We start from the raw sequence: 72,089 nt of genomic DNA, 5'->3' as shown, positions 1-72,089 counted from the left end.
GAGCAGCATTTAACCGTTGCATGTAGGAAGTACAATATAATGTAGAAAGGTAGGGCATTTTCAACAGTGAGTGGAAAAAATACCAGTAGTTCTTAGGTCTGGAACCTTTTTTATGCCAGAGTTTGTGTATGCTATTGTCTGTTAGTGTGTAATTATCTTTTTTACCCCCTTTCTCTGTAGGAGCTTCAGGATTGTGAAATTTGTTCATGGCTGTGATGCTTTTCTTCGATTGTGAGTTTAATTATGATCTTATTGAGAGTCTTCCTAGAAGAAACATTTGTATGTTTGGATGGCAATAAAGCCTACCTAATTTCGGTTTCCCAATCCATAGAGAAATGGAGTCTGTTTTAGTCATCAATTTTGGACTGTTCTAATGGTAGTGACCTCGCATTTCCATTTAAATATCAGGCTATCTTAGCTCATTGTTTCTTGGAGTTTGTGTTGGATATGAACTCGGCCAAGCCGAACACTCTTTAATTTGAATTCAATTTTAATGCAAATCAAAATTAAGAGTGATTTACGTTCAGTTCGGATAAAAAATAATATGATTTATTTTAGTTCAAGTTTTATTTGAATTTATATCTTGAATCAAAATTTCAAACTCTTGACTCGGTTTAACTCAAATTTATAATTTAAATTAATGGTTCAAATTAGTGATTTGAATTTATAATTTGAGTTTATATCTTATTAACAAAATGATATCGTTTTACTTAAATAATAAATAAAACCATTTATTTAAGTCATAAATTCAAACTGAATCAAACTATAAGTTGAATCATCAATTCAAACTATGAATTCAAATTGAACCAAACCACCAATTCAAATTAAATTGTGTCACAAATTTGAACCATAAATTTGAATAAAAATTTTGAGCTAAACTAAGCCCAATACCGTTTAATTCGAGTCCGGGCTCGATGCTCAAATTATATGGAATTCCACAAATGCTCTTTACTTGTACTAATGAAGCTTATGCATCCTAATTATTAGGAAATTAGATTACATGTTTATCACTGATATAGCAAAGAACAAAAACGTGACAGATAACACAGAGTAGACAAAATAATACGATCTGAGCAAAGTCTAGCTCAGGCTCCACAACCATCATCAGAACTTACGTTTTAAATTAAAACCTAGAAATCATGTTTGTGTATAGCTTCAGACAAATGTTGTTCTCTTCTAGACAAACTCCCATGACCATAAATCATACAAGGGTCCACATCAGAAGTAGCGGCTGTAAAGGTTCTGAATTTCCCCACAATACTATTTGTCACATTTCCCAGGGCAACCTGAGATGCCATGCTGTCATTGAAAGCTACGTTGTACTCATCAATGGCGGTCCCCCTGGTTGCAGCTGCTGAGTCAACCATGGTACTACTGCTCCACTTTTCACTTCCCCTATCAGATGTTCTTCTATTATTGATCATTTCCTGTAGCAATTTCTGAATAAGGCTGTTTTCTGTTTTCTGCTTGCACACTGATAAATTCTTAATATGCTCTGTTTTCTGCTGCATCACTTCGCCTGCATTGGAGTTCAATGAGTTCTGTCTCAGCAATTCTGTAAAATAACCGGCCGAAACTGATGCTTCTTCACAACCAGTAATGTTTGAGTTATCAATTTCATTGTTATCAGAAAGACAAGTAGACATTAACTTTCTTCTCCCAACTGAGGGGCAATGATCACTTTCTTCGCTCTGTTGTTCACCTTCCCGGGGATTGGTCGAGCAGTTTTCTTGAGAATAACATCTCAAGCTCTCTGAAAAAAAAGCATTGGAATCAGATACTAGCAGCTTAAGACTAGTTTTGTTTATAAGATTGTGTATACCATCAACAGCAATTCATGAGAGATTACTTACCGATAGGTCCGATGTTTTTGTTCATGCTTAAAGTCATCAAGTCTTTCATACTGTTAATAATCTCAGATATCTGTAAAACAATGAAAATTAGAATTTTGATAAATTATGATATTACTTTCCATTTAAAACAGAATGGATAATGTCAATGTACCTGCAAGCACCGTACATATCGCTTGGGAAACCCCAAGTTATCGACCGGCTGTAACTCCAAATTTCTAATAAGTTGACACCCAGCCACCAGAAATCTACAGCAAGAAAAATGTCAGATTCTTAATTCATCAATTTTTCAATCAATATGAAGGAAATAGAATCAACAGAGGACATTAACTACAATCAAAGAATGGAATAGAATCATAGAAACAAAGCATGCGGGTAATCATTAGCCACAGTTTGGAATTACTGTGATATCTGAATCAATCAACAAATTTGGAGTTGCAAAGATTTGTTCACCAAAAAGAGACTGAAACCTTACACGTTGCAATTTGCTTGTAAGTCATGTGGTGAAACCCTGTCTGATCTGCTACAGTTGATAAAACTTTGATACCTTTGTACAGTACGGATTAACCTACTAATCTGCAAACAGGACATATTTCAAGATCGATATGAGTCAAAAGATGCTACTTCAAAGTAGGAAAACAAAAATGAACAAGTGAAGACTGATAAGAATGTCCAGACTGGAAAAGTACAGCGATATAATACCTGAGGAGCAACCAAATTTTGAGGCAAAAGTTCTTCATGGTGCCGTGCACAAAATTCCCAAGAAAGGATCTGAAGAATAATGCACATATAAAAATGAGATCGAAGATGAATGAATTTAACAACTTAATCCATAATGAGCTCTCACCTTCAGATCGGGAGTGAAAATTATGCGAAGTTTACCCTCACGAACAATACGGAACTGTTCATAGACACTCACTTGAACTGCTTTGCCATATTCTAAAGCCATTAATTCAGAAAATTGTATAAGCTGATTTGGCAGATCAAGATACAAGAGTTCATCGATCACCCCACTCTCGAACATTATTTTATTAAGCCTAGGAAGTGCTTCCAAATTGGCCTCTACATGGAGACAAGGACGGAAAAATGTTAAACATTACCAAACACATTCAGATTATGAGAATATATATATAACTTACCAAACCCCCTCCCTGATTTAGAACCACATAAATCACACTGCCAAGTATCCTGAAAAGAAAAAAATTAATTTTACTTGCAAGCTAAGCGAAATTAACACCTACTTATGGGGAAAAAGAGAAAGCTCAATGGCATGTAGATGCATAAAATATAGACCCACATAGGGTCATGCAAGAAATACAGAATAAAATTGCTTGCCCATGTTGTACTACCTTAAGTCATAAGCTACAAATATTTGAAGTGTGCACTAAAAGGAATAGACAAAATACCATAAAAAAGGTTTTTTTTTTTTTTTTTAATTGAGAAAACCTTAGTTGAGACGAATAAGGCTGATCAAACAACTAGTTAAATTAAGAATTTAATCTTAAAATGTTGTTTAAAGGGATTTGAACCATTGTTCTCATGTTTGGAATTGCACTCCTATGTCACTCAAGCAACCCATTCGGGGTGAAAGAAGATTAATATATCACTCACCATGACAGCCTGTGGGAAAACACCAGGGGCACGGCGTTCCACATTGTCATAGGAAGACAAACACCACCTTTTCTTGGCACAAGGAGCAAAGTACTCTGCCACAAGTTTCCTCCAGAAGGCAATACCATTATCCTGAATAAAAAATGAAGCAACAAAGTTTTTTAGAGCAACTTTAACAGTTTCACTACTCTTAAGAAAAAAAAAAAAGTGGAAGCATAAAGTTAAAAGACACAGAGATTTGTGTCACATTGTCAGGAAACTAAACATATTGCATTGCCTAGGGGGATTGCTTTACGAGGCTAAACAAAAGTTTATATCAATAATCATTTTTATACGAAGGATATGGGTGAGCATCATATTTCATTGTCTATCTCAAGAATCAAGAGGTTTATATCAATAAATTTTAAAGATTTTGGACCGAAAATAACACTCATTGTGGGGTGATAAATTCAATTTGACCCAATGCCCCTATAACCAAAGGAATAACTCACAGCTGGGCGATGCCTCAGATGATACATATACTGCATTATGCGGCGTGAACATACTCCAGCATCCAAATTTGGAGCACACTGCAAAACATTTTGCTGCCGTTGAGTGGCCTCTTGGCCCATCTCTAATCTAGCATTCTTATGCACAGCAGTTGTAGTACCGCGATCCAGTTTTCCACCTCCTTGATGCTGTTTCCTTTTGCGTGTTTGGGAGCTTTCTAGGCCAAAATTTGAAGCCCCTGAAGTGCTTGAACAAGAGGATAATGTAGACAAAGGCAATGGCGGCACATTGAGGTAAGAATACACATCAGAATTGGCATTTGTTGAAACTGATGAACTACCCTCAGGGACTAAAGAACTCAACATATTGAATTGTGAATTTTCTGTTTCGTTTACAAGGATTGGATTTGTTCTCTTAGACATTATACCCTCATTCATGTGTGCAATGTTACAAACAGAAGCTGGAAAATCTCCTGAAGATGCATTCAGAAGAGAAGTTGCCACAGCCTGGAAGTGTCCATCTTTTTGAAATGAGTTATCAGATTCAAAGTTTGCGGGCTGCTGCTGTGTCATTGCCTTGGAGCCTAATGCCAATCAATATTTGGAATCAGATAACGCCCCAAAAGCCATCCCAACTCCTACAAAGAAGGAAGAAATAATTAGTCCTTAAATCAAAACCAAATTCAACAAGCACCACAGATAGCAAGAAAACATACTCAACCGTTCAAGACCATAAAAAATTCTAGTTAACCGTTTGATTTTCAAAAACAGAGAAGAATAAATTAGTCTCCAGTAATTTGAAGTTCCAAAACTCTTTCTTTTCCACTCTATTCTCTCACATTTTCTTATTATCCGAACACAGCCATTTTGTCACAACCTACCGCATTTAATAGACTGCCCAGAAATTGTCAGTGTCAGAAAAAGAAAGAGAGCGAAAAATGAGACCATAATTGTCTACCTAGTACTCCATTTTTGAAGACCTTTCTGTTCTTTCTATTTTTTCAAAAATAAACAAAAAGAAATTTTGATTTGGAGGGGGACATGACTCACGAGTGTTTAGATTTCCGAGGAGGCAATTTAATGAGCGGGAAGAGGCAGAGTCTGTCAGCATGTAATAACAGAGCGGTGACCGCCCGATGCCGGTTGATGCGAGTCATGTTACCGGATGGTTCGGGGTGAGTATTAGTAGCAGATTTGACACGTACTTATTGCATAGATTGCAGAGGCTCCTCTCCAGATCTTCTGCCATCATCATTTCAATAAGGGGAAATAAATTGTCGTCCCTAAGGTTTTTAATAGTTTCCTCTCATCCAATAAGAATTTATAGTAACATTTTAATCCTCATTGGGGTCGTTGGTACTCGTCATTATCCGCGGGCATTCGCTAAAGGGGTATAAGTTTGTTGTTTAATTTTTCAATAAAAGCAATCATGACCACAATATTTTACCTTGGCAAGATTAATGTTCGAGTCAAATATGTCGTCAGTATTATTATAATTCTCTATCAAAATTCTCTGTCAAAGAGTCATTGGAAAATAACATTTGTAATTTAAAAAAGTTTTCAATTCTTTGAGGTCTAAAAGGGCAGGAACGCATAAATTTGAAACAATGATTCTTGTTTTCTTCGTTTATATCTCTGTTTTTTTTTTTTTTCTTCCATACAGAAGAGGACTATCACTTGGGGCTTGAGAATTGTTATTTTTATTGGTAGATATCTTTACATATAATTTATGCAATCAAAAATTAATAAAACTATTTGAAACAGTTGAATCGACTGATCAAATTAATTAGATAGATCAAATCATGAACCAATAGAATAATCAATTCAATCACCAGTCCAGTTTTAATAACATTGGCCTTACCATGGAGTTAAGCTTTCAATGGCTAGTGGCCAGATTTTAAATTCCCTTCTATAAAGATTGAAATTATAGAATGAAAAAGAGGTAAGAAAACTTCAACTTAGATAGTGCTAGACCCAAACAGAGCTAGCTAAGCTATGTGAGAATTAGTTTAATTTGAATTTAAACTGAATTCGAGTTAATAAATTTGATTTGTTTTGAAATCAAATCGAACTCAAGTTAGAGAGAGTTTGACTTAGTTAACTCATGACTTGGATAGATGACTTGATTTACTTCAAATTTGACTCATGACTCAATTTAAATTATGTTAAGTAATAATTAAATAATATTGTTTTATTAATGAGTTATAAATTCGAATCATGAATCTAAGTCATATATTCAAATAACAAATTTGAACCATGAATTCGAGTTAAACTCAAACCAAACTCAAACTCGCCGAACTCAAGATGAGTTATTTTTTATTCAAGCCAAACTTGAGTTAAGGGTGTTTAAGCTCAGTTCGTATTCACCCTTATTTAGATAGAAGTTTTAGTCTTCTGATTTCACTAAATTTTGTACAAAGACTACACAAAATATTTGAATAAAATTAAGGGCCAAAAGGACTTATTCCCACCCAAGGTTTGATGAAAACTCAAACTCATACTTGTAAACTTTCAAAAACCAAAATACCCATCAATCTGTTAAAATTCATTGTGAAAATTAAGGATAAAAATGTCATTTAGTTAAAAATATTAAAAAATAAAAAATTTCATCACATTTTCCCTTGTTAGTTTATAAAACTAACATTTCCCCTACCTAAAGTTTAAAAAGTGACTATTTTCTCCTGGGATTTTTTTTTTCCCTTCACCGGTGACAACCACAGTCCCAACCAACGGACGATGGATGATATAATCTTCCTCTTCTGTTGATCTGCTTGCGTCGCCATCCATTTTCGTAGGACAAAGATGGATTCATCCTCGTTCGACGATGAGACGAAAACGAATCATCTTTGTTTTCTTAGACAAATGAAGAAGAGTCATTTTGTTAATGCAAATAACTATTGTTTGGACTTCTTTGTCCATTTGAGACAAAAATGATTTTGTCTTTGTCTGCTTATCCAATGAAGATGAATTTGTTTTTGTTTCATGAAAATGGATGATGACGCAAGTAGATCAATTGGAGAGGAAGATTATAACATTCATCATCTGTTGGTCGAAACTATGGATGTCGTCAAAAAAGAGACCTCAAAACCTAGAAAAAAATTGTTATTTTTCAAATTTTAAGTGAAAAAATTGTTAAATTTTAAACTGGAGAGAAAAACTATAAAAAAAACTTTGGTTTTTTATATTTTTTTTGTTAAATGATGATTTTGTCTTTAACTTTAACTAAAATTTTAACATAATTTTGTTTATAGGTGAGATTATAAATTTTTAAAAGTTAAAGGGTATGAAGGGTATTACCATAACCTTGGGTGGGAACTTTTAGCCTAAAATTAAGGCCAAACGACTATTTCCCACCCAAGGTTTGATGTTTTCTCAAAAATCCCCCCTTTAACTATGGAAACACCAAACACCCACCCATGGCCGGTTAGATTTAACCAAACCCTAACGCCTGAAAATTTTATCTCCTTTTGCCCCCCTAAACTTTAAAAACTAAAATTTTCCCCCTGCCTAAGTTTTAAAAAATGGCAGTTTCACCATAGGGTTTGATTTTGAAATCTCCGGCGACCGTTCCGGCTCCATTGCCGACGGCCTCTCTCTCCCGAAGCAACCTCTCCTTCCGGCGAATGTTTTCCTCCCATTTGGAGGATCGATCGGCGTCGGCTTGGCCTTGGGAGACGAAGAACTTCGTCGGGGAAGACGAAGTTCTTCGTCTCCCAAGGCCAAGCCGACGCCGATCGATCCTCCAAATGGGAGGAAAACATTCGCCGGAAGGAGAGGTTGCTTCGGGAGAGAGAGGCCGTCGGCAATGGAGCCGGAACGGTCGCCGGAGATTTCAAAATCAAACCCTAGGGTGAAACTGCCATTTTTTAAAACTTAGGCTGGGGGAAAATTTTAGTTTTTAAAGTTTAGGGGGGCAAAATTAGATTCTATTTTAGTTTATTTTTAATATTATAGCAAAAATGACGATTTTACCCCTACCACCGTTAGGGTTTGGTTAAATCTAATCGGCCATGGGTGGGTGTTTGGTGTTTTCATAGTTAAAGGGGGGACTTTTGAGAAAACATCAAACCTTGGGTGGGAAATAGTCATTTGGCCTAAAATTAAATACAGAACTGTTGACCCTGTTCAAACCCAATAATTTGCCTTTTGTTCCCATACCCTCAAGGGATTCACAAATCTTTGACCGGATGGAAGACATTTTAGTTGTTAAAACAAGGTCAAGGTATGGATAAATCTTGACCAACCAAAGACTTGTAAAATTATTACTTCCATTGCTCGGCATTGGCGTTGAGCCGAGGATGTGGCATGTATTTGTGATCTTTGGAAGCATTTTTCCTTCTTTTCTTATCGACGGAGGATTCAAACTTATCTAACGTAATCATAAAAACTAACAAAATTAGTACAGAATTAAAGTTTTTATGATAAAATTTTAGATTCGAATTTCTATTATATTTATAAAATTTTGATTTATTTAATATAATAATTATAAATCTGATCAATATATTCTAAATTTATCTATTTAATAAAAAAGCTTGCCCGATGCCATCAAATAATTTATTATTCAGCTAAGTCATGCTATCACTGGAATAACCCTTAGGCATGGTGGGCTATATAATTAGAATCGATTTGGCACAACTTGGAACCATGTGAACAACATCTATAAATAAAAAACACCCGAGACAATACTCAAATGTATAGCTTGCCTAGTTTACAACAAAATATCACATGAAAAAGAGAAAACAAGGTAATATTGATTCAATAAAATTATATATACATATTTTTAATACATAATTTAAATATATAAATTATTTATCTTTATATAATTAAATAATTTTTAATTAAAGATAAAATGATATATAATTATACAAGGTTCTAAACCACATAAACAATTGACAATCATAGTTATTACTATCTTATGATATATAATATATATTTTATAATATGATATAATATAATACGATACGATACAGAAAAAATATATGTATTATAAATTATATCAAATTAATACGATATATTTTATTGATTCAGATTAATATACTTTTTTAGAAAAAAATGATGATTTATTAAAGATGTACATAAAAAATTTTAATATTTATGATGTTTTTCAAAATGATGACATGTAAATTATAATTTTTTTATTATTTTATTTTTTAAAAATTGTATAATATGATACAATACTCGATTTATAATATAAAAAATTAAATTTTTAATATATGATATGATATATGATTTGACTATCATGCCAACGGCTAAAGAAGCAGCTCTAAAATGGTACTCGATCATGGGAAGAGGAAGAGGTGAGATAAACAACATTACATTTTTTTTTAAGATAGAAGGGTAGTTTCCCATGCTTTGCAGCTTCTCTCTCTTTTTTCCTGTGCTCAGCGAGAATTACAGCGTCACTACTCTTTGTTGTTCCAAACTTCAGTTGTTTTCCTGATGAAACACGAAAAAGAAGAAGCAGCTTCATACATTAGACGCCTCTCTTTCCGGTGTGGTACATTTATAAGTCATAATAATTACATTTGAACGAAAATTATTACATATCAAACCATCATTTATGTAAGACATAAATTACATTAAAAAATAATTAAAACATTGAACTATTATGTATATAATATAAGTCATTATTATATTCATAAAAAAATAATTAATAATGTACATAGATCTTAAATTTTATATTTTTCATATAGATTCAAGATAAAAACCATACTTTGATTTTATTGTATTTTGAATTGTACAAAATATATAAAGAATATATGAAGATTTTTCTCGCTTAACCCTTTAGTATAACAATAGATAAAAGAACATAAATTATTCTATCTATATGATGTTGGGCCAAACGACTATTTTCCACCCAAGGTATGCTACAATCTCAAGTTTTCACCCTTTAACTATAGAAACACTAAACACCCACTCATGGTCGGTTAAATTTAACAAAACCCTAACGGCGATAAATTTAATCTCATTTTCCCCCCTAAAAGTTTAAAAACTAACATTTTTTTTCTGAGCTAAGTTTGAAAAGATCGCATTTCCCCCCCTAGGGTTTATTCCCAAACCCTTTCACTTTCTCCGATGCCATCACCAGCCGTCTTCCCCTCCCGATGGTTTCTCTTCCACCGACGGCCCCCCTTAACTCCACCCCAACCCATCCGGCGCAGAGAGACGTCGTCTGGAAAGAGAAATTGTCTTCCCAGATGACGAAGACGAGATCGATCGATCTCGTCTTCCTAGATGAAGACGACTCGTCTTCCCAGAGGACGACGAGTCGTCTCGTCTTTGTCTGGGAAGACGAAGTTCTTTGTCTTCCACGATTTTTCCGACGTCGATCGGACGTCCAAATGAGAGGAAAGAGATAGTCGGAAGGAGAGGATGCTTCGGGAGGGAGAGGTCGTCAGCAATGGAGGCAGAGATTTCAAAACGAAATACTAAGGTGAAACTGCGATTTTTTAAAACTTAGGCTAGAGAAAAATTTTAGTTTTTAAAGTTTAGGGAGGCAAAAGTAGATTCTATTTTAGTTTATTTTTAATATTATAGAGAAAATGACGATTTTACCCCTACCACCGTTAGGGTTTTGTTAAATTTAACCGGCTATGGGTGGGTGTTTGGTGTTTCCATAGTTAAAGGCTGGAAACTTGAGATTGCAACATACCTTGGGTGGGAAATAGTCGTTTGGCCTATGATGTTGTTATTAGTTGTGTGTTGATGTTGTATCAACACATGGGCGTGCCTTATCATACATGAGTATGTGTCATCCAAAATCTATATTTGAACTTTATACTAGATATCAAACATTAACTTTTGAAATGACCATTGTGCCCCTGAGAAGTACTTATGGATTTTATAATTTCGAGCTTATTCAAATTGAATTTGAACTTAAACTCAAACAAAATCGGTTTGAATCCACCCCTTTAGAGAATTAGTAGGGACCTCCAAGTTGTTTCAAAGCCCCGTTAAGGAATTATCCATAATCAAACTGGTCAAAGAGGATTAAATAAAATATGAATTCTTTTGGAAAATATAAAAATGAAATCTTGTTGGTGCTTTAAAAGAAGCCAACGGATCCAACTTTGGCATTGACAACCCGCATATCGCTTCATTAGCGCAAGCCTCAAATAAAGAATCATGCAAGGAAAGAAAGAATCAATACAAGACGGCTCAATTTTATCACTTGAATTATCGCTTTCACTTCGAATGACTTCAAACACCTTCTTTTTGAATTTCTTCTCCTTTCTCCCCTTTATGAGTTTATAACACTCTTGTCGGATGTGAGACCTCTTGCATTCTGTTAGGAACTTGATGGAAACTTAGCAACAAACCTTTCCTCAACTCAAATGGTTTACTAATAACAACAACAAATTAACAAGCTCACGATCCATAAGGAACAAGCACTACTGTAGGAACTCAAGAACTTAAAACGAGATAAGAAGATGCAATATAGATAAAGGAGACAGACTCAAAGTGTAGATTAATATTCTCAAATGTATAAAAGAACGTTGTATGTTCAATAAGATAATATATAAATTTATGATAATATTCCCAAATATGTGTATGAGCACTAGGGATGGCAATTTGGACCCGACTTTAGAGGCTCCGACCCTTTCCGACCCTAACGGAGAGGGGATTCCCCGATAAAAACGGGGAAAGGAGCAAGGATGGGGACAAAAAAAATCCCCGTAATCGGGGACGGGTCGGGGATGGGGATACATGTGTCCCCGCCCCGCCCCTCCCCTCCCCACCCCACCCCACCCCCTAAACCTAATATATTAATATAATAATTTCTAAACTATTAAGTTTTAGAAATTTTTATATTATGATTTATTAAAACTATAATTTTAATTTTACTAATTTTTGAATTATCAATTATTAGCTTTTACTAATTTCCAAACTATTAATCTAATATATTAAAAAAACCCCAGAATCTCATTATCATAAAATACAAATGTATCAAATTAATTTTATTTCAACTTCAAAACTTAGTTAGTCAATCCACCAGGTTTTACACACAAAAAATAATAAATTATAAACTTGATAAAATCAATTGAAGTGAATGAAAAATGTTAAATTTAATGTTATTATAAAATTACCCTAAATCACATACATGAAGAACTACTAATGAAGAGATTGATTATTGCATATTGTTAGATTTTATGAAAACTTTATAATTGAACTAAAATAACAAAGAATATTTTGTAGCTCTTGTAGCAAGTGATATTTTGAGAAAATATGATTTATTTTATTTATTGAAATATATAAAAGAATTAAAATTTATATTTATGGGTATGGGGAGGGGATTTTTCCCCACGGGGACGGGGCGGGGATGGGGAGGGGATTTTTCCCGGCGGGGACGGGGAGGGAATGAGGAGGGGATTTTCCTTCGCAAGGAGGGGACGAGGATTATTTTTTATCCCCGCAACGGGGACGGGGATTGATATCCCTTACGGGGACGGAGACGGGGACGGGGACGGGGATTGATATCCCCTCCCCGCCCCTTCCCATTGCCATCCCTAATGAGCACTGTTTGCTTAATACAATAATATAACTCTTTATGATAATTCTCTAAAAATCCAAATTACAAAAAAAACAAATGCAAACATCAAAATAAAAGTAGCCTACAGAGCATTCGAGAGGTTTACTCTCTCCTCAATTTCCCTCCTCTGTGCTGATTTTCTGATGCCTCCTTCCCTTCTCTCCCTTTTTTTTTATATCACCTTTAACCGTTTTTGTAGTTGTTATCTGTGACATTGTTGTTCTCTATTGATTTTGAAGGCCTTAGAGCCTCTTAGAGTGACATCTGTCCCAATTTGCTATTACCTTTTGATTTCCTTTCTTTAGAGTATATTTTCCTGAGTGATATGTATTCATTAGTCCTAACATTTTCCCTCCCATCCAGAGGCACCTTGTCCTCAAGGTGGAATTGTGAAAAGAGGTTCCTGAGGGTAGTGAACAATTCCCAGGAATTTTCACAGTCCGGGAGGTCTTCCCACTTTGCTAGAATTTTCAATTCCTTGAGCTGAGAGTATCGATATTATAATATTTCCAATGGTTGTACTTGTAACTCTCCATTGTTGGTCATGCATTCAAGAAGAGGTTGGCAAGTAACTATTGGGCCAACTCTTTTCTTTAATTATGAAAAATGGAATACTGAATGAATATTTGCATTAGGAGGTAAGTTCAAGCGATCAACTACCGATCCAATTTTTTGTAGTATCTCGAAGGGACCATAGTATCTCAAGCTGAGTTTTTCATTTGCTCAGCTCGCCAATGATCTAAAGCGATACAACTGAAATTTTAAGAACACATAATCACCCACTGAATATTGGACTTCTCCTCTGCTTCTGTCAGCCTATTTTTTCATTTTTTCTTGAGCTTTCCCCAAGTTCTCTTTGAGTTCATCAAGCACCGCACTCCTTTCCTCAATCATTTTGTTAACTTCTTCTATCTTTGACACCTCTTCGACCTATCTAAGTAGCACCAACGGGTCTCTGCCATACAACGCTTTAAAGGGTGTCATGTCGACGGATGTGTTGTAGGATGTATTGAACCAATATTCAGCCCATGAGAGCCATTTTGGCCACTGCTTAGGCTGGTGAAAGCAAAAGCACCGTAAGTAGGTTTCCAAACTCCAAACTAAACCTGAGTGTGGTACCTGCAGTTTTAAAAATATTTACTCAAAACTGACTTAAAAAAAGTTGATCATGATCAAAAGCAATTGACCGTGGAAAACTATGCAATTTTACTACTTCTTGTATGAATTTCCTGGCAACTTCTACAGCTTTGAAAGGGTGTTTTATACCAAAAAGTGTGCATATTATGGTATCTGCACGTGGTGTTTTTGGAAGACTGGTGATGAAATCAATTGAGATATCACCCTACACTTTGGTAGGAATGGGCAGTGGCTGCAGCAGTCCAGCCGGAGATACCGCTTCGTATTTCATTTACTGACAAGTTTCGTATTTTGATACAAATTTTTTCACAAGAAACAGAGGTGGTTTCATAATCGTCTCCATCAGTTTCTTCCAACTGAGATTTGCTTGAACTTGAAATAGCTTTACTGGATTTCATCATTTGAAGCTTAAACTACCTAATTGCACAGCCAAGAAATCATTTCAAGTACTATTAAATTTTCCTGAAAGTTAACAGACCATTCCTTTAACTAACACAAAATCTCTATGTGAAGACACAAACACCTCAGTATATATTGTCTTTTCAAACACATCATAACAAGTAAGTACTCTGTGTCCCAAACAAATTCATCTATCTGATTTCATTAAAATACATACACTGAATTATATTTCTTACAATTAAGCATCCATTCAATTTTAAGAATAATCATCAAAAATAACAAAGAATAAAGTGGGAAAAACAGAATTGGCAACAGAATTTACCCATCAAAATCACATGAAAAACCAAGAAATTGAAACTAAAAAGAGAAAACCAAGAAAAAAAAAAACAGAATTTTCTTCATTTTCTATAAGCTCTACACAAAAAATCCACAACATTCTTTTCTTATTTTCCCATTAGATCCCACATAAAATCTAAAATTTTTCTTATCTTCACCATATCTCTGAACATCCCACACTACCCACACAAAATCCATTCATCTACTCTTCATCACCTCACATTAAAGACTGGATTTTACCAAATGCAAAAAAATTAGCAAGAATATAGTCGTTCATGAGTGGATAAATGAGTTTTTCAAAATTAACCAGAGGAACTTTAATATAATAGCATACTTTGGGTGGGAATAAGTCCTTTGGCCTTACCATAATGTGAAAATGGGACTTGGATTAAATTAAATTTCATCTAATCCCTCGTTTTAATTCAACTAAAACTTCATATTTTTTTAAAGGCCAAATCACTATTTCCCACCCAAGGTTTGGTACAAACTTAATTTTTCATCGGTTAACTATTAAAAATTTAAATAACCATATGTCAGTTAAATTTCATTATTACTATTAAAGGTAAATTGTTATTTAATAAAAATATTTAATAAGTAGGGAGGATTTTATTAGTTTTTAAACCTAAGGGTTGGAAATATGATAAATTTTTAGTTTTTAAAATATTTTAATTAAATGATAATTTTATTCTTGATAATAATTATAAAATTTAACAGAATAGTGGGTATTTGAATTTTTGATAATTAACAAATGAAAAATTGGGCTTATACTAAACCTTGGGTGGGAAATTGTCATTTGGCCTTTTTAAAAATAAAAGATAAAATGATGACATCAAATGATGAAATAGGGCTAGAGGTAGGAGGCTAAGGTAAAAGAAAGACAAGTCAAACCTGAATTTTGGGTATTAGTATTATACGATATGATATAAGTAAACTATAATACATATTAAAAAATATATCAAATTAGTATAATATGATAAGTGTATCAAATGATATGATATATATTAACGATATATATCGATACACCTTTTTAACTAATTGATGACGTGATGGGAATGTATTTGAAAATTTTTTCAATGTTAAGAGATATTTGTAATTTTTCAAGGTAATGATATGATAATTAAAATTTTTATTATTTTAATTTGTAACTTACAATATAATGCATGATATATGATAAAAATATTAAATTGTTTATACATAATATGATATACGATTTGATGTCCATAACATGAATAATTTTAATCAGAAGCGTTGGTTGTCTTCGGCCTCATTGGCTTTCCCTCTCAGCGTATCTCCTCCTGTCAACTTGTTCCCACTTACTGAGGACAACGATTACCTCCAATGAAGATGATTTTGTCTTCGTCGGAGGTAATCATTTTAATCAGAGGTGTTGGTTTGATAGGTAGGGAGAGATAACTCAAGCGGGAGGATGAACACTGTCGAAGATGACGAACTTCATCGTTTCTGACAATAATTTCAAAATTCTATGGGTGAAATTATTATTTTTCAAACTTTAAATAAGGAAAAAATGTTAAATTTTTAAACTGAGGTAGGGAAAATGTGATAAAATTTTAGTTTTTAATTTTTTTTGTTAAATAACGATTTTACTCTTAACTTTAATTGAGAATTTAACAAAATTTTACTTAAGAAGTTGATGGGTAGAAATTTGGGATTACACCTAATCAAGGTTTTATTAAATAAATAAATAAATTATATTATGTAGATCAAAGGACTAAGTCTCCTCTAAAGTTCATTGTGTTTTCAAATTGATATTTATTAATTATTAAAAACTTCAACATCCACTTATGAACAATTAAAATTAACATAATTAGTTAAGTTTTAAAGGTAAAATCATCATTTTACTAATAATATATTAAAAATAATAAAATATTATTTATTGTTCTTCTAAATTTAGAAAACTAATAATTTCATTTAAGATTAAATTTTGAAATATTACAATTTCCGTCAAACATATTTGGATGACGTCTTTATCCAAAGATGCACTAGAAATGCGACGTTCTTCATTCGGAGATGCGTCGAAAAAGGAGAGAAAGAGTAAAGTCAATCGGTGACGATACTGAAAAAAAGAAAGAGGAAAAAATGTAAGAAAAAAATATAATATTTTAAAGTTTAATTTTTAAAAAAATTATCAAAATTTTAAATTAAAAAAATAATTAATTTTATTAATTTTCATATCTTATAAATAGATATTTAGATTTTTAATAATTAATCAACATCAATTTAAGAATAGAATGAGCTTTGTGTGCGGAAATAAGTCCTTTGGCCTATTATCTATTCAGGAGGCAAGAGAAATGAGATTAGATACAGTACAAAAGACTTTACGATTGAAAAAACAAAAGAATATACGTGTGGTACCCTTAAGCGAATCCCACATCGACAAAGCATGGGAGAGATGCTGGGTCTGTCTATATATCCCACATTAGTTAGTGGTGGGAGAATTTGACTGGTTAAATAGTCTGTGAGCTCTTTAACTGTTAAGACGCGTTTTGGGTTGCAAAACCCATTAGCAAACCCATGATGGATTGTGTGTGTAAAGTAGACAATATCTTGACAGTGGACCGGGGTATTAGACCAGGGTTGTTACAATACGATTCTTCCTAAATGATTATTCCATAGAAATATATTTGAAAATATAATAATATTAATATAATAGTAGCCATTTGTTTTTAAAGTATTTTATGACATATAGGTCCAGGCTTTTGCTTTAATTTAAAATGTCGTGGGAGATAGTTTCAACGCACATTTTTAATTAAAATAAGGCAACAGGACACTCAATATTAGACATTTTTTTAAGTTATACTAATATAATTTAAAAAGTTAAAAATCTCATCCAATCATTTAAAATCATATTTATAATTAAAAATAAAATTATTATTTAATAAAAAAATTTCAAAAACTAAAGTTTTATTATGTTTGTTCTCCTCAATTTGAAAGTCTCATAATTTTTTTGATCTAAAGTTTGAAAAATCAACATTTTCATATTAGGGTTTACAAACCGTCACCAAAGATAGTTGTCTCTGACCGTGTTGGCTCTCCTTCTCGGCTTAAATCTCCTTATCGATCACATCATAATCATCGACAAAACATATTTTCTTCAATGAAGAAGAAATCGTATTAGTAGGAGTGTCTTTGTCTTGGATAAAGATGACCGTCAGAGGTCTCAAACAAAGACGACGTGGCTATCTGAGACCTTTGACGGTCGTCTTCATCAGAGGAAATAGGTTTTACCGGTGGTTAGGATGTGATCGATAAGGAGAGTTAAGCTAGGAAAGAGAGCCAATGTAGCCAAAGATTGCAAAGTTTGTCGTCTCAGATGACGATTTACAAGCTCTAAGGAGAAAATATTAAATTTTTAAACATCAAGTGAAAAAATTATGACATATTTAAACTGAGGGAGTAAAAGAATAAAATTTTATTTTATTTTATTAAATGACGATTTTATTTTTAACTATAACTGAAATATTTTACTTTTCAAATCTCATAACTTTAACAACACATCTAAACTTGGATGGAAAATACTCTTATGGCCTTATCATAATCATTATCAAATATGAAAATAGTCTTGTTTTAACTAATCTTAGGTTGTAGTGCTCAATTTTGACAAAAAGAAGTACACTTACAATGCCACGTGGCCTAAGAATAAATTAAATAAAAAATTAGATAAATTAAAATTGGAAAAACATTTTTAGTTTGAATAATAAAATATGTGATTATATATATAAAAGAGTATGAATTTAAAATTTTTTTAAAGATATATCAAAATTAAACTTTTAATTTACTTAATTGTAAGACTGATTATTGAACTCAAAGTTTATCTATTTGGCGCGATTGATTTTGACCTAATATGACGATTTGATTCAAATGAAATTTTTCTTTGTCAAAAAAAGGATCTTTTGATTATGAACTATTTTTTATTAAAATAATCAATCTTTTAAATAAATAAATTTATATATTTTTTATTGAATATATTAAATTAAAATATTTGTTTTATTTTTTTAAAAGCAAGGAAAATAAAAAAAATAACAAAAAATTAGTTCATTTAATAAAATAATCTAAAATTTTAAGTTTTTAATTAAATTTTTTCATAAAAAATCTCTTTAATTAAAAAAATAATAATTTAATATCTCCATATATTATTATCATGATTGCAAGTGTTAAACTACATGTACAACAGTCATCCATCACCATTGGCTGGCGACTATGGTCAACAATGCCACATCGGCAACTATATCAAAATCATTTTTTTAAGATTTTCCTTTTTCATAAATAATTGAAAATATAATTTATTAAATATAAATTATAGATTTTGAAAATCAAAATAATTTCAAAAATATGTTTTACCAAACAATAATAGGATACATACAAAATCTATATACAAACTTGGAGATTTGGACTTAGGGAAAAATATACATGACATTATAGTAAGAGTTATATGATTCTTTAATTAGATCTTAATCACCTATTAAATAAATTCTTTGGTTTTTTTTTTTTTTCGTTTAAAGACGCATGTTTTTCATTTTTTTAATTAACAACTTGTAAATCTGACGGTACATTTTTTATTGAAAGTTTTTTTTAATAATTAGGCCAAATGACTATTTCCCACCCAAAGTGTGTTGCATCCCTGTTCACCCTTTAATTTTGAAAATCTTATTTACCCACTCATGGAATGTTAAGTCTATTAATTTTAACGATAAAATTGTCATTTTATATATTATATTAAAATTAAACTAAAATTTAATCTTTTTTTCCCCTAAATTTTAAGAACTTAACTTTTCTCTCTTAAACCAAGTTTTAAAAAAATCACATTTTCCCCCTTTCAATATCCAGTTACTCTCTTTGACACCATCACCTGATGTCTCTCCCTTCCAACGGTTTCGCTTTCTCCAATGGTTCGCCTCAAATAATCCCAACTCTTTGATGCCATGCAATGTCGTTTGGAAAGATGAGACGAATCATCTTTCGAGACGAATTGTCTTTCCAGATGACGTTGCATGGCGTCGGAGGGATTAGGATCTCGTTGAGACAAACCATCAGAGGAAGAGAAACCATCAAGAGGGAGAGACAGATAATAATGACGTCAAAGAAAGTGATTGGATATTAAAACTAAACCCTATGAGGAGAAATATAATTTTTTAAAACTTGACTTAGGAGAAAAAATTCTTAGTTTTTAAAATTTAATCGGAGAAATAAGATAAAATTTTAAGGGGTTAAGATTTAGTTAACTTTAACTATTAAGGTGTAGAAACCGTCAATCCAGCATGCCTTGGGTCGTTTGGCCTAATAATTATAAAGAAATTTAATCATTTGCACGGCACGCAACACGTGTGGCTTTCTAGGAGTGTTACAATTTCAAAATTAGACTTTACAAACCACGTTGCGACTTTATTATAAGTTATTATCTTACAAGTACAATCATAGATGATCTTAATTAAAATTATAATAAAAAATTATCTAATTATAAAATATAAATAAAATTCTAAACCTTGTATGGTTCTACATTTGATTTATATAATATTTATTACAAAAAAAATATAAGATTATTTTAAATATTATTATATATAAATTATTATTATATTTGATAAAAATTAATAAGTATAAATAATTATTGTGTTTACTTAGAGTTAATAAAATGATACTACAATATTATTTTACTTAAATACTTTTAAACATTATTATTCTAAAATATTTGTCATGTTGCTTTTTATATTAATTAAAAATACGATTATATTTATTCTAAAAATTAATAAATAAAAATATAATTATAATAAAATTAAGATTACCTTGACAATATTTTATTATCTAAAGTGAGGGTGGGAATAAAATTTATCTCTTATACTATCTGTTACATTACCATTGATAATGGAAAATTATTCAAAATTTTTTGTTATTTACCAACCAAATAAATTACTGAGAGGATGTTTGATTTAAAAAATGTTTTATTATCAAAATTGAAATATTACCTTAAAGATAGACTACTTTGAAGATTATTGAGTATAAATTATTACTATGTTTGATAACATTTAATAAAAATAGGTAGGTATAAATAATTATTATGTTTGGTTAAAGGTAATAAAAGAATATTAGTATATTATTTTACTTAAATACTCTTGGGTATAACTATTCTAAAATATTTTTTATGCTATTTGTTATATTAATTCAAAATGAGATTATTTTTGTCTTAAAAAAATAAATAAATAATGATATAATTATAATAAAATCAACATTACCTTGATAATATTTTAATAGCTAAAGTGAAGGTAGTAATTAGATTACTTCTTATATTACCTATTACATTACCATTGATAATAGATGATTACCGAAACCTTTTATTACTTATAAATCAAATAAAGTAATGTAAGTAATAAAAGATATACTACCAAAGTAATTTTTTAACCCTTTTAACCAAACACCCCCTGAAAGCAATAAATTATAAAAGATAAATTATCAGAACAATTTTTTTATCTCTCAACCAAACCTAACCTTAAAGGTCATTTAGTTCATGGGTAATAAAGATTAATTTGATAATCTATCTTTTATTACTTATTTATATTGTTTGATTTGTCAGTAATAAAAAATTACGATAATCTCTTATTATCAATGGTGATGTGACAGGTAATACAGATAGTAATCTGATTACTACAATCACTTTAGTTATTAAAAGATTATCTTTATTATAATTATATTTTTATTTATTAATTTTTTATAACAAAAATAACCTAATTTCAATTAATATAACAAATAATATAAAAAATATTTTAAAATAATTACGTCAAAGATATTTAAGTAAAATAATTTATTAGTATTATTTTATTACCTCTAATTAAATATAATAATTATTTATATTTATTAAATTTTATCAAATATAATAATTATTTATACTTAATAATTTTTTAAATGATCTATTTATTTATTTTTAAAATAATTTTTTTATTTATAATAATAAAACAATTATTTAAACCTAACACCCAATCAACCAAAGAAATATATTTGAATTGAAAGTTCCGTTGATGTTTTAATGACAGGACATGAGAGGTGAGTGAAATTGCTAATTTAAAAGAAAAAGCCAAAGTCAATGTTCTGGCCTGTAGAAACTTTACATAATCCAATGACTAAGTCAATGTTTGTTTTACCTATCTGATTTTACCTTTCTTTTCAACCATTCGCTTGGTTTTTAGAAGGGTGGGTAACTAACTTTTACTATCTATCTGATCTCGTCAATGCCGTCACCAAAGTCACCAATTTAGCCTAAAACTTGAGCCCCAATTGCCTATGATATGACATGATTCGATTTTTCAGACGCGTGTTGACATTCATATAATGTTGTTGAAAGCAGTTATAACTTCCCACCCTTGTTGTCCATGGAGGCATTTCACTTCTCATCTAGATTCCATCAACTTATGCACTTTGTATTAGCATCCATTTTCTATAGCATGCCAGTTAAATGCATCAATCAAATAATTTTTATGCAGGATTATGGCATTAACTTTAAAAGAATCTCTATCTCTCTGCCCTTTTTGGACAATAGGCATAAATAATTGATCAGAAAATTTGGATAATCAATAAAATGCACACTCTAAAACATTATTGACATCAACATCGATATTACCATGCATGGGACTTGCATGCTAAAAACTATTCGTAACTCTTGTACCATAATTAATATGCGTTTTCTCCTCGAACTCGGGTTTTTCTATAAGAATATCATCTATTTCGTCTCTATAATCAAAGACATCCCAATTCAGAACATTTTCTTTGTTACTACATACCAATTCCTTCATAGTATCTAATACAATGACATCATGCAAATACATAAAGTCTTCATCATCAAATTCTTGTTTCGGATTAATTCTAACATTTTGAATCCTTGGTAAACCGTCATCAACATCTTCCACATAACTATTCAGTATGACCCCTTGCAAACTATCATTGTGTTACATATCCTATCTTGCTCTAACCCTTGTACATCTATTGAACATTATTACTACTATTTTTATGTCGATGCATGTACAAACTTATAGCTTGTTTTAACAAAAACTATAACACATTTTATAAAGAGGATAAAAAAACCACTTAGACAATCAACATCCCAATCATTTCTGATATTGATAGGTCTATTATTGTCAATATTTCTTAGTTTTATACTTAACTGAATGTTGGTTTGCCTACGATCAATATAGAGAATTTCACTCAACAATTGAATTAATTTCTTGAATGTTGTGTTCTTCAAGATTTTAAATGCCTCCATGACTAAAATATCAATTTAAAAGTTTTCAAGTTTTAAGGGTTTAAGTTTTAAGGAGGTTAGAGTTACATGGATTTATAGGTCTAGGATTTCATATTAAAATATCTATTACACATATTCCAAAATTTTACTAGAAGTATACTTTTAAAAGTTCGATGCAAAATATCAATTTACCCTTATATAATAATATATCAATTTACCCCATAGTTTAAATTTATTACATCCATTCTAAAAGTCTCTCTTACATTGTTAAATATTTAATAACCCCATCTTGAAAATAGGAAATCACCTAGTATATTATCAAGAGTAATGCTATGTGTATCTATTTTTTATACATAATTCATGTATACAGTGATGTGTCATCATATAATTAGATGATTTTAAAATATGTGTCATCATATGATAAAGAAATATCTAATGATATGATAACACCTAATCTGTGTACATAAATTATGTATTAAAAATAGATATACATAGTTTTATTGTATTATCAAATATCTAATAATATCTTGCATAGTAAAATAGTAGTTCACCCATTATACTTATGATATCAAAATACTGTTTATATTCTTTTATCATCCTTTATTTTAAAACACATCTAAACTAATAATTAACTAACCACAAATTAATTTATAATAAATAAATAAATAAATAAAATAAATTTTGAATTAATGTTTTTATAAATAGCTTGATATCATAAATTTCTTTTTTCTTTAAAATTGAAATTACGATGTTAAATATTAAGTGACTGTGAAAATGTGAAATTTCGTTTTTTTTTTAATGTGAAATTAAAGGCTTTGCTCAAATTTTTTTTTTTTTTTGAAAAATTGTGATAAATTTATTTTGGTACATGAAACGTGGTCAAAGTAAGTAGTTTCCCAATTCTCTATCGGCCAAACGACTATTTCACACCCAAGGTTTGATGTTTTCTCAAGTTTCTACCCTTTAACTATGGAAACACCAAACACCCACCTATGATCGGTTAAATTTAACAAAACCCTAACGGTGGTAAGGATAAAATAGTCATTTTCTCTATAATATTAAAAATAAACTAAAATAGAATCTAATTTTGCCCCCCTAAACTTTAAAAAACTAAAATTTTCCCCAGCCTAAGTTTTAAAAAATCGCAGTTTCACCCTAGGGTTTCGTTTTGAAATCTCCGACGACAACTACGACTCCATTGTCGACGACCTCTCCTTCCCGAAGTATCCTCTCCTTCCGACGATCTCTTTCCTCCCATTTAGACGTTCGATCGGAGTCGGAGAAGTCGTGGAAGACGAAGAACTTCGTCGGGGAAGACGAAGTTCTTCGTCTTCCTAATCGTCGTCGTTTCGTTTTCCCAGACGAAGACAAGACTACTCGTCATCCTCTGGGAAGACGAGTCGTCTTCATCTGGGAAGACGATCGTCTTTCCAGACGACTTCTCTCTGCTCCGGATGGGTTGGGATGGAGTTGAGGGGGGCTGTCGGTGGAAGAGAAACCGTCGGAAGGGGAAGATGGCTGGCGATGGCGCCGGAGAAAGTGAAAAGGTTTGGAAATAAACCCTAGGGGGGAAATGCTATCTTTTCAAACGTAGCTTAGAGAAAAAATGTTAGTTTTTAAACTTTTAGGGAGAAAAATGAGATTAAATTTTTAGGGTAAGGGTAGTAAGGGTAACAAAACCCTAACGGTGGTAAGGGTAAAATAGTCATTTTCTCTATAATATTAAAAATAAACTAAAATAGAATCTAATTTTGCCCCCTTAAACTTTAAAAACTAAAATTTTTCCCCAGCCTAAGTTTTAAAAAATCGCAGTTTCACCCTAGGGTTTCGTTTTGAAATCTCCGGCGACATCTCCTACTCCATTGTCGACGACCTCTCCCTCCCGAAGCATCATCTCCTTCCAGTGATCTCTTTCCTCCCATTTGGACGTCTGATTGGAGTCGGAGAAGTCGTGGAAGACGAAGAACTTCGTCGGGGAAGACGAAGTTCCCAGTCGTCGTCGTTTGGGAAGACGATCGTCTTCCCAGACGAAGAAGAGACTACTCGTCATCCTCTAGGAAGACGAGTCGTCTTCATCTAGGAAGACGATCGTCTTCCCAGACGACTTCTTTCTGCTCCGGATAGGTTGAGGTGGAGTTGAGGGGGGTTGTCAGTAGAAGAGAAACCATCGGGAGGGGAAGACGGCCGGCGATGGCACCGGAGAAAGTGAAAGGGTTTGGAAATAAACCCTAGGGGGGGAAATGCGATATTTTCAAACTTAGCTTAGAGAAAATGTTAGTTTTTAAACTTTTAGGGGGAAAAAAAGATTAAATTTTTAGGGGTTCGGGTTTCGTTAAATTTAACCAGTCATGGGTGGGTGTTTAGTATTTTCATAGTTAAAGGGTGGAAACTTGAGAAAACATCAAACCTTGGGTGGGAAATAGTCGTTTGGCCATTCTCTATCCAAATCTTGCTGCTTGTGCTTGTACGATATGACGACCTATGCTTGCACGTTAAGATTTTCTCCCAAATCTGCATACTTTTAATAAGAATGGTAAGAATTTGTATAATTTGGTTCAGTTTGAATTATTTAAAATTATAATTTAATTTAATTTAATTTATAAAATAGTTTGATTTAAATTAAAAATTAAAATTTTTTTTTTCAAATTTAAATTATGTTTTGAATAATTTTTAAACCGAATCAAATCATAAATTGTATTTAAATATATATATATATATATATATATATATATATATATATATATATATATATATATATATATATACATATAAAACTATACTCGGCAAAATTTTTCAATAAATAATTATATATGAAATTTGTTTTTACATATGTATTTTGTTGTTTTTGGTATATATATATATATATATAATTTTAAAATATTTAAATTATAGTAGTTGAATCGTGTGTCGTATTGTATATTAAAAACTCAGTTTACTATATTTTGTATTATATTGTATAATATATCTTTTAAAAATTAAAATTATAAATTAGTAACAAAATATTATAATTGAGATGTCATTATTTTGAAAAATATCATAAACACCTTTAATATTTTAAAAATTTTCATTTATACCCCTAATGTATTATCATTTTTTCTAAAAAAATATATCAATTCATATAAGTAATATGTATCATGTCATAGAATATATATTGTGTTGTATGATATATTTATTGTATTATATTAATCTGATACACCTTATAATACATATTATTTTCTATCTATATCGTATATCATATCATATCATATGATACAATATGTATTCTATATCGTAAGATACTAATAACTATGGTTCAAATTGTAATCCAAATGTGACTAAATCTTATTTTTTCAGTTTAGTTTGAAAAATCTCTTAAACTATATCAAATCGAACCGTGCACACCCTTAATTACTTGATTAACAACACAAAATTATAGAAAATAAATTTGGCCAAAGGACTATTTCCCACCCAAGTTTTGATGCGTTCTCAAAATCACACTCGCAAGGTTTAAAAAATCCAAAACCCTACTTATCCGTTTAAAATCTCAATAAGGGTTACGGGTAAAATTATTATTAAACAAAAAATTTTAAAAATTAAAGTTTTATTATATTTGCTCTCTCAGTTTGAAAATCTCACAATTCTCCTCACTCAAAATTTAAAAAATCAATATTTTCTCCTAGGGTTTGCAAACCGTCATCGAAGACAGTAAAATTCGCCATCTCCGACTATATTGGCTTTACCTCCCGACTTATCTCTCCTTGTAGACTAAATCCCAACCATTGGTGAAACTAATTTCTTTTGATGAAAATCGTCTTCGTCTTGGGTAAAGATGAATTAGTCTTTGTTCGAGACGAAGATGACTGTCAGAGGTCTTAAACAACCATGTTGTCTTTATCTGAGATGAAGACACTCCAACCAAAATAATTTCATTTTTATTGGAGGAAATCAGTTTTGTCAGTGGTTGAGATTTTATTGGTAGAGAGAAATAAACCGAGAGGGAGAGCCAATATAGTTTGAGACGTCATTCTCTGGCAACAGTTTGCAAACCTTAAGGGAAAATGTTGATTTTTCAAATTTTGGATGAGGAGAATTGTGAACTTTTCAAATTGAGGGGGTAAATATAATAAAATATAGTTTTTTAAATTTTTTTGTTAAATAATAATTTTACCCTTAATTTTAATTAAAATTTTAAATAAGTAAAAAAAATTTTAAATTTTTTAAACTTTATGATTATAATTTGAGAAGGCACCAAAATTTGGGTGTGAAATAATCCTTTTGACCGATAAATTCGTAAATTTAACACGATAAAACCAAAGCCGAACGGAAGGTACCGATGAAGACAGGACGAGTTTTTCAGCTTCTATAAATAAATCCAGAGTCCACACAAACTAAACATAGATAAACTACCGCAACTCAGTGAGTTACTGAGTTTTAAATCCGCTCCACTGAGTGACGCCAATTCGTGATCATGACGCAGCTCGACATCAATTCAATAGCGTCGTTGATCGGGGTCTCAGTCCCCGTATGTCGATTTCTTTTATGCTTCGTGGCCACGATTCCTGTGAGTTTTCTGTGGCGAGTAGTCCCGGGTCGACATGGGAAACACGTGTACGCCGCCACTTCTGGCGTGGTTTTATCGTATTTATCATTTGGATTCTCTTCAAATCTGCACTTTTTGGTGCCCATGTTGTTGGGTTATCTTTCAATGATATTTTTTCGGGCTAAGTGTGGAATCATTACGTTCTTCTTGGGCTTTGGTTATCTCATTGGCTGGTACATTCTTCTTGCTCTTATTACTTTTTTATTCTGCTTTGATTTGTATTGATTTCGAGTTGTAAAATTTTGGTTCTCGGTTCATTTGGGTTTTTGCACGAACACAAAGTTTGTTGCTTTGTTGAATTTGATCTATAGATTCATTTAATTTCGGAATGAAATAGTGTAGCTTTCTTTCTTCTAATTTTTCTGTAAGAGATTTTATATTTATATTAATGATTTGTGGGGTTAAGGAAGTTGTTGTAGTTTCAGCTCAAGAGTGAGTGTGTGTCTGCAATGGTTAAAAATATAAAGATTAGGGTGTTATTGATGATATGACTTAATATCGAGTAGCAGTTTATGGTTAGGCTTAACTATTTTCTGTTTTGAGTCATTAATCTACTTGTTCTGCTCTTTTATATGTGTGAGATTATTTATACTTTGTAAAGCATCATTGCTGAAAGACAGTATTGTGAATTTTTTTCTTGTTATAAGTGCTAAGGAAACTTTATACTCATGTTGTTTATGAGACTTTCAGGTGCCTGCTGCACTGGTTTAATGTTTGCCCATATCCTAGTTGTTTGAATGCATGGAAAATGTGAAGTTAATGAGCTGGTTATTTGTTGAAGTTAGTTGAGTTTGTATCTAATCCCCAGGAGATAGACTGTTGTTTCTGCCTTAAAAAAAAATATAAATGCTAGGTTTTAGAGAAGTTATTTGTACTCTTTGTAATATGTATCAAAAGAACATCATTGATGAGATACAGAATTGTAAGTTCTTTTCTTGCAATAAATGATAAGGAAACTTTAAACTCATTTTGTTTATGAGACTTTTGCATGCCTGCTGCACTGGTTTAATGTTTGCCATATCCTAGTTGTTTCAGTGCATGGAAAATGTGAAGTTAATGAGCTGGTTATTTGTTAAAGTTGGTTGAGTTTGTATCTAATCCTCATGAGATAGACTGTTGTTTTTGCCTTTAGGAAAAATAATTACTAGGTTCTAGAATAGTTTTTTATTTTCTTTGTAATATATAGCAAAAGAACATCATTGATAATATGCAGTATAGAAGTGCTAAGGAAACTTTAAACTCATGAAGTTTATGAGACTTTTGCCTGCAGCACTGGTTTATTTTTTGCTATATCCTAGTTGTTTCAATGCATGGAAAATGTGAAGAGCTGGTTATTTGTCAAAGTTGGTTGAGTTTGTATCTAATCCCCATGAGATCGACTGTTGTTTCTCCCTTAAAATGGAAAAAACACTAGGTTCTAGAAAAGTTTCTTATTTTCTTTGTAATATATATCAAAAGAACATCATTGATGATATACATAATTGTCAATGTTTGTTGATTTTGTATCTAATCCCCAAGAGATAGACTGTTGTTTCTGGCTTTAAAAAAAAAAAAAACCAGCTTAAAGAAAAGCTTTTTTTAATTTTCTTTGTAATATATATGAAAGGAACTTGTGTGCATTTAATTCATAAACAACGTGGGACAATTGAGCCGTTACCTAATGCAGAGATACTGTCTAAGAAGGTGTCATCTGGTTATATGTTATTGTTATGCTGTTATACTAAATTATTTCTGTTAGGATTTTAAACTGGTAAGTGCCTTTAAAAAAAAAAACCAGCTTCTGGAAAAGTGTTTTATATTCTTTGTAATATATATCAAAAGAACATGTTTGCATTTAATTCCTTTACAATGTGGGACAATTGAGCTGTGACCTTATGCAAAGATATTATCTATAAAAGCAGCACCTGGTTATATGTTATTGTTATGATGTTATACTAAATTGTTTCTCTTATGATTTTGAATTGGTAAATTTCTCTTCATGATTTTGTTGCTGTTGTAATTGATATTTGTTTAAATTAGATGGCAAAGTTTTATACATTTGTTATTTCACAGTTTTTCTTCTTGACCGTTTCTTAAATTTTTAGCCATGTATATTATATGAGTGGAGATGCATGGAAGGAAGGAGGTATTGATGCCACTGGTAAGTATAATTGCAGCCTTTTTCTTTGTCTTTTATTTGTTCCTTTGAAGTTGAAATCAGTTATAATCGTGTCTCTGTTTCTAAAGCAACTTGGATTAGCATCTAGATGAAACCCAATATAATAAATTTATTGATTATGAACTTATTTTGGTACTTAAAGACTCGTAAGTAGTGATGTTCTTACGTAGTTTGTGATGAGTGGAAATTTTAAGATGAAAACCAAAGTTGTTTGTGTAAGCATTTATGGTACAAAATTAGAGTGTGAATAAGTGGAAATTACATTAAAATTTCAAAACATGACATAGTCAAACCATAAACAGTGTCACAGGATCCGTTTAATAGCTTTAGATTACAAACATGCCCTTTTAACATCCAAACATAAAAGATCTGAAGGAACATACCATCGATGGTGGCTCCTTCTCTTTGACGATGTGGGAATGTAGCTCAAATTGCTTTTAGTCCAAGTGCAAGTTTGCACCTTCAATTTCTACATGAAGCATGAGTAGAAGAGGCAAAAATGTGCATAGAGTTGTCTGTTATAACGTCTATGCATAGGTGTGATAATTGGTGAATAGGTGTGATAATTGGTGAATGGGTGTGAGTCTGTGTATATTGTCAAAAGTTTTAAAAATTCTGAAATTCATCTCCTTATATTGGAGACGATGCACAACCATGCATCATTATGCATGGTCATGCACTTGATGCTTATCTTATCTCATACAATCCGTTAGATAATCCAATAAGATCCATGGATAAGGTCAACTCAGGATGATGCATGATTGTGCATTGACCACGCACAATCGTGCATGTGACTTGGAAAATATCCAATCAACAAATTTACTGAAATATCCTTATAAAATATTAATCATGGAAAACAATATCCTAAGTGTCAACAACCAAAGAAAAATCCAACTCAGCAAAGGAATAATGTGTGTACAAAAATTCAAGTATCATGCCCAATAAACAACTGGAAGTCATAACAAATAAGCAAATCAATATAAGAGTCCATCCCTCTCATGTCTTTCCATCACTAATCGGTTGCCTTCTTGTTGTCATGTCTATGCTTGTCACTTGTAAAATTGAAAGAAGGTGAGTGACAAACACTCAGTAAATAAGAGTAATCTATTTTATAGTATTCAGACATATTATTCCCCTTTTCGTTCTTTATCTTGCGTCTCAAGATTAAATTCTTTCATTAGTTCGGGTTATCCCTACCCTATTATGGATAGCCTAGAATACCAGATGTAAACTATATCAATTACATCTATGGTGAAAGTAGAATTAATTTTCAAACATTAATTTCATCATTCTATGCCAATCGGGCTCGACTAAGGTAGGGATTCGACACCTTAGCCATGTGGCTCATCTCTAAGGCTATCTACATCTTAGTCGTCCTATGGTGGTTGCCAATTGACTAATTTATAGTTTTGCTAAATTAATTTACGGGCACCAATCGATGGACCATCTATGTTTTGGCAAGTCCTAAGCCAATTGACAAACCCTCAGTCTTGACATACACACTAGTGGACATCAATCAATGGACTATTTATTACCCTATTTATAGGTATATACTTATGTTACGGTACCTCCTCACAACAATCTCATATCTTAAATCTTATGTTTCATGGGTGGCGTTCATCTCAAATTTTATGCGATCTTTATGTCCTTATTGACACCCAATCACCTGGAACTACAATTTTATTCATCTCGTGTTCTTTCTCATTTCTAAGATATGCTTACTAAGTTATAGTTCACGAGCCATAAATCATCTCATCTCGACTTTACTTAACTTTCACCTAGTGTATATGCTTTCAATTTTCATGCCTATTCGCATTCTCTATCTTGGGCACATCTTGACACTTCAACATATCCATTTATGTTTGTTAATTTAATCGGAATAGTTTTATGAATGGTCACCCAATGATCAAGCACAGACATTCATTTTCCTTAGGGTTGGATTCGAGCCGAGCCGAGCTGAGCTCGGCTCGCAGCCAGCTCGGGCTCGGCTCGGTTCATTTATGGTCGGCTTGAGCTCGACTCGAGCCGAACTCGGCTCGAGTTCGGCTCATTTTCGGCTCGGCTCGTTTTTCATATTAAAACGACATCGTTTTGTATAAAAAATTTTAAAAAAAAATCTACCGAGCCAACCCAAGCCAGCTCGAGCTCGATCGAGCAGAGCAGAGCCCGGCTCGTTTCGGGCTTGAGCCGAGCCGAGCCGAGCCGAGCCCGAGCTCGAGCTGGCTCGGCTCGAGTCCAGCCCTAATTTTCCTTATTAAGCATGACCATGCATTTGACCATGTGTGGGCGGGCGGGCGGTCATTGGTCTTTCACATGAATGTTCATGACTATGCAATCATAGTCATCCATACATTCTTCAATGTATGGCCGTGCACTCTTCGTATGCACGACTGTGCATCTAATCCTCATGGCTGGTCTTCCTCTCCTTATGATTGTGCCTATTCTAAGGGTTATTTTTATCTTTACACTACGATGTACGCTCGTGTAGGAGGATGTATACTTGTGCACCTCTTTTGCGTAAGTGTACATCACGTACCTAAGTTTAACATTACATGTCATGGATGGATGTACAGGTCCTATGTACGTTTGTCCATCGGAAAACCTATGTTTTCTAGAAATTGGTGTGAGATTATGCATGCCTTCATGCACTGGTGTGCCCCGTAATAATATCTAACTTCTACGCAGATGCATGACCATGTCTATCCTTGGGATGACTGCACATCGTAATTAGTAGATGAATTTCAGGCCACCTTGGCCATGTTTTACCAATTTTCCTAATACCAATACATCATTAGTTTAATAGATACAACCAAGATACAAGGATTAACGACCAAATACATATTATTATACAGATCAAGTTTCATAAAGTTTCTAGGAATACTAGATCCATTATCAATTCAAGATTCGCTAAAAACTCAAAAAGTTTATGTTTAACCTCCATCATCAACAACAAAGCATATATTCATAATCAATTGCAAGCATTTAGAAACCTATCTATCATGCTGAACCTTATGTCATAGTCTTTCAAATTCATTCTAAAATCAAGAACCAAGCAAAATTATAAAGGAACTCTTAATTACCACTCTTCTAACAAGAAGAATTTGTGAAAGAACACTTGATAAACTCACCTGAATTTTCTTCTTCAATCATTGGGAACCTCTTCCAACGAACAAAATGTTTCTTCTCTCTAACCATATATGATAAAGTTGAATAATGGTATGTATCTCAAAATTTGTGAAATCATAACTTAAATAAAAATTTAATACTAATGGTTGTTACGACCATGCATTCAAGTGAGGCATGGTCATGCATCTGCTTAAATCGCCTGATGTGGCACTTCTTTGATTCTGTCCACGTGGCAAGCTAATGAATGAGCGTGCACCTTTCATGTATAACCATTAATCAAACCAATTTTCATATTCTTAGCCATACTTAGCCATTTTCAAAACCACAATCAAATATCCATCGAATGAAATGACTAGAAGGCCCTTAGAGCATATCTATGGGTGTTACAGTCCGTTTTTCCCTTGGCAAGCAATTGACTCTATCTTAGTTTGTATTCATTTGAGTAAATGTGAGAAACACATCATTAGTTTACAACCTAGGATGAGGGAGAAAAGTTAATATTAATAACATGAAAACCTGAAGTTAAAGCAATCGACATCTTCTTGCTTTTAAGGAAGGTCTTGCAATATCCCCCCCAATGACCAGACTTGCCACAAAAGAAGTAGACAAACTTTCCTTTTCCAACACCACTAGTTGGTTGCAAAGTAGTAGAAGCCTGCTGCTAAAGTTTTGGGCTTGGATTTGGCTTTAGCCATGTCCTTGCCTTTGCCTTTCCGTGCTTTCACTTCAATCATAAGCACATTAGTAATTTTCCTTATGTCCTGCTTAGTAGTCCTAAGCATATTCAAGAGCTGAGGAGGGATATTTCCATCTCACTGATATTGTAATTCATATTTAACGTCGCATATAACTTAGATTGGAATTGTAAGACCAAGTCAATGTCTATGCTAACCTCGTAATGTAATCAATCATCTTGATTATGAGGACCAACCTGAGCTTCCTCAACTATCTTACACTTATACAATGCTTTTGACACCTCATATTTCTTTGATTTTGTGCGAGTGGCAAACATCTCACAAAGATGAAGGATGGATGACGCATCCATCTCTTTATACTGCTTATGCAACTTAGGTGTCATCGATGCCAACATGAGACACTGGACATCAGTTGAGTCATCAAGATATTTATTATAAGCATCCTTTTCCTCTTTGGTGGCACTGAGACAAGACTCAGGAGGTATTGCTCCTTCAAGAACATGCAATTTTGTTTCTTGATGTTGTACAATCCTTAAATTCCTATACTAGTTAGAGAAGTTGCTGCTTTTTAGCTTGTTGTCCTTTTCTAATATGAATCATACGGAAAAATTGCTTGTCATGATGTTTTGTGATCTACATGTGCATATAAAGTAAACTAGTAATTATAATTTAAATTAACTGTATATTTAAGCTTTTGTTAAATAAACATACTGACTATTTTCCTCATGTTAATAACCCTCCCTGTTGGACTTGGGAAGTCTCAGTAGACTTTCTAGTGGACTGAGATCCCATTAAGTCAATTTTAACCTTCGCTTTGGTGAATAGGTCAAATTAACCTGAATAGGAAGGTCACCAAACCAATCACAAAAGTTCATGATCTCAAGTTAAGCAATTGCTCCAACAAATCATTTGACCTTAATTGTGATTCGGTTTCAGTGGGATGGATACCATATATCACCATACATCAATAATTGTACATCCCTAATTAGCCTCTAACATACCTTACCTTTGCGTTGACAAACAAGTTAAGTATGCTAGTTAAATTGGACTTAACATGAACAAACACTTGATTTTTCACTTGATAGAAGTGTATTATTTGCTTTAGCAAACAAGGCTCCATTGAACAGAAGCTTAATCAAGGTGTTGTGTTGGAAGACTTATGATTATTTTCAACTTAATATTAAGTGATAAATTTGTTATTTATGTCTCACAAATTTTAATCTACATGTGAGGTGATTTTAAAAATTAAAATCCTAACGTATATTTTGAAACGTAAATAAACATGTCGATACATAATTTTTCCAATGCCAAGCCCCTCGCGCTAAGAGGGGTCAACAAATCAACCTAAGGTCTTGTGCTTCAGGTCTGTGGGACTTCAAACATGCTTCTTCTTCTCAATTCAATCTTCAAGTACATGACAAAATCTCCGAAATACACTTTATTCTAAATAAATAACACAAACCTATTCTAATTTTACATCTGAAAATTAAAAATCTCAAATTACATTTGAGGGGAGGAAGATGAGAAGAGAATGTATAACAGATTTTGAGAGGAGGTAGGACACGCAAGCCCTATTTTAATTTACAAGCATGCATTCCTAAAAATAACTTCCATAGGTTATAGGTTGTCTATCGAACACAATGCATATCATCCATTCGACATATATCAAACATTTAGAATTATTAAAATTAAGATTACTTACTAGGTTGTCAAATTATATTTTGCACTCTTAATTTTTCAAGAAATTTATTTGGGCCCCAAAGTTTCAAAAATTGTAGCTTGGACCCTGTTTTGGTCAACAAGGTTAAAACTACATTTTCACCCTTTGTATGGACGTACGTGCATGACACATGGTTGTGCATCCAATCGTAGATGAAATTTATCAAAATTCCAAATGAGTAAACGGGATGGGTGTCACAACATGTATGCTTGTGAAAAATTGTCTATGCATGGGCGTGCATATTGAGTGCACGATTGTGCAGGGTGTCACGGGAAGAGAGTCATAACTTGTGAGTCATTCAAATACGATTGTGCACGGGTGTGCATTCATGGTGCACGACCGTATACAACATGTTTTCCAGAATTTTGTTGTCAAGTGAAATGCTAGAAAACCCTTTCCTTTCTTGTGAGCCTTCGTTAGAATGAGATGATATGAAAGCCTATCTCATTCCAATAGCAACTCATCATGCACAATGATGCACAATAAAAACGATTTTGCACAACACAAAATCAATGACTATACAACCAGTTTTCACAAAACACATAACAAAGTACAAAAATGAAAAAATTAGTAATCATGACAACAAATTTATGTTTTTATCAGATCTCTAATGAGCATACAACAACATGCCGTCAATCATCCAAACTTCATAATTTCATCTCAAAATTGCATATAATAAAAACATGCTAACTCAATCAAGTTTAATACAAACAAAATATAATTTTGTGATATAATGCTTTAAATGTGGCTTTGATTCTACTGTAAGCATTTATTGTACAAAACCAGTGTGTGAATCAATGAAAATTACATTAAAATTTTAAACCGTGACATATTCAGACCATAAATAGTCACAACATCTGTGTAATAGCATTACATTACAAAAATGACATTTTAAACATCCAAATATAAAAGGTTTGAAGGAATATGCCAACGTTGGTGGCTTATTCTCTTTTACAATGTTGGAATGTAGTTCAAATCGTTTCTAGTCTAAGTGCAAGATGGCGCCTTCAAAATTCACAAAAAGCACAAGGACAAAAGGCGAAATCTTGCTTAGAGTTGTTTGCTAGAACATCTATGCACATGTGTAATAGCTGATGAATGGGTGAGTGTGTGTATTGGAAAAAGTTTCTAAAATTCTGAAATTTTGTGCATCATCATGGACGGTTGTGTAGTCGATGCTTATCTTATCCTAGGGATGGCAATTTGGACCCGACTTTAGGGGCTCTGACCCTCCCCGACCCTAACGGGGAGGGGATTCCCCGATAAAAACGGGGAAAGGGGCGGGGATGGGAATGAAAAAAATCCCCGTAATCGGGGACGGGGATACATGTGTCCCCGCCCCACCCCTTCCCTTAAACCTAATATATTAATATAATAATTTCTAAACTATTAAGTTTTAAAAATTTTTACATTATGATTTATTAAAACTATAACTTTAATTTTACTAATTTTTGAATTATCAATTATTAACTTTTACTAATTTCTAAACTATTAATCTAATATATTAAAAAAACCCCAGAATCTCATTATCATAAAATGCAAATGCACCAAATTAATTTTATTTCAACTTCAAAACTTAGTTAGTCAATCCACCAGGTTTTACACACAAAAAATAATAAATTATAAACTTAATAAAATCAATTGAAGTGAATGAAAAGTGTTAAATTTAATGTTACCCTAAATCACATACATGAAGAGCTACTAATGAAGAGATTGATTATTGTATATTGTTAGATTTTATGAAAACTTTATATTTGAACTAAAATAACAAATAATATTTTGTAACTCTTGTAGCAAGTGATATTTTGGGAAAATATGATTTATTTTATTTATTGAAATATATAAAAGAATTAAAATTTATATTTATGAGTATGGGGAGGGGATTTTTCTCCGCGGGGACGGGGAGGGGATGGGGAAGGGATTTTCCTTCGCGGGGAGGGGACGGGGATTATTTTTTATCCCCGCAACGGGGACGGGGCGGGGACGGGGATTGATATCCCCTACGGGGACGGGAATGGGGATTGATATCCCCTCCCCGCCCCTCCCCATTGCCATCCCTATCTTATCCCATGCAATTTGTAATTATCCAAATAGTAAGCGATCAGATAAGATCCATAGATAAGGTCAATCTAGGATAATGCATGGACGTGTGCTGACCATGCACAAACGTGCATGTGACCGGACAAATATCCATTTTAAACTTTATCTTGATCTAAATTAGAGTGTAAACCATGCACAGTCTCATTTAAATTCATTCACCTTTGGATTGTTTTACTTTGGTCCTTAAAGCATAAAGCCCATTTTTTTAGTCCCATCATTGTACGTACTTGAAAATAACAATTTTGATACTAGATTAAATTCATCTCATATAACTCAAGTCTTCAAAGTTTGATCAACTTCTATTATGTGACCCATAGACTGTTCGTTGAGTTAGTTGTGCATGAATTCATATCAAACCCACAATCCAACAACCACTTGTACATAAACCAAGATTGACCTCTAGCAAAACATCATGGTCACCTAAACAACGAAGTGTTAGCGATTGACTCTCAATCTTTCAACAATATGGTTATCATATAATTCGATTCCTTCGTCATTTGATATCTCTTCTATGTTGAGGCATTGATTTAATATCTACCTTAGGGAATCCTCGATATGCTTAAATTGACGTTTGTATAAACGTTTGAATGATATTGCATTGAGCAACAACTCAATCTTGTTGTGACCACATATTCAAATAGTCGTAAATGTCCGTTAGTAGATCTATTAGAGATATTAACTCTCGTGTTTGGGAGTGATGAATTCTTTGTTGGTTCACCATAGCCTTTGTACATCTTTCAATATGACCAATCACCACTCTTATGACAATTCTTTCCCAATGATTACATTGAACTGGTGTTAAATCATATTGATTTTTGTAAAACGGTTTGGTTACCTCAAGTGAAAGATCAAATGTATTACCATTTGCTAGAAAATATCTTCCATTAATATTGGAGCAACCATCCAAATAAAATCCTCTTGGTGGATTAGTCCGATAGATACGTCTGCACAATGTGCAGATATTTATTGCACAAAACTGTTTTTGAACAACTTTAACATGTGAGATCTATCATCACCTTTTGGTAGGTCTCTCAATACTATGATAGTCCTAACCTTATTACCTGTATCTTTGGTCAGAATTATATCAAGACTATAGATGTTTTTAGAATTGCTATCTTATGTGAACATAGGGTTCTTATGATCAGTTGATATGCATAAATTCCCTCGTCACGATTCTACTATTATAAGGATATTTATCTATTCAAAACATTATAGATAAGGAAATAATATCATTTTTATTAATTCAAAATCATGATTTCATTTAATTACGCAGCTATGACAATTGACTTTAAGACACCTACCCTAACAGTTTGTTTAATGGTTGATAATTTTGAGGTTACCTTTTTGTTATACTATCAAAGTTTACGGATTTCTATTGATTTATATATGTTCTTACACATTCATAGTTGATGACTTTCAACTTTCATTTTCATTTTTTTATTACATTGATTTTCATGCTAAAATTTTCTACTTTTTCTTACATAGCAAATAACGGTGAATTGGTATTTTAAATATTTAGGAGCCTTAATGGTGTTAACACTGAAAGTAATTTCATGTGCAATAAATTACAATGACGGATTATTAAAAGAGGAGAAGTTACGTGAAGCTCAGAAGAAAAATCGGCTGATTAAGTTACCCTCGTTGATTGAGTATTTTGGTTACTGCCTCTGCTGTGGTAGTCACTTTTCTGGCCCAGTTTATGAAATGAAGGATTATCTTGAGTGGTCTGAAGCAAAAGGGGTGGGTTATTATCATTATTATTCTATTTTCTGCTTCTCTGTGTCTTATCTTGTTGGTTATAGACCTTGTGGTTCCTACTAATTGATTGCTTCTTAAGATATGGAGCGGACCATGGCCATCACCTTACATAGCAACGCTTCGAGCTATTATCCAAGCAGCTATCTGCATGGCCTTGTATCTTTATCTGGCACCTTATCATCCCTTGTCCCGATTTACAGAGCCAATATACCAAGAATGGGGGTTCTGGAAGCGACTAAGCTATCAGTACACTTCTGGCTTTACAGCACGGTGGAAATATTATTTCATCTGGTCAATTTCAGAGGCTGCAATGATTATATCTGGCCTGGGCTTCAGTGGTTGGACAGAGTCTTCACCAGCTAAGCCAAAATGGGATCGGGCACAAAATGTTGACATTTTAGGTGTTGAGCTTGCCAAGAGTTCAGTTGAATTGCCACTTGTGTGGAACATACAAGTCAGCACCTGGCTTCGTCATTGTGAGTAAATCTGTTGTCTTAGAATTTCATCCGTGCATATGATCTTTCTTGTCATTAAGCCTTAAAATTGCTTCACATTCATGTTCATGTTGAGAAAATATAAGTTGGCTGTAACTGGGTTTGATTGGTGTTCTGTTATTATCTCAATATACCTAAAAATTACCCGAGTGAGAGAAAAAAGTAAAACCTGATAAAAAGATATGTTGAAACCTTCTGTGCACTTCTCCAATTGGATTTATATTAATGAAGATTTGTTTGTGTCTTTGGACATAAATTCTTTGATGTTAACAGGTTTAAGTAAATCTATAATGCAATCCATTGGTAATCTATATCAAGACCTGTCTATAGAAGTTAAATTGCTGGGTTATAATTTAAAGCAGCTTATATAAAAAATAATTATTTCATGATATGTCCACTGGTATAACTTCCAGCCTTTGATTATATCATGGTATGGTGTGCTTCAATGAGAAAAAAGTTTACCTCTGTCAACTGAAAAATTTGTGGATTATATTTATGCTTGGCAGCTACGAACCAACAGAGATAACATATCTGATTTTTTGTGTTTATGTAGATGTTTATGAGAGGCTCATTCAGATGGGGAAGAAACCCGGATTCTTTCAGTTGCTGGCTACACAAACTGTTAGTGCTGTTTGGCATGTGAGTATATTTTCCTTGGAATTTTCTAAGTGTGCTCTTGTTCTAGATGTGGTTATCTATTGATTCCTCCAATATCACGTTACAAAACAATTATTATGAGTTTGCTTTTGTGATATGTATACGCATATAAATAAAATGTGGGCATGTCCTTGCTTTTGTGAACTCTACTGTGGCAATTTTACTTAATGAACGTTATAGCCAATGTACCTTCGTTTTTCAAGAAAAACTTATCACATATTAGTTGGAATAGTTATCCCTTTTTATTAATCTTTTGCTCTTTGATTGGATTATCTTGTAGGATCATGATAATTGATAGTGATCATTAAACATGTCATCGCTCATGGTCCTTGATGCGTGCCCTTGTGTAATTTCCTTGGTCAATATTCTTTGGATGGTTCATCAGTATATTGAAGAGTGCCATATTATCAAGTCTAATAAGGAACACAATATTCATCAGTTCTGCATCAGTTCTTTTCCCTTTATCAGCGTCTGATGTTCCTTTCAAATTTCCCAATGGCTTGTTTACTGTTTGATGGTTTTTCATCTTTAGTGTCTGTGTTTTTATCCTAGTTCACATGCATATAAACGTCTGATTTGATATTCTTATACTATACTTCGGTGGATGAAAAATAACCAATTATTATTTACATGAATTCCAATTTTGTCTTGTTGAATCTTAGGGACTGTATCCTGGGTACATAATATTCTTTGTCCAGTCAGCATTGATGATTGCTGGTTCAAGAGGTATTGATCTGATCTGACCACCCTTATTGATTCTTATTTGTTAATAATTAGTTCATTTCCTCATGCTTTTTCGTTCCCTGAGCAGCCATTTACAGATGGCAACAAGCACTGCCTTCACAAATGGCTCTTGCCAAGCAGATAATGGGATTTCTCAACTTTGTTTACACAATTCTGATTCTGAACTATTCCTGTGTTGGCTTCATGGTTAGTTCTTCCCTCTCTCTCACAGAATACATTCAAAAGTCTGGAGTTTTAGATTGTAATGCTTGTCTGTTGGTGCACACAGGTATTAAGCATGCGCGAAACGCTTGCCTCGTATGGAAGTGTGTATTACGTAGGAACAGTTATTCCCATAGTATTGATTCTGCTGGGTTCAATAATCAAACCAGCAAGGCCTGCCAGATCGAAAGTTCGGAAAGAGCAGTAAGAATAAGATAAAAACCACAGTTTCTTCTTTCATGAGATAGAAGAGCAGTCTATGTTCTTTTTTAACTTTGTTACTTGAAGAGATGTTTAACTCTTGTTTGGCATTCTGTTATGTTAGACTATGTCGGTGCCCTGATGAAATTGAAAATGTTACAAGGAATAACTATATGAACAATCTGATATGATTAATCAAAACTTAGGTTAATTATTAAAATAATATATATATCTTTTTTGCTTACTGGTGCAGAGCTGGCTTTATTATTATGCTTATGTTGCTTCCCAGTTATGCTGACTGACATGGTTCCTTTTTGTCTTAATATTTAGAAATAATTTTCTTTAATTATCATGCATTCTTTTTGGATTTTCATGCTAAATTAGGTTAGGATGAACAAAATTTACTTCAATCTTAATTCAGCTTCTTAATGATTAAGAAAGTGTAATTTAGTTCACACAATTTGAGAAATCTCAAATTATTGTTATTTTTGATGATTTAAACCTTACACTTGTAGGCATATGGAAAAAATAAATAAAATATGAACTTAAATTAATTTTTTGATATCTAAAACTTTTAATATTTTATCAATTTTATAAACCCGGATATAAAGCTAAATTAGACTGATAGGATTATGGGAGCACAAGAACAAAGATGAGGCCCAAACCATAGAATCAAGAGACTGTCGGCGGGTGGAGAAGTTGATGTTGAAGCAGAATCAGGTGTCACGTGAGAAGGTGATGGAAAGGGCTGGAATGGGGATTATGCAGTAACATAAAGTACCGCAATGACCTATGTCAGGTCAAATTCATTGTAGCGTTTGATTTCAATTAATAAAAATTATTTAGATAATTTATTTTTTATTATAATAATATAAATAATAATTTAATCATTATATTTATTTTAAATATTAAAAAATTATTAAGATAATTTTGATTTTATTATCATTATTTATTAATTTTTAAAATAAAATATTTTTATTTTTAATTAATATAATAAATAATATAAAAATATTTTAAAATAATTATATTTAAAGATATTTAAATAAATTAATTTATTAATATTTTTAATTAAATATAATAGTTATTTATATTAATTTATTTTTATTAAATATTATAATAATTTATATTTAATAATTTTAATAATAAAATATTATTCAAATTAAATTTTTTATTATATTTAAAAGTTGTGGTGTGCTGACGTGTATGTATGAAACCGTTCCTGATGCGGCCCACGTCCCCAAATGGTACTTTCGAAGGCCCTTGGCAGGTCATCCCGCCAGTTTTTGTGGACTGTTCTACCCTTTTATATTTTTTTTATATATTTAATTATTATATTATTTTTTATTTAATCACGTCAGCTTACGGATCATACCTTAAGCCCTCCCTCTACCTTGGCTTGCATGACCCACAGCCTAACATTACGGATACGTTTGGTTAAAGGTTTTCAAGATTACCTTGATAATCTATTTTTTATTATTTTGTTTGGTTTGTCAATAATAAAAGATTACAGTAATCTTCTATTACCAATGCTGATGTGACAGGTAATATAGGTGGTAATCTGATTACCACCTTTACCTTAGGTATTTAAAGATTACTGAGGTAATATTGAGTTTATTATAGAAAAATTATTATTTATTAATTTTTTGAGATAAAAATAAATTTATTTTTAATTAATATGATAAATAATATAAAAAATATTTAAAAATAATTATATTCAAGGGCATTTAAGTAAAATATTTTACTAGTAATATTTTATTATTTTTAACCAAACACAATAATCATTTATACCTATCAAATTTTATTAAACATAGTAATCATTTATACCTAGTAATCTTCTAAGTAATCTATCTTCAAGGTAATCTTTCTATTTTAGTAATCAAACATTACCTAAACTAAACGCCCCCTACTTGTCATTTTGCAGGTTGTACTCTTGTAAATTGTGCTAAAAAAAGAGAGTACATAGGCTCGAAGGCTAGGATTTTGAAAGAAACATTCAACATATTGCATTTCAAAAAGAAGGGTATCTTGGTTTTCTTATCTCTTGCAAATGAGGGGGAGGGTATTAATTAAAATAGATATAAAAATTATTGATTAAATTTTTTGGATAAATTTTTAATAAATTTATTTTTTAAGTAAATTTATTTTTTTATTTTAATAGTATTGTTTTTGTTAATTACTTTTTTATTTAGTATATTTTTTATCTGTAATTTTTTTTGAATATAATCTTATATTATCATATTGATAATAAGTCTGATAATTTATAAATCGAATATTTGTAAATTTATTAAAAAATATATCAATTTTTTGGTATGATTATTGGTATATACAAAATAAAACAAAAAGATGAACATAAATGTAAAGAGTACAAGTGCAAAAAGTGTGTACACGTTCCTCACACTCATGTTTTAATATAAATATTATATTACATATATTATATTATATTATATAAATATTATTTATATATAATATAATATATATAATATTTATAATAAAACATGAGTGTGAGAAGTGCGTTCGCACTGCTTTTCGTTCTGATTTGGATATATCAACAATTAGACTAAAAATTGATATGTTTTTAAACAAGTTTATGAATATTTTGATTCATAAGTTATCAAATTTATAAGTAATATGATGATACTAAAGTATGCTGCTGACAAAAATATTATTAAAGAAAAAATACAATTAAAAAAAAATAATTACTAGAGAGAAGTATTATTGGAAAAAATATTGAATTTACTTAAAAAAATAAATTCAATAAAAGTTCGACTAAAAGAGTTTAGATGTAAAATTTAATGTCTATTTTAATTCATCTCCTAGGAGGAAACTTATTCATTCTTGTAATTACAACTACAATGTATATATATTTCAGTTCTATTTTCATTTCTATTATTCATTTTTTGGTTTGCTCGGTTGGAAAATTTGGTCTTCAATAAACATATATTTTGTATCTCAAGTAATACTATGTGTATCTATTTTATATACGTAAATATATATATATTATCAATGATTGAATATTATTTTATCTTTAATTCAAAATCACTTAATCACATAATAACATATATAAGTGTGTGTATATATATACACACACACTCAAAATGGGTATAAATAGTTTATTGTTTGCACCTTATAATTACAAAAACTACCAAAAATATCCCTTGCCATTAAATATTCATTCCTACATTTTTTTTTTAAATTAAAGAAATGAACAAAAATTTAAAATAAAAATATCAGAAGTGGTGATTGATGATCACAACTAAACTACCGATCTTAAGTAAATATAAGTTTTATTTGTTAAATTTTTTATTTTTATCAAAGGGGTTTTCATAAATATCATTCTAATTTTTTCTTCAATTCTTAGATATAGATTGAAACACAAAATGGCTTTATTTTATTTTTTTCAAAAACATTAGAATTAGTCTTTTATTTTAATTATCAAAATGCCCTTAATTAAATAAACTTGAATTTAAGTGGAGTCGATGGAGTTGCAACATAGAAGAGTATTTGAGATTTCTCAAAACTTTTAACACTTTCAAAATCAGCCTATCTTTCAAGGGGTAGATGTAATCAGTCTGGTAAATAATTAATAGTAGATTTAACAAAGTTAGGATTTTTGTCCTAATTAGATGCATGTCGAAAACTATTGGGAGCGGTTTGATAAAAATAAGCATAGTTCCTTATAAAAATCTTTTTAAAATTTGGGATCGACCTTTTTTGACATGTCTACCTCTATTTAACCCACCTATTTGTCAAGTATACTTATAAAGTATTAGCGAATTTAGTACATGCAATTATTTATATATATATATATATATGATACGCCATTATATGATTAAATATTATTTTATTTTTAATTTAAAATTACTTAAACATATAATGTTATGTTATTATGTTTGTACGCAATTTATTACTTATAGCATATAATTTTATTGATTTAGCATCCCCTTCAAATATGGCAAAAATAGATATAAGCTAACATATTTCTATCCGTAAGGTTACTAGTTTCCAAAAACAAAACGATTCTGAGATTTTCTTCTTTATTTGTACGTTCATAGTTTCTTCTCTTTGCTGTCCATTCTTTTTTTTTTTTTTTTTCACTTTTCTCTCAACCCTTCTCATTTCATTACTCAAAAATACAGTCTCCTTTTCTTATTCTTTCTATCTTACATAATTTCATAAAGAATTTTATGCATGAAACCCAAAAATTCAGAGGCTAAGGGGATGCTTTTGTTCCCCAGAAAGTGGAGTTCTTTTGGTGCAGAAAGAACTGATATGAATTTTGAAGAATATGAAATTAGGCCTGGAGGAATGTTGATTCAAAAGAGAAATTCAGATTCTAATCAAACTTCTCTCACAGTTCCCACCATTAAAGTTAGAGTCAAATACGGCTCTACAAATCATGAAGTGCATATCAATTCTACAGCAAGCTTTGGTAATGGCAAATTCTGTAACTTTTTAGTCTCTTTTCTTCGCTTTAATGGAGATCAAATGTGGAGTTTTGAGTGCTTTATGTGGCAGGTGAATTGAAGAAAATTCTAGCGGAACTCACTGGATTGCACCACCAAGATCAGAAGCTGATATACAGAAGGAAAGAGAGAGATTCTAAACAATATTTAGATGTTGCAGGAGTGAAAAATGGATCAAAGTTGGTCTTAATTGAAGTCATTGGAAGCCGGGAAAGGCGGTTGCTAGAGATGATCCGAAATGCCAAGATTGAAAAGTCTTCAAAATCTTTGTCCCAAATCCGCTTGCAAGTCGACAATTTTGCTGAGCAGGTAACTTCTGTTATTATACCCTAAACCCTAAACTCTAAAATTTGTAGCAACTTTGATAAAACATTTTGTTTTTGGTTTTTGCTCAATTGGGTAGGTTGCAGATTTGGAAGGCAGTGCTTGTAGAGGGGAGAAAATCAGAGAGGAAGATTTAGATAATCTGATTGGGATGTTGATGACAGAACTGGTTAAATTGGATGAAATTGCAAATGAGGGAGATTTGAAGTTGCAAAAGAGAATGCAGGTAATTTGGCATTTATAATTTCTTTAGAATAAACCATGCGTGGAAACAAGTTGTACAAGTTACAACTTATGATTGGGTGATTCTTATACTTCAAAATCATTTAATTTGATGATATCACTTTAATTTGTATAAATAAGTTTGTATATATAATATTATTCATTTTTTTATTATTACATATTAAACTCTAAACCTTAAACCCTTTGATTTTTATTGCTAAGGAAAGGAGAGTTCAAAAGTGCATAGAAATTCTTGATATGTTAAAGCTAAGTAATTTCAAGCCCAGAAGCAAAGCGGGCAAAATCCTACTTCAGGAAAAAGCTGAAATACCTGAACCATTGCAGAAGCATCAGGTGCAACTAAACCAGAAGAATTTGACAGAGAAAACGCCAGCTGAGGGACAACCATCAGGATATTCGCCATTTGTCGTGGTCACCACAAAATGGGAAAATTTTGATTGAAACATGGAGCTAAACAATACAATTTGAATGTTATTAGATTCTCACTGTTTTCTGTAATTTTGTTTCTTTCTGTAATAGTTACTGAATCCAAAAGATTTCGTAGGTAACAATTTTTTTATTTTACCTATGTTAAGATATCGGAATTTGGGTGATGGATGAATGAGTAATCACTATCGGAATAGATCTAATTTTAGTTTTTTCTTTATCCAAGTGAAAATAATCTTATATGAATTGTTGAAAGGTTAAATTAGATTATTAATTTATATGTGTTTTAATTTAATTTGTTAAGATGATAGGTCTATATAGGAAAATATATGTAGTTGATATCGAATTGAGTTTATAATTTTGACTAAGCTTTAGCCATAATACCCTGAATCAAAATAATATTTTTGGTTGTTTTTTTATATAAATAAAATTATGATTAAACACATTGATATTATTAATTTTATTTCACAGGAAAATTTTTAATATTCGTGTTTGATTACAATGAGATAGTATGTACTTTTTAATATTGTGATCAACAAATTAAAAAAAAAAAACCTAGTCTTATTTTATAAGTTTAAAATTATGAATTTTGTATGTTGTGATTCATTCTCTGAGTCCTTCTAAGATTATTTTACATGGGTAAATATACTAATTTTGTTGCTTCCTTTGTTTATAAACTCTCATTTGTTGCAGCAATTACTGTTCCAACTTATGATTCTTCTAAAATACTTTTATTGACTGGTGATAACTACTTAGGTTGGAAGAAAAATGCGTAGTTGGCATTGGGGTGCATGGATCTCAACTTGACACTCAAGATTGATGTGCCCTTGACACCTATCGAGATAAGCACAGATGTTGAGAAGACAATTTATGAGTGTTGGGAACAATCCAATCATCTTAGTCTCATGTTTGTCCCATCTCACATAAGGGAAAGTATTTATGACTCTATTTTGGAGTGTACCAAGATAAAAGGAATATTTCAAGGCAATTAAACAACAATTTGAGACTTCAGACAAGGCCTTGGCAAACACCCTAATGACTAAGATGTGTTTTATGAGGTTCAATGGCACAAAAGGTGTTTGAGAATACATAATGGAAATAACAAATTTGGTTGCTCGTCTTAAGTCCTTAGAGATAGAGCTGTTCGAGATCTGCTTGGTGCATTTCATGTCACATTGTTTGCCTTCAACTTGTAGACTTAAGATTTCCTACAATACACATAAAGATAAATGGTTGATAAATGAATTATTGACCATTTGTGTGCAAGAAAAGGGTTGATTGAATCGAGAGAAGATCAAAAGTGAACATTTGACTCATGGGAAGAAAGCCTAATCACCTAGGTAAAGGCGACACCCATTAATCAATTCAATAAGGGTGAATTGAAGTATTTCTTTTGTAAGAAGGGATGCATGAAGAAAGATTGCCTCAAGTGCCAAAAATGGCATAAAAAGAAAGGTAATCTAAATCTTATATCTATTGTGTCTTTCGAAGCAAATATGTCATCTTTCTGACAATATTTTGTTTACTGATTCTAGTTCTATAATTCACACTTGTACTACAATGCAAAGTTTAGTGACCCAAAAAAGGTTGGCGGAAGTAAACAGTACATCTAATACAATCGCATGTGGAGGGACTTATCGACTCACTCTATCTTCAAGACATGTTTTAAAACAAGAGAGAACATTTTATATTCCTTCATTTTTTAAAAACTTAATTATAGTTACAAAACTTTCACCTTAGGTTATGTATTTAATTTTTCTAGAAATAGTCTTTCTTTGTTAAAAGATCTTGTCATTGTTGGAAATGGTTCCATGAATGAAGGTCTTTCTAAGTTTGATTTTAATCCCAATTATGATTGCAACTATAAGTCTATGCATGGTTATTCTAGTTTGAAACACAATGTGATAAATGAGAAATCCTCCATATTATGGCATTAGAGATTGGAACACATCTCCATTGAGATGATCAAAATGTTAGTAAAAGAAAGCATCATTGAGACTCTTGACCTTTTTTAGTTCGATTTGTGTGTTGATTGTATGAAGTGGAAGCAAAACAACATAAGTAAGTAAAAGAGGTGCTAGGAAAAGTTTTGATCTTTTAAAAATTATACATAGAGATGTGTGTGAATCCATTTAGGATGTGTATCTTAATGGTTAGAGGTATTTCATCTCATTCATCGATAAACACTCATGATTTATGTATCTTTATCTACTTTATGATAAAAGTGAGGCATTTAATGTGTTTGAGACCTATAAAGCATAGGTAGAGAAATAATTAAGGAAAACAATTAAAATCATGAGATTGGATAAAAGTGGAGAATACTAAAGTAGATTTACTAGGTCCAGACAAAAGTTTGGTCTATTTGCAAGGTTTCTAGAGAATGAAGGAATTGTGGCTGAATACATAATGCCTAATATGCTATAACAAAATGGTATAGCTGAGAGAAAAAACCATAAGGTAATGAACATGTGAGGAGTACGATTAACAATTCTACCCTTCTATTTTCCTTGTAAAGTGAAGCTCTAAAAATCTCAATATATATCTTATATAGAGTTCGAAGCAAGATAGTTACTAAAATGCCTTTTGAATTACGGAAATGTTGGAAACTAAGTTTAAGACATACATATGTGGGATTATTAAGCAAAAAAGAAAATGTACAATCTACAAGAAAACAAATTATACCCAAGAACAATTAGTAGGATCTTTATTGGTTATGTGGAGAGGTCTACAAAGTATAATTTTTATTACTGTCCAACCTAAACTCAAAAGGTGATTAAGTCTAAGCACACAATGTTTTCAGATAATGATGCGACTAGTTGGAGTTTCTAGCCTTATAATGTTGTTTTTGAGAAAGCTTAGGATTCCATTATAGATAATCTTATCCAACCTATTGTGATTTGCTATAATATCAAGCCAATGGTTGAAGGATTTCATCATAAATGTAACACCCACAAGTACTGACCAATGGCAATTTAATCACTTCATTGGAATAAAGTTTTAGTATGATTTGAAAATCACTAATTAGGGAAAAGAAATATGAGATTTGGTTTGATAAATGTTCATCAACTTGCCATATGGACAGGATGAGAAAATTACGTTGGATGTAATACATGGATGCATGATTGTGCATTGCTAGAGTGCACGATTGTGACACCCATTAAAGGTAGAATATTATTTATAGATATAAAGCTAGGATTTTTCCTTTATCATATAAAAACTATCTTTGTCAGATTTGAGAAGGCAAAGATTCTTGGAGAGAGGAGAAATGTCCTGTGACCTTGCCGTTGATTCTCGACATGAGTGAGAGGCTTCTGGTGCTCAAGAAAGAAGGGAGAACCTATTGCAAACTTCTTCTTGTGGGGAACAAGGTAAGTGGGATTGATCTTTGATCCTGAAAAACATGTTTTCTTGATTGAATCTTTTGGTAATATTAATGCTTAGTGAATCTTTAAAGGCTTTACATGATGATATGTTTTATATAGAGAGTAATGGAGTTAAAAGATTATATTATGACATTGATATGTTGGTTAGTCTAGGTTGAACATGGTAAACATGACTCAAGGTAATCTTTTGTCTCTATCATTTGTTGATATTGTTGATTTATGGTCTAGTTTCTAGAATGGATAAACCAATACTTAATGTGAACTTATTTTAGAAGCATAAAGAGCATGATGTAGGTGCACAATAAAGAATATGTTACTAATATGGAGGATAAACATTATTTTGTAAATGTCGTACTTGATGTTAAACAAGGTTAGGGTAAATTTGGTATAGCTTTAATATGAATTGTGTTGAAAGATAGGTTTAACATGGCTGGAAAGGCCTATAAATTCAACCCGATAATGTTATACATGATCGTGTCAAGGTCAGACATGATCGTTCATTAACATAGAAATATGTGACATTGAATGGGTGTACGCTTGTGCATAAGATCATGTATGATCATACATCAATTCCTAAAAATCCAAATTGTTTGATGGACCAATGTGTGAACGAATCACTCATGAAATCTGTTCATGACCCAATCATAATACCTAGGATCGTGATGTATGCTCGTGCATGGAAGGAATGCATGGTTGTACCTTATTGAGAAAGTATGAAAATACCCATTAGAATGTGCATGGTGAAGAGAATAAGAAAAGTTGTCGTGAATAGTGGATGCACGGTCGTGCATGTGAAGGATGCTGCTCATGCACTGAAGAAATCATGAACAAGCATGACTATTTGGTCATGATCATTCATGCAAAGAACCAATGCATCCCGTACATGGTCGGGTGCACGACCTTACATATGATTAATGATAGACATCCATGATTGATTGATGGGTGATCGTGTATAGGGTTTCCCAAATGGGATAAGACAAAGATATGGACATGTGGAGATACCAAGATATGCCCAATATAAAGGGAATTTGAATGGTCATGATGAGTGAACGTGTGTACCTAGGTGAAAGATAGGAAAAGATAAGTTGATTAGAATCATAGTCCAGGTGATTGAGTATTGTTAAGGACTAAAATTTCCCAGAAAATACAAATAAGATGACATAGAAATTAAGTATATAAAAGCTATAATCCTAGTTGGTAATTCATGTGATTACTTTACTTCATGATCTAAACCATTGATTATCTAAGAAATAAATGCAAATTTCACATGTTCCAACCATTGGATGTAAGATAAGTTTTTGAAAGCTCATTTTGGTTTGAAGAAAAAATGGATAGTGCTTTTGATTGAAAAAGCAAAATATAACACTCTTAGGTACACTCCAGAGGCATTATTATCCTTTTTTCTATCTCAGAATCGAATCTAGAATGAATATAGCCAAAATAAAAAATAGAATTGAATTTTGTCCTAATGTATGACATTGCATGGGATGTGTACACTTGTGTGTTGACTACAACATAGGCAGCTCACGCAAGCTGTCGTGTTAGCAAATTGAGATGATGTATGCTTGTACATTAATAGGATGTAAAATCATACATTGTGTTTTATAAAGAATCCTGATTTGAGGATTTCGAAGAAAAGGAAGAGAAACACATATATAAGTAAGATTTTTTCTCATCTGAAAATCATTAATTTCGCTATTGTCTTCACTCAAATAAAGAGAGAACATTTGTTTGAGAGAGGGGAGACATCTAGCAACCAAGAGAAAACGTTTTTGGCAAGCAAATAAAGGAGGAAGAGAGAAAGACCGACAACATCAAACTTTGTGGTTGGAATCTAGGTAAGTGGGATTGATCTCTCTTCAACTTAGGGGTATCTTATGGGATATGTTTATCTTTGTCTTGTGTTGCAGTTGCTTTATTAGTAGGAACTAATACTTAGTTTCCTTGCCCATTCTTAACTAATACTTACTTTCCTTGCCTATCCTTCCTAGTTATTCCCATATGTTGCATGGAAATATCATTCAATAGATTTTTATCTTCAAATTAAATTCTCCCCACATCATCCTCTTCACCAAGTTCTAACTCTAACTGATGACAAAAGAATCTAATAAGTAATCCTAAAAAATTACCTTTTATGTATCAAATTTCTCACAATTTTCAAATTAGAAATAGGGTTAAATTCAAACTGAGCTGAACTGAGCTCAAGCTCGTCTACGCTCAAAGTTGACTTGATTTGAATGGAACCAAACAGAAAATGACTAAAACAACACTATTTTGATGTATATTAGTTAAACAGTCATCATTTTGGTTGATTTGTATTGAAATTTTTTAAGTTTATAAGCTTGACAACCTAAACACTCCTAAAGTTTGAGTTTGAACTAAAACTCAAAAATATATAACTCTTAGGTTTGAGCTTAAGCTTGAGTTCTTCTAAGCTAAGTTTGTTTTGAGCTCATTCGAATTAAGCTTATTTTTGAACTCGAACAAACTAAACTTAATCCAACCCTAATTAGGAGGGTGGATGAGTCTACTTGTTTTCCAATTATTATAGTCTTCATTAAAACTAAATTTTTACAATAACTTGTCCATTGGTTTGTTTTGTAGGGTTGAATGAGTAAGTGATAAATCAATGGAATAATCAAGTGTTACGTAGGGTTTGCTAATTTTTTTTTTTTTTGATTTATGAGGGTCATGCATCCCGCCAAAATCTAACACTGCTCTCAAAGAATCATGATCATCATAATTTTTAGGTACACCACATAATCTCTCACGATAATATTCCAACCAATCAATAAGTAATTTAGGTGTAACAATATGTTCCTTGTTTGTCAACCTAACAGACATTGTATATTGATGGTAATCATCATTAGCATATTCTAAGATCTCCAAATTACTAAAAAAATTCATATATTAGATGGCTAAATCCATGAATTTTCATAATTTAGATTACTCAAATTCTTTGCCATTGTAGGAATTTGAGTAGGAAGGGGATTGAGGGAGTTTCAGGAGAATGTGAGGTCTCTTTTCCTTCTTGAATCATATTTTATCCACTTTCATTTTCTAATTTTTTTGGTATTCAGGACCTTATCCGGTTTTATTGGATGGATTAATCTTGGGGCACAATGATCAAATCCTTACTAAGTAAGTCAAAATTTATAAATCATTGTAGAGGTTCAAATTTAAACCTTTTTCAAAAAAATTATAATGTTTTATCAATTTTACTAACTTATTGGGTCTTTATTTATATAAACTTATCCATTTGGATTCTGCGTTTAGGAATAATTTTACTTAGTATTCTAGGAGTATCCTTTAAATTATTTACTTAGGAGCAAGTAATATCCTCTAGTTAAATTGAAGTCCTTGCCCTTGGGAAAATTCGAGCACCCACGGAGAAAACTTATCGATTTTGGCCCTTTAATTATACTATTTCAACTTTTGTGTAAGATGTTTAAATCAATATTGTTAATTACTTTATTAACAATATACATGAACAATTTCGCCAGATATTTTAAAATAAGAATTCATACATTAAGATTAATGACTTAAGATGAACCTTCATTGAAACTTACTTTTTTGGATATTAGTCTGGAAAGCATTTTGATGAACTTTATATAAATGCATGACAAGAATGTAGCACCCACTTCGTTTTGTTGGCAGCTCAATCTTCTGAATAGTTTGCCAAAATCAATTAGTGGGCTGTTATCTAAAAGGAGATTATTATCGTATCCTTTCATTTCTAAGATATTTCCTGTGTTCACATAAGAATATTTTAGGTACATTGAATGGTATAGTGGGACTATAGAGAACAACATGGTAAGCAGGGTCGAAAACCTTACTTCTTGCTCTAGTGCTCATAGGAGAAAGTTTTGCCCGTTCCAGCCCTGTCCCCGATATAGAGTGATGAACAATCTTTGTCTAAAATTTCTTTTCCTTTCTATCCCTATCTCTAGGGAGAATATCCTCACACTTTCCTCTTTCTATCCCTATTAGAAAATATAATTAAATATTTATTAATTGTGAAGATATATTTTTAATAATTTAAAATTTTTACGTGTTGTTTGGTTGATGGTAAAGATATATTAATATATATTTTATTATTGAAATTATTTTATTTGATTAATAAGTAATAAAATATTCCGATAATCTTTTAGTATCTTAGATATTTAAATATTACAAAAGTAACTTTGATTTGTTACAATTTTATCCTCATATATTAATTTTTTAAGACAAAAATATCTCTATTTTCAATTAATATAATAAAGTAACATGAAAAATATTTTATAATAATTATATTTAAAGACATTTAACTAAAAAAATATTCTGGTATTATTTTATTACATCCAATTAAGCGCAATAATTATTTATACCTATAAATTTTTATTAAATATATTAATAATTTTTAATTAATAATCTTTTAAGTAATCTATCTTCCTATTAATATTTCATTTTTGGTAATAAAAAATTACTTAACCATTAAGGGTAATTCAATTTATAAGAGTTTAAAGAATATGTGGAAAAAAGGACGAGACAAGAAGGGAACAAGTTAGAGATATATATTTTTTTATTCCTACCTTATCATCGATTACAAGAATTTTAGTCATTATCATTCTTGTCCTAGTTTATATTAGAATATCTTTTATTATCAATTACGAAAATTTTAGTCATTCTTATCCCCGTTCTATCTTATCCCGTTCTAGTTTATATAAGAATATCTCCTCCCTAAATAGGAAGGCATGAGCTGAAAATCTAGTTTCCTGGGCCAAATTGTCACATCTAAATAGAACCCCAAATCATAATCCCCTTTAAACTACTATCCCAAAAGATACGGGTACCAGTGGTTAAGGATTCCATGAAAAGGGAAGTGACCCGAATGACACAACAAGTTAAAGCATGTGTCACACAGAAAAATAAGGCAATTGAGGATAATATGTCTTGCGCAAGGAGTAAGCATCCTTGGTGCCCAAAATTTGTTCAGGGGTGTATTCTCTAGCGCTAACTAAACAAGTTCTGAATAGTAACAATCATATCTGTTAGGTTTTGGGGTGAGGATGTTCCTAAAAATTGCTTAAAATAGAGGTACATGAGAAGATTTGATTTGTACCATTCTCGCTCAATGCAATGCTAATAATTGCACATACTTGCGGTCTTTATTGAACCATTACCTGATTCTCGAAGGTCAGAAAATCTTATATGGGGCCTAACATTAGGTGGCATTATATATAAGCTTTTTGTTTGTTTATATTTCTAGATTTGCCATTTCCTTTTACCTGGTCAAACAAACGAATTACACAGCATGAATTATTTGAGCATGACCCTTCACGTATCAATGCTAATCTTGAAGTGTAACATCGTGTAGAAAATGACTGCCCAGCAATGGCTAATTAATTGGATTAAGGTAATTAACTAATTTGGCACTAAACCTATAACCATTCTAGATGTTTACGACTATGCTATTGTGATTCCCGCCCAAGGTAAAAATTTATAATTAAGGGGTTGTTTGGTTCCTAGTGAATATATATTATTTTGGTAATATATCTTTTATTACTTTATTATATTCATTAATTTGTCAATAATAAAATATTACAGTAATATTCTATTACTGATAGTGATATGACAGGTAATATAAATGATAATCCGGTTACCATCTTCACCTTTGGTATTAAAAAATTATCAAGATAATATTGATTTTATTATAATTTTATTTTTTATTTATTAATTTTTTATGACAAAAATAAGCTCATTTTCAATTAATATAACAAATAATTATATCCAAAGACATTTAAGTAAAATAACTTATTAGTATTATTATGTTATCTTTAATCAAATATAATAATTATTTATACCTACTAAATTTTATTAAATATAGTAATAATTTATACTCAATAATCTTTCAAGTAATTTAATTTCAAAATAATATTTCAATTTTAGTAATAAAACATTACTTAAACTAACGCCCCTTAAGAGTCTTGATCGACTAAAGTTGAATTCAAATTCGAGCCAAACTGAGTTTAAATTCGTCTAAATTCGAGTTTGGCTTGACTTGAATTGAAACAAGTTCAAGTTTGAGCTTATCAAGCTCTCTTTAAAGATATTCAAGTTTGACTTATTTGAGAAGAGTTGAACTCGAATTTGACTTGAGTTTGATTTTGAACCAAACTTTGAGCTCAGCGTTGTAGTTGATTAAAAAAAAATTAAAATGATATTATTTTGTTACATATTGGTTAACATGATATCATTTTACTTTATTTGTATCAAAATTTTTCAACCTCAAGAGTTTAAAGAGTCGTATACTCTTAAATCTCAAACTTAAACTCCCTTGAACAAAAGTTGTTTCAAATTCATTTGAATCAAGTTTAACCTCAAACAAACTTTACTCTTGATGGACAACAACTAATCATAAGGCGTGTGCGCTACTATCAATTAAATCCATTTACTAAAAACAAAATTTGATATATCATTTTCCATTTACATTAAAACCCTAGTACCAATTACCGCAACCAGTAGTAAAACAACTGGTTTCCACGACTAATGGGTATGCCGCGCGAATTGCCCACGCTTTTACCTTTACAAAATACACTCAAAACTATGACATAAATACCCAATGCCTTAACAAGGTCCCCCCGTCTATCTTGCTGTACAATAGCATATCTTCACAATATATTTGGATGATGATCCCACCAAAGATCCCCAGTTAGACCAGCCAGCTTCTTAGCCTCATTTAATCCCAATTCTCAAGCGTCAAAATCCATCTTCCACGTGCGAAAAAGCTCTGCTTCTGATGGCTTCAACAAGCTTCAACAAGAAACACCCAATGTATAAAGGAGTCCGATGCCGGAGCAACAAATGGGTATCGGAGATAAGGGAGCCTCGAAAGAGCACACGCATATGGCTTGGCACTTATCCAACTCCTGAAATGGCCGCCGCCGCTTATGACGTGGCAGTCCTTGCCCTAAAAGGTGGTGATGCTGCTCTAAACTTCCCTAACTTTGTTTCAACTTATCCTGTGCCTGCTTCTTCCTCTTCTGCTGATATACGAAATGCGGCTGCAGCGGCGGCGGCTTCCCTGAAAAAGGCTGAACATGAAAGCAGTGAAAATCCAATAAATAATAATCGCCAATCATCTGTCAATAATGATTATGTTGAGTTTATTGACGAGGAAGCTCTTTTGAACATGCCTAATTTACTGGTGGACATGGCAGAAGGAATGATGGTTTCGCCTCCCAGAATGAACTCTCCACCGTCTGATGACTCGCCCGCGAATTCTGATGGAGAAAGCCTATGGAGCTATTAATGTTCTCATGTCATAGCTAGCTACCTCTTAACTAGTATTTAGTGATTCTGTCTCGTTGATGAGTCAAATCAATAGATAACACAGTTGGAAAAATGAAAATATAGCCTATATATTAAATAAAATTAAAATATATATATATACTGCACTGAAACAGTGGTTATCGAATTCTGTACGTGCTTTACAATACAATTTGTATGAACAGCTCTACCAGATGAGTTCATCATGGTAAGTTCCATAAATTTCTTGTTTCCTCTCTCTCATTCTCTTTTAATAAACCAAAAACATAATATATGAAGAAGATTGATGGGGAAGTTTCAAAATCTCCCTCTCATCTGAAGCAAAGATACATGATAAGGAAGATGTTGCTTTTTTAATCATTTCTGTCACTGGTTTAAGGCATTTTGTTTTGTGTATTTGGAATTTGAGATTATGAGTTGAAACATTAGGGGTCTCCATTGACCCACTTAAATGTCCAATATCTTTATTATGAAAGATTGAAAGCCATTAAGGAGATTTGCACAATACAAAATTTAACAGGATTGCTATCATGAATAGTCTGATTGATAAAGAATATGAAATCTTTAAATAAAAAGGTTTAAATTTGACACTATCTATTGATATATCAAGATAAAACTATTTATTTATTTACTATAATGATTATAAGACTGATAATTAAATTTGAGATTTCGCACGTCTAGTGTCTTTAGTGCTTAATACAAAGTTGTTTAGAAACAAAAATTATAAATCATTCTATTCTACTTATGTTTTTGTGAATAAAATTAGAGACACCCACAAGAACAATTTATTGTATAATTCTTATTTAAATATTTCTTTATGTAATGAACTATTTACAAGGATCATGAAAATGCATAGAAAGCCTATATATAACTTACAATTAATTGTCTTCTTATGACTCAAGCTTGACTATGAGCACACATATATATTAATTTAGTGATTTCAAGTACATATAGTAAGTAGTAATTTAATATTAACAAAGATTGTGAAGTCATGGCTTCAAGCCATTCTTGCTTCAACATACCTTCACTTGAAGTGAAAGAAAATTTTGAGTCCTCAAATTAAAGTTGTGAGGGCCTACATACATTTTCTTCTCCTTAAGGAGACAAGCATCATTTGTCATATCTAGTAGGACCCTTCAGCTATCTGCAAAGCACTACCAAGAAAGTCAAATCTGTATTTTGAAAGCGATTTAAAAACATTATACTCGAGAAAATAATCGTTTATCAAATCATCATTAAAACATTAAAAAAAAAATCAAAATCCTCAAGTTTATTATCTTCATATTTTTGTTGAGTAAGCTTCCACATAAATCTGGTAATATTTTCTAAAATTAATCAGAAACTTTCTCAGTATAAGGAAAAGGGATTTTAACGAGAAAAAAAAGTTTTTATTCATACTGTTAATAGTTTTGATGAAATAAATTATAATAATAGATAACGATGAAAAATTATAACAAAAAAATTTATTATTAAAAATATAAATTAATTTAATTTTAATATGAGTATAAATAATTGATTGTTAAAATTATAAAAATAACATTTATAACGATTCAAAGAATTTTGAAAAGAGCATTAAAATTGATTGTTAAATTGTACTTATAGCTAGAACAATTTTTTTTTATGTGTTAATTAGATTTCATCATAAATTATATTTTTTTGCTAAACAAATATATAATTATTAATATACTCGGAATAGATATATATATTATTGCTCCTCTTATAAATAATATGTTTATATTTCTTTTACTTTCGTCATAAATTCTATTATTCTAAGGGAAGCATGATTGTCAGAGATGAACAAGAAACAAAGAACGAAGAAAACTCAAAAAGGGGTTTGCCTTCTATGGAATTTTATAAAAGGTGAAAAGGGAAGTTGGTTGGAAGTCGGCCATGAAATCCAAAAGGGTTTGCCTTCAGATGTTGAAAACGTGGAGTAATTAGTCATTTGAAATTAATTGGTCACTTCTATATTCATGGAATCAAAGGAAAAAGTTAATCTTGTGGGGTTCTATCCCCAGGAAAAAGATATAAGAAGCCGGAATTTGACTAGAAAAATAAAAAAGACAGACATGGCCGACATGGCCTGCTACGCTTTCGTAGCTACCGCCTTTTCCGAACTGTATGTATAGTTTCTTGCATGGGTCGCCCTCACTCGAAACTCAATTTACTTTGAGACTATTATTTCAACCCGTTTATAACAATTATTCCAAAGGTTTACAGTCTTTCAAATTTTCTCAGGGCAAGGACCGAAAGTTTCGAATTTATAACAACCCCCTTTTAGCCCTCCAGGTGGGAAATAATCATTGAGCCTATGATGAAAAACTCGTCAATAAAACTATATAAATTTATTTTAAAAATATAAATAGATATATATTTTATATATATTATTATATAATTAAATAATTTTAAATTAAAAATAAAATAATATTCAATCATATGATAACATATATAAATACCTATTTATTTGTGTATTTAAAGTAGATACACATAATATTATTCAAAGCTCATAGTATATTTTGTTCGGATAATCTTTTATTATCAAAACTAAATATAGTTAATAAAATTTGATAACTATAAATAATTTATTAGAATAATATTTTATTAACTTGAAGTAAACACTGGCTGCACACGGGTTAAAATAAATTAGTGATAAATTATAGTAAATTTTAATATCGAATAGTCTTATTTCAGCCCATCAAAACTCTGTTCAAGACCCAAATTATATTAAATGCTTTAAAAAATATTCTAAAACACTTTCAATTTCTCATCCCGTCTAAACTTTAAAGGAATCTTAAATAATACAAGATTCTAAACTTACATTGGACACCATCTAAAACCAATATCAGATGAGAATGAAATCCCAAAATTCAATTTTAAATTATAAAGAATTATATTAATTGAATCACGTGTTATTTTTTATATAAAAATATAATTTTTTATATTGTATCACAAAATACATTTTATTAATAATAAAAATAATAATAATTTTTAATTGTTACATCACAATTTAAAAAAAAAATCATAAAAACTTCTTAAAAATTTAAAAATATTTAGTACACCCCTTTTACATCATTATCTGGTGTATCAATCCAAATTTGTAATATATATCTTATCATATAATACATGTTATATCACAAATATATTTATTATATCATACTAATTCGATATATCTTAGAATATATATTATTTTTTATATATTATATCATATTATAAGATACATATAATATATTTGTAAAATACTGATAATCATGTAAAAGACACCATCATTAAGAAAACATTTTTTGAATCTGTGTCAAATAATTTTTTATTTGAATTAAACTCAAACCATCCTTAATTTAAATTTGACAAATTTGAATCAAATTATTTTTTCATTTAAGTCAAACTTGTGTTAAGAGGTGTTTGGGTTTGGCGTAGTTTATATCCACCCCTCATACATAAAATTTATATTTCATTGACAATTCTATTTTGGTTACTAAAACTAGGGATGCGTAAAAAAAAAAAAAAAAAAAAAATAGAGCCAGAACCATGGATACTTGATTTTTGGTTCCATTTTTGATTTTGTGAAACCGACTAGTTCTGGTTCCGATTGCAACTTCTAAGGACTTTGAATTAGAACCGAAACCAAAATCTACAATTTTACATATATATATACAATAAAACTATGTGTACCCATTTTTGATACACAATTTATGTATACAGATGAGGTGTTATCACATGATTGAATATTTCTTTATTATATGATGACACATGTTTTAAAATTACCTAATCACATGATGACACATCACTGTGTATATGAATTGTGTACCAAAAATGAATACACATAACATTGTTCATATATATATATGGGTGGGTGGGTGGGTGGGTGCGTGGGTAGGTGGGGGGCGTTCGGGGTCGGGGCGGTGGTGTGGTGTGTGGTGTGTGGTGTGGAGGTGGAAATGCATTGTGTTTATCCCAGTATTCTGAATAATCTATCTAAAGAATACAAACAAACAATACACCAAAGGGAATTTCTTGTTCGAAAGTTTTACACTTAAAAAGTATATAAAATCTATAATTTTCGCAAAGACACTCTTTGTATATTTGGGCTGGGTTGAGTTTTTTGATCCATTGATTGGAGTAAGATTTCAAGCTCTGACATGTCCACAATATCTGCAAAAAGCCAATAATATTTCCTGCAACTTTGCTAAGAAATAACTTGTTATCTGCAAGTTATTTGCAACTTGATGGGTAAGATGTAAGCAGGGAGAGGAGGCTGACAAAAGAGCGTGGTTATGTTTGAATTTAAGAACAGTAATGTAAATAAGTGAAGAGTTTGAAAGGCGAAGTTGAGCAGCTTTATTCAAGTTTTTAAACCCTGAATATTATCTTTCAATACAAATTTAAGTTTTTGCAAAATACAGATTCCAAGTAAAAACTGAAAATTATTTGAAACCTATAAGGTTGGTTTCAGATAAGAACTGCCCATATAGATTTTAGGTTTCAATTTCAATTTTTAAGAACTGATCAGTTTTGGTTCCTCAAGTTTCTATAAGATACTCGACTTCTTAATTCTTGACTTACAAGAAAGATGGCGGTCCATTCGTACAGTGGTCCATCTCTTTGAGAAACCGGGCCCCGAAATTGCTAGCCTAAGAAAGCTGGGCTGGTATTTGTTAGGAGCCCATTGAAACCCTCAGTTTTATAGAATGTGAACACATGGAAAATTCAGTGGTCCCAAACTCCAAATGGCAGCGTTTGACTTAAGAGGTTCATGCATTAGGGGGATGGGTAGAGAGGGGATTGAAAACCCCCTCACTGTGTTTGTCTTTGTAAGAGATATTAATTCTTGCTTTTGTTATAGAAATGATAAAGATTCTCTATTTTTTCTCCATGAAGAAAAATCTCTTCTCCATTCTTTCGAAAAAAAAATCATTTTCTTGTACCTATGAACAAAAATTATCTCCTTATACTTTTTAAATATAATATAAATATATTAAATAACAAAATTAAGTAAAATTAAAATCAATCTACTATTTTAAATGTCACAAGTATCTTATATTAATCAATTTAATATGCGCAACAAAAATATAAATAAATTTAAAAAACATAAATATTTTAAAATTATAAAAATATTTTAGTATGTTAAGTAAATATATTGATATAAAAGGTGGGGATGGAAAAAAGGGGGGGGGGGGGGGGGGGGGGGGGGAGGCGGGTGGGGTGTGTATGAGACATATGTATTCTAGTCTTTGGCTTGTTCTCGATTGCGAAAATTTTTTTCATCCATGTTGTAGTCCTCTTTCTCATTTCTATAAAAAAATCTCTTCTTCATTAGAGTCGGAGGCCCTTAATTCTGACCGAAATTGTCATCTCTATCATGGAGGTAGAGGTTGACCATGCGCAATGGCTTATCAACCTTAGTGTCAAACAACACCCACACATGTACTATCTGAATATTATGTTTTTATTTATAAACTTTTCATTGTATCTTTGATCATAAATACTATCAAGTTTCATTAAACCAATATATTTAATGTAATTAACATGTATACATTGAATTGTGATTTTATAATTTATAAATTTATACGCAAGCATGAATATCTCTACCTATTATATGCACTAACGAACCTATGTCTTTTGAGGGTAAAGCTAGATTCACCTTCAAATTAGTAAAAATTGAGAAAAAATTATTTACGTGCACCTTCACATTGAAAAAAATTGAAGATAACCTAGATCCACCTTAATTATAAGCAACTTCGGAGTAAAAATTTAAAGATATGTTACTAGACCCACTCTTAAATGGGTATGAAATTAGAATGAAGGGATATACTTGTTTCAATGTAAAATAAAACTCTAAGCTTAGTGTAGAATTAAATTAGTTCATCACCCAAACACCACATTTGTATAAAACACAAAACCCAAATCAATGGATATCAAGAAAGCTAATTTAAAAAACCAGGTTTCTTTCTCTAGATCTTTTACTTGATTTCAACACCCCTACATCATGATTTCAAGTTTTAGTTTTAATTTTTAAAAACTAATTAGTTTTGATTTCTCAAATTTTTATAAGATACCCGACGTGTTAACCTTTAACTAACAAAAAAATATTGGTGGTCCATTCATTCAGAAAAAGCCGGTGGTCCATCTCATTAAGAAACCGGGCCCCGAAATTTCTAGGCTGAGAAAGCTGGGCTCATATTTGTTAGTGGGCCCCATTGAAGCCCTCAGTTTTATAAAATGTGAAACACAGAGAAAATTCAGTGGTCCTAAAATCCAAATGGCAGCGTTCGACTTTGAGGTTCATGGAGGTAGAGGTTGAGCACATGCAATGGCTTATCAGCATTAGTGTCAAACAGCACCCATGTACATGTACTATCTGAATATTGTATCTTTGATCATTCATATGATTAAGTTTCCTTAAACCAAATTATTTAATATAATTAACATGTATACATTGAATTGTGATTTTATAATTTATAAATTTATATGCAAACATGAATATCTCTATCTATAATATGCAGTAACGGACCTATATTTTTTTAGGATAGGCCCCAACTCACCTTCAAATTAGTAAAAATTGAGAAAAAATTATTTACGTCCACTTTCACGTTGGAAAAAATTGAAGATAACCTAGACCCATCCTTAATTGTAAGCAAGTTTGGATCAAAAATTTAAAGATATGTTACTAAACCTGCTCTCAAATAGGCATGAAATTAGAATTAAGAGATATATCTCGATGCAAAATAAAACTCTAAGTTCGTGGTAGAATTAAATTAGTCAATTACCCAGATTCCATATTTGTATAAAACCCAAAACCCAAATCAATTGAAATCCAGAAAAATAATTTTAGAAACCAAGTTTCTTTCTCTAGATCTTCAACTCAATTTTGACAACCATACATTTTGATTTCATTTCCAAAGACAGGGTTTTATCTTTCGAAAAATAGTGTTAAATTAAATAATTTATATTAAAATATTTAAACATATTATTCTAATAAGATTTTTTTATTATTACACAAACGAAAGTTGTGAATCTTTGATTTGAACGATTAAGTTTTAATTTAACAACCATAGTTAGAGTTATAAAATTTGAAGATCGACTACTTATTAGATCAATTTAAGCAATCTTTTTGTAATTCTTTATGCATTTCACTTGTGTTGGAATTGTGATTAAACTCTATATTAGATTTAAGTCAATCATTAGATCCTCGTAGGCTTTTTTTTTTTTTTTTTGCTTTCTTTACATTAAAAGGGTTTTCAGATAAAAATATATTTGTGTTATTATATTTTTTCTTTTATATTGTTTCCTTTATTTAATGTTTGGTGATTTTTTTTTTTTAAGTTTTTTTTAGTTGATTAATAAAACAATGGTAGAGTCATGGAGGTAAGGTTGAATTCGAACTGAGCCTGTTCACTCTAGGAAGTCAACGCGACTCAAATTTGTTTAATTGAAATTCAAGCTAGAATATACAACTCATTTGTGAAACCAAGTAAAACTTGAGATAGGAGGTGTTTAACTTAATTTGATTCGAATTGGTGGATTGTTTTGATTTGAATTTATGGCTTGAATAGGAAGTTTTGCCTATTATTTTGGTAAAATGAAGTAGTTTTACTAACAAGCCGCGAATTTGAATTATCAATTTAAACAGAATTGATTCATGAATTCGAACCACTAATTTAAACCATGAATTTAAGTGAACTCAAGCTAAATCATTTGTTATTCAAACCAAGCTTGAGCCGCCATTAATTTTGACTTAGTGAACTAGAGTCAAACTATTTTTTATTTGAGTTGAACTCAAGTCAAAAGATGTTCAAGTTTGATTCAGTTCATATCCACCTCTACCTGGAGGCACCCCTAACAAAAATCATGGGTCCATCTCTATTCATATCTATAAAAAGAAAGTAATTTCATACATTTATTATAGACAAAGTGATATACATTTCCCACCCAAGGTGTGGCCTTAAAACACTTTTACACCAATTGAATGTATAAATTACATTTTTTTTTCACTCAAAACTTAATTTTGTTAAAAGACATTTAATGATATATAGGCAAAAATGTTGTTATATGATAGATTCTTATGCATGAAACAATTTCTTGAGAAGTTTCTCCTTATCTGAATCAACACGTATGACTTCCAATAGGCTATGATTAGTGATTAGCTACAGTAGCAATGAGTAAGAGATAAGATTTTTAATGTGGTCAGACCCGATGATCATAATGTCTACGTCCACAGTGTAACTATTAGGTGATATGCATCCTATATAAGGTGAATACGATGAGTGATTTTTGTACCAAGGGGTTTTTAGATAACTCCTAGTATTGAGGCGTATGTCTCTTCTTTTAGGCTGGATTTCCTTTTCTCTTAAATTTGCCTACTTTCTCTTAGGTAGTCATTTATATTTATAGATAATATGAGAAGTTACATTCAAATTAAAAGAATCAAAGGGATTCCTAATTCGTATATGATTTTAAGGATTTTTTTCATATTTTAATTGAAATAAGAGGGAGTATTTACAATATTGGAAATATCATGTATGGAAAGTTAAGAGATCTTCCTTTTATTGACACAAAAAAGAATTAGAAAATGGAAATGAATTAAAATAGGCAAAAGAGCTACCGTTTATAATTTTTTAGGCCAACTTTTGTACATTTTAACTTTCTAAGCAAATCTATATTTTTGTTTCAATAATACCCTTTTTTCACTTCACTTAACTAATCTTCTTTTCACCGTTTTTATCTTATTCTCACCATTCTTTCTTTTTTTAACATTCCAACGACAACACATTCTAGTTGTTTTGTTTGTCATTCATCATCATCATATACCAAGTAAGTTTCTTATATATAAATAGAAACTTGTATTAAAAAAACTTTGAATTGAACAGCTTTTTTAGGGATAAAAGTCAAAAGCTTTAATAATGATTTGTGAAACAAATTGAAATTTTTTTAGTTAAACACTTACATTATTTGTACAGTCAATAGCTGTTATACTTGTCAAAGTGAACAAGTTTTGGTGTCTAGATCTAAGGAAAATGGAAATTGTTGTTCTTTTAGTAAATTGCATTTGCGGGGTTTTTTATGATTTGGGTTTGCAGGGTTTGTGGAGTTTGTGTTTACGTGGTTAGTATTTCTATTTATGTCTTTTCTGTAAGTTTTTGTTTCTATTTCTATTTCTGTCTATTCTGTTTTTGGGTTACTTAATTAAAATTTTCTTTTTCTATTTCTATTTCTGTTTGTTCTATTTTTAGGTTACTTAAATAAAATTTTTTGTGTCCATAAAAATGGGTAAGCTAATATATCTATTTGGATATGGCGGATATTAAGCAGATGGAGGCAATAACAGTTTGAAATACATTGGTGGGGTTCAGACATTTGTATCAATTAATAGAAAAATAAATTATGATGGATTCGTAGAAGCAGTGTGTTCTCGTTTATGCATTGATTGAAGTTACAACGTTGTAAAAAATTATATGCAAAACCCAATCACCTCTAGTGATTTACCATATTTGTTAAAGAATTAGTTTGATATTCCGATTATGTGAGGCTATCTAGGACACATAAAATAAATTTGTTATTTTTAACGATGTTTACAAGGCCTAAAGAAGTCAAAACCAACATGCAATAATAGCAAACTGAACAACAATTAGGGGTTCACTCATTTGCAACCATAGATGAGGTTAATTATTTGGATAACATATATTGTGAGACACAACCAAAAAGTATGCCTAAAGGTGATGGTGTTGAGATTAGGGTATATGATGAAATAATAAGGCAACAAGAACCTTTGCAAGCTACACAAGAGAGATGTTATGAGATAGGCAATATTCCAATAGATAATTTTCAATCGAATGACGAAGAATATGGTGATTATGATGATGTTGGTGATAATGGTAGTGACAGTGATGATGGTGGTAATGATGAGTGTGATGATGTTAGTGATGATGATGGTGATGATGATGGTGATAACAATAGTGGTGATGATGTAGATGTTGGTTTAAGTGGGTTAGTTGGGGGAAGTTCATTTCATGATACTCAAACAATGCATAACAGACTTACTTTTATTAATGTACAAGTTCCAAATCCATTTTTTAGTAGTCTAGAGTCGTACAGGGATATGAAAAACAAGAGTATTGCATTACATTCAACTCCACTATGAGATGAGAGATTCAAAGTGAATGATCAATTTTCATGTAAATAGGTATTGATAGATATGATGTACAGGGATACTTTGGAAAATGGTTATCAATTCAAGGTGGCAAGTTCAAAAAAAAAAATGAGATATCAAATGTGCACATTCTCAATGTAAATAAAAAACATAAAAGGTAAAGTTACAAAACACTAACATTTTTGTGTTGCCAAAGTTAGAAATCCACACTTGCCCTCGAGATGTCATAATGCCTTACCATAGATAGGTAGGTAAATGGGCACTTGAAAAAATATTGCAATCTATGTTTATGACGGTTGATTATGTCTATAAGTTGAAAGATATCATAAAGGACGTGGCAGATAAGTGTAAAATTGATATCTCTTATACTCAAGTTTAATGTGCTAAGAATTGTGCATTGAATGAGATTAAAAGTTATTTCGAGGAGTCATTCAGACAATTATTGGTATATTGTTACAACTTGAAACAAAGAAACCCTGACACTATTGCATACATTGACATTGATGTTGATAATCAATTTTATTTTGACTTTATGACTTTAGGGTGCTTTATTAGAGTATTTTAGGAATACTGTTGTCTTGTCATTTGTATTGATGGATCATTTTTAAAAGAACAATATTGGGGTACACTGTTTGTTGCTGTGGGCAAAGATAGAAACAACTAGATTTATTATTTGACATTTGGTGTAGAGGGAAAGGAAGAAACAATGACTTAGACCCCTTTCCTTAGAGTGTTACATAGGTGCATAAGTGACATTCCAGATTTAGCCATCATTTTAGATAGACACCATGCTATAACTCACTATGTCAGAGAAGTGTTCCTAAATGCACACCATGATTAATCCAACTATCATATAAAAGGAAATATGTGCTATAGGTATAAATAAACAAAGCATATAAATGGGTTGTTTTGGAGAGCAAGAAAACTTATCAAATACCATATTTTGAGGAGGCAATGCACATGATTAATGATGAAAATTCGTTAGTAGGTACTTATTTGTTGGGTATTTACTATCGATGGTGAGCTCGTGCTTACTTCTTCAGTATCCAATATAATATAATGACAACACACATTTCAAAGTTGTTTAATGCCTTAACACAACACGTACGTAAGTTATTAGTTATGATGCTACTTGTGTTTTTGCGATCCACCATGCAGAAATGGTTTTATTCTCAACATAACTTGGCTAGTCCATATAATTTTTCAAATTATGTGTACAATGATGAAGTGTATACTTACAATGTTTATTTGATCATGCAGAAGCTTGTATTAATCCCTTACTTCGTGGGTAGAAGAGAAATTGGTAGGTCATGTTTTTAAATCAACTAACATGATTGTCAAGCCAATTATTGTGCATAGATATGAAGTGCACAGTGTTGGTTAATTGGTTGCTAAATGGATCTTTCTACGAGGGAGTGTACCTATAAGAAATTTCAATTGTCATATATGGTGTATACACATATTGTAGCCGTGGCTAGATTCTTGAACGTTTCTAACTATTATCAATGGATAAGCAAGTATTATTTAATCGAGTATTGGAAAATAGTATACAAAAAGAGTGTTGAACCATTGGGAGATCTCTCTAAATGGGAACATCCAAAGGAACTTCTTATGGTCCTTCCACCCTCGATGCAATATCAACGTTCAGGTTGATTGTCATAATACAATAAAAGGCTATTGCAAGGGGAGAAAGTACACCAATTAATTTGTAGTCGGTGTCATAAGCATGGACATACTCAAAAAACTTGTACGAATCCTTTACTCAAGGCAAGTAGAGGACGAGGGACATCGTGTGTTAGTCCTGCATAGCCATTCAAGTATCAATTTGTTACTAAACATGGAATTTGAAATAAAATTTTTTACAATTATGTTTTATTTTGTGTTGTTGTAGGTATTGAATATATGTAGGGATTTTTCCTATTAGCCATATATCTAAAAAATTGTTACATTATAATATTGTCATTGACTGTTGATTTTTTTTTTTTGTATTTTAAACTTGTTAAACACTCAATATTTATTTAATTGCATTTTATATTTGTTAAACATTGAAAGGTAGATGTTTTGAAAAAAATTTGGCATGGTCTCCCCTATATTATTTTTATTATTCATTATATATTTCATTCATGTTTCCATTGTATCCAAAAACAAACTCCAATATATATATATATATATATATATATATATATATATATATATATATATATATATTCAATCTATCCAAACTTCATTTCAATAATAAAATAATATGATAACAAAATAGGCAAAAAAATAAATATACATTAAGCATGAAGCAAAAACAATGTATATAAACCTAGTAGTATAAATAAATCAATTATTGTGTCTATGAGAGAAAATCTTGGACACTCCCATCTTGTGCAAATGGATTGTGTCTTCAACTACATAGTCAAATGAACGACCAATGGCTAAGTACTCTATCATCATAAGTGTGAAGACCCTATAATCACCTAATGTCATGCCCTGTTGGGGAACATCAATGCATCGCGTAAGAGTGAATGGCTCTATGTTAAGGTTATCACCCTAAACCTTCTAGTAACTAGTGGCACTAATAATAGATGGGAGGTGTTGATATTGAGCCATTATTTGTGAGGTTAATTTCACCGCATGCCTAATGTTGATAATTGTAATTGATAAAAATGTATACCTGGAGAAACAATAACCAAAAGTTAATATAAAATAATCATAATTGTCAAAGTATTTGCGTTTTTATATTGTTGAATATATGTCTGACTTTGTTAACTTTCACCTACGGGATGTATCCCATATCTTTTGCCCAATCTGTCACCTATTGACTTATCCCTTCAATAGATTCTAGTAACAATCAAAGCCATTTAAAGTTTTCTTGGTCAGCCATATCCCAATCCTATAAAATATGTGGTAACCAGCCATCAAAGGATGTATCATTACTAGGTAATTATCAATAGCTACATCCCATAAAAAAATATTATGAGATGAAATACATAATCAATCATAAAATATAAATGCAATATAACTTAAATTTAACCCAATATTTATTTCTAAGATTACTTGAAATGCCACTATATATCCCATTAATGCATAACCTTGCACTAGGATATCCGAATCATATGCTTGATGATCATTCATAACATCTTTATACCTCTTCTCCTATCAACTTCCAAACATTAATCCCCCATGGAAATCTATTGAACGCGTCCCAATCATCAACTAATTGCAATATAAGTTTTGATATCACTTTTCGATTATCTGCTCCCAATAATCCATAACGTATCAAATACAATGTGGCTACTTTGACCACATCCTTTTCATTGTTTCCCCATGACTTAAACATAAAAATTTTACTAAGAGTACCATGACTCATAGATTTGGCACCTAGGAGGTACTTTTCTCTAAAGTTTGATGAGTTTGTTGTTATGTATTTAGTTATATCCATCTCCCCACTAAACCTCAGTCCAGTCATTATAGCAAACTCAATCGAGCTAAATCTACAATTGACCTCATTTAATCTAAACCAAAACACCTCTCCCAACTTACCATTATTCATTTGCCAAAAGAGTACATTATATGATAAGGTCGAGCTATATCTATATACTTTAAGATTTAAAAAGTGTCCAAAACATGTTTGCCTGAACAACATCTTTTGGGCTGAATTTAGTTTTGCCCTTATATATTTCACCGTGTCTTTATGACTACAAACATTGATCGTAACTCTAAAATCATCAGCATCATGGAATCGCCTCTTTCTTGCTTGTTCATTAATTGAAAATTTCTGCAAATTTTGTTTTTAAATGTAAATTTCTATTCATTAAATAATTAAACCAATTAAAATTTAGAAGTGCAAGCACACATTACATCCTGTAAACAATTCCTTTGAGTGGTTTGTGGGGTCTGTGTGACATTGTGTATTCCTATGTTACATGATAATATGCAGTCTGCAGGACCTGTAGGACGTTGCCCAATTTGGGGATCTACGAGACATTGCATAATATTCATGTTGCGCAGTTTGTGGGACATTGCACAAGACCAATGTTGTGCAATATTGTGTGGTTTGCGAGCTATTATGCGGTTTGCAGGACATTGCGCAATATTGATATTGCATAGTTTATGCAATATTGCGGGGTTTGCACGATTCCCTACAAATTTACGAGATTTTAGCCTAGTTTTCGTTATGCCTACAGCTACACTTTTAGACATCTATGCCACGTTATTAATGGCCAAACTACAACTACCATTCATAATATTCAAATATAAAAAATCATAATAAAATGTCCAATTTGAATCTAAAACCTTAAACGCCGCGGAAATCACCACAAGTGATGCACATTTTGTCTAATCCTATTTCAATCAATCAAACAACACTCAACAAACAATATCCATAATGGGTTTTCCCAACCGTTAAGCAAAAATAGACATAAGCCCAAATCTACAAAATAGCAAATGCTAACTTACCTCTAAAGCCATTGTTGATGTATTGTCGCTTCTCAAAATTTTGCTACTTGCTTGAGGGTACTACTCCAAGGATATTCACTAGTGGTTTGTGGTTTGAGATTTTCGTTTTCGGCTTAGGTACTTTGTTTTTTTAACTTAGGGGTAAAATGGCTATAAAACTTACCACTTGCTTATAAAAGTCAAATGGATAAATGTTGGCCTAAAAATGTATAAACGACAACTCATTTGCCTATTTTAATTAATTACCCATTAGAAAATCCTTGTAGAAGGTTCTAAGTAAATTTACTACGTACTAAGTGGAGGTTCTTCTCTCTACCTTATCTTGG

General features: G+C 31.4%; 5 protein-coding genes across 5 annotated transcripts in view; 4 read left to right on the top strand and 1 right to left on the bottom strand.

Moving 5' to 3' along the window:
- Nucleotides 1–358, top strand: part of LOC123203839 (F-box protein PP2-A12) — a 2,374-nt gene extending 2,016 nt beyond the window's left edge. The window contains exon 3 of the mRNA XM_044620287.1: nucleotides 1–358. This exon is cut by the window's left edge and continues 419 nt beyond it. Within this exon, the coding sequence (XP_044476222.1) occupies nucleotides 1–2 (2 nt within the window). The 3' untranslated portion in view covers nucleotides 3–358.
- A 568-nt stretch (nucleotides 359–926) lies between these two features.
- Nucleotides 927–4,773, bottom strand: LOC123204272 (probable transcriptional regulator SLK2). Its single transcript, XM_044620878.1, has 10 exons — nucleotides 4,666–4,773; nucleotides 3,953–4,587; nucleotides 3,462–3,593; nucleotides 2,990–3,038; nucleotides 2,698–2,912; nucleotides 2,553–2,621; nucleotides 2,326–2,426; nucleotides 2,005–2,098; nucleotides 1,854–1,923; nucleotides 927–1,753 (listed from the first exon to the last, which is right to left on the bottom strand). Exons 2-10 carry the CDS (start codon nucleotides 4,520–4,522, stop codon nucleotides 1,131–1,133), a joined length of 1,923 nt encoding a protein of 640 aa, XP_044476813.1. The 5' UTR covers nucleotides 4,523–4,587; nucleotides 4,666–4,773; the 3' UTR covers nucleotides 927–1,130.
- Nucleotides 4,774–26,850: 22,077 nt separating this feature from the next.
- LOC123204479 (lysophospholipid acyltransferase 1-like) lies at nucleotides 26,851–41,267 on the top strand. The gene is made up of 8 exons (XM_044621150.1): nucleotides 26,851–27,345; nucleotides 29,257–29,312; nucleotides 38,491–38,711; nucleotides 38,809–39,205; nucleotides 39,777–39,862; nucleotides 40,543–40,606; nucleotides 40,692–40,810; nucleotides 40,893–41,267. The coding sequence occupies exons 1-8, from the start codon at nucleotides 27,041–27,043 to the stop codon at nucleotides 41,031–41,033; spliced, it is 1,389 nt and encodes a 462-aa protein (XP_044477085.1). The 5' UTR covers nucleotides 26,851–27,040; the 3' UTR covers nucleotides 41,034–41,267.
- A 3,947-nt stretch (nucleotides 41,268–45,214) lies between these two features.
- On the top strand, nucleotides 45,215–46,497 carry LOC123204290 (BAG family molecular chaperone regulator 2-like). Its single transcript, XM_044620901.1, has 4 exons — nucleotides 45,215–45,455; nucleotides 45,542–45,798; nucleotides 45,893–46,039; nucleotides 46,258–46,497. Exons 1-4 carry the CDS (start codon nucleotides 45,215–45,217, stop codon nucleotides 46,495–46,497), a joined length of 885 nt encoding a protein of 294 aa, XP_044476836.1.
- A 9,980-nt stretch (nucleotides 46,498–56,477) lies between these two features.
- On the top strand, nucleotides 56,478–57,478 carry LOC123204872 (ethylene-responsive transcription factor ERF026). The gene has a single exon (XM_044621676.1). It carries the CDS (start codon nucleotides 56,644–56,646, stop codon nucleotides 57,154–57,156), a length of 513 nt encoding a protein of 170 aa, XP_044477611.1. The 5' UTR covers nucleotides 56,478–56,643; the 3' UTR covers nucleotides 57,157–57,478.
- The last annotated feature ends 14,611 nt before the right edge of the window (nucleotides 57,479–72,089 follow it).

This window comes from Mangifera indica, chromosome 20, assembly GCF_011075055.1.
Source record: "Mangifera indica cultivar Alphonso chromosome 20, CATAS_Mindica_2.1, whole genome shotgun sequence".
Classification (NCBI taxonomy): Eukaryota; Viridiplantae; Streptophyta; class Magnoliopsida; order Sapindales; family Anacardiaceae; genus Mangifera; species Mangifera indica.
Note: the sequence above shows the minus strand (reverse complement) of the source record. Positions and strands in the feature narration are given on the sequence as shown.

Bases quoted from the DNA above. Each gene is read 5' to 3' on its own strand.
- LOC123204272 (XM_044620878.1), bottom strand. From the start codon at position 4,522: ATGACACAGCAGCAGCCCGCAAACTTTGAATCTGATAACTCATTTCAA. The intron at 2,622-2,697 runs GTGAGAGCTCAT...ATTATTCTTCAG, and splicing joins TTTTCACTCCCGATCTGAAG to ATCCTTTCTTGGGAATTTTG. The intron at 1,754-1,853 runs GTAAGTAATCTC...CTTTTTTTTCAG, and splicing joins CAAAAACATCGGACCTATCG to AGAGCTTGAGATGTTATTCT.
- LOC123204479 (XM_044621150.1), top strand. From the start codon at position 27,041: ATGACGCAGCTCGACATCAATTCAATAGCGTCGTTGATCGGGGTCTCA. The intron at 29,313-38,490 runs GTAAGTATAATT...TTAAATATTTAG, and splicing joins AGGAGGTATTGATGCCACTG to GAGCCTTAATGGTGTTAACA. The intron at 39,863-40,542 runs GTGAGTATATTT...GTTGAATCTTAG, and splicing joins CTGTTAGTGCTGTTTGGCAT to GGACTGTATCCTGGGTACAT.
- LOC123204290 (XM_044620901.1), top strand. From the start codon at position 45,215: ATGAAACCCAAAAATTCAGAGGCTAAGGGGATGCTTTTGTTCCCCAGA. The intron at 45,456-45,541 runs GTAATGGCAAAT...TTTATGTGGCAG, and splicing joins CAATTCTACAGCAAGCTTTG to GTGAATTGAAGAAAATTCTA. The intron at 45,799-45,892 runs GTAACTTCTGTT...TCAATTGGGTAG, and splicing joins TCGACAATTTTGCTGAGCAG to GTTGCAGATTTGGAAGGCAG.
- LOC123204872 (XM_044621676.1), top strand. From the start codon at position 56,644: ATGGCTTCAACAAGCTTCAACAAGAAACACCCAATGTATAAAGGAGTC.